Source organism: Chelonoidis abingdonii, chromosome 17, assembly GCF_003597395.2.
Source record: "Chelonoidis abingdonii isolate Lonesome George chromosome 17, CheloAbing_2.0, whole genome shotgun sequence".
Lineage (NCBI taxonomy): Eukaryota > Metazoa > Chordata > Testudines > Testudinidae > Chelonoidis > Chelonoidis abingdonii.
Window position 1 is genome coordinate 11,291,652 of NC_133785.1, and position 66,232 is coordinate 11,357,883.

Below are 66,232 nucleotides of genomic sequence, written 5' to 3' on the forward strand. Positions count from 1 at the left end.
CAGGGCTACCTCCTTACCCTCCATGGACCTAGCCCTACCTGCCCATGTGGATGCAAGAAAGGCAGCAGGCTCTGGGGACTGTGTCGGGGAGACGGGATTAGGCCCCCAGGTCCGATACTGCAGATGGTTCATCCACTGTGTGGGGCCAGGGAGGCGTCTCCCAGAGTGTGAGCGCAGAGGCAGGTCCAATGTCCAGGTGGACACCCAGTCCTGGGGAGAGGGGGAAGAGAAATCAACTGAGTATCTGGATGATTCCAGAACCCATCATGCTTCAAGGCAGAGCACATGCTAAGCAGGGTTAGGCCAGGCCAGTGCTTTAGGGGGTAAGGGGGAGAACCTAAGAACTGTGGGGAGAGAGAAGGGCTGCAGGAAGTGGGGGGCACTCTCCCCTCACAGTCAGTGCTGGTCCCAATGCCCCAACACTCTGGTGCCAACTCCCTCTTGCCCAGGAGGTTTAGTGTGACCAGGCTGTGCCTACCTGGTGCTGAGAGACCTGGCCGGGGCTCCCTGCCTCCATCCTTGGGTGAAGAAGCAGCTGCTGCAGAAATTCGCTATAGTCCACCTGAGATGAGCAAGATAGGGATGTGACCCTCTGCCCTTGGTCCCACCACAGGCCCCATCTGGATCCCCCAGAGCTGAATTCCTTCCTGGGTGTCTCAGCATCCTCCCCTGCCCACGGAATTACTGATTTCCACCCACTCTCTGCACTGGTGGTGCTAAACCATCCTCTTTCCGCGTTGATAGAACCCAGGAGTTCATCCCCTTACCCACACACCCACACTCTCTAACCACTAGGCACCACTCCCCTCTGAGAACACGGGCTTGAAGCCAGGAGTCCTTATTCAGTCTATTTCTCTTGGAGAGCTGTCCCCTGTCGGAGTCTGACTCTCCCCAGATGGGGCTCTCTGTGATCACCAGATGTCCTGGTGCTGAACCCGTCTCACCTTCCTCCTCCTTACAGCATCTGTCCTGGCCCAGAGAAGCTCCAGTTGGGTCTCCAGGTGACCAAAGTCCCGCAGCAGTTGGCGGTTCCGGTCTCGCGCCTGGCGTTCCCGCACACACAGCTCCTGCCATAACTGGCACAGCTCAGCTGCCTGTGCTCCAGGGCTGTGGGGTGAGGCAGGGATGAGTCAGCTCCCACCTGGGCTGTTCCCTGATACACAGTACCCACAGGGAACCCTGAGGGCCTGCTTGCCCCACCCTGGGAGCAGGGGGCTCTGCCCCAGCAGGGGTTACCCCTGCACTCACCTTGTCAGCTCCACCCTATTCTGCCAGCAGTACCCCTAATCAGCTTCACCCCTCACCCTCACAGGCAGCAACACCACAGTTCCTGCTGCTGAGTGTGTCGGATGGGAGGGGGGATGGACGGATAGACGGCAGCGGGGGCGAGCATGCAGGCTGGGTGGTTGGTGGGTGTGCATGGAGAACGGAGGGAGTCGTAGGTTCATTCATAAATCTTAAGGCCAGAAGGGTCCTTTAGAGCCCCTAGGCCGACCTCCTGGATGGCCCAGGTCAAGGAGTGTCACCCTGATGCTCAGGCACTTGTGTCACTCAACACTGTGCTGGTCCTTAGGGGATGGGGGTGGCAGGGGGCAGCAGTGCTGGGCTCTGCTGGGTGGGAAGGGTGGCAGCTGCAGCAGAGCGGAAGAGCTGTGCTGGTCTCTATGGGGGGCTGGGCTGTGGAGGAGGGGGATAGTTCCCATCTCTGTGGAGGGATGGTGAAGGGGGGCTGTGCTGGTCTGTGTGGCAGTGGTGGGGTTGTTCCAGTTGCAGTGGGGGTGGGAGTGGTGGTTGTGCAGATCTCTGTGGAGGTGCGGGGGGAGCTGTGCTGGTTCCTATGGGAATGGGGGGGTTGGGCTGTGGCAGATGGGGCTGTGCTGGTTCCCATGGGGGTAGGGGGGGCATGCTGTGGCGGAGGGGGCTGTGCTGGTTCCTATGGGAGTGGGCGGGAGCTGTGCTGGTTCTAGGGTGACCAGACAGCAAGTGTGAAAAATTGTGACTGGGTAGGGGGGTAATGGGAATTTATGTAAGAAAAACACCCAAAAATCGAGACTGCCCCTATAAAATTGGGACATCTGGTCACCCTAGCTGGTTCCTTTGAGGGTGGGGGCCATGCTGTGACAGTTGGGGCTGTGCTGGGTCCTATGAGGGTGGGGGCCATGCTGTGGCAGTTGGGGCTGTGCTGGTTCCTATGGGGGTGGGAAGGAGCTGTGCTAGTCCCTATGTGGAGAGATGGGGGCAGTGCCCATACCTCCTCCAATGCTGCTTGTGGCTCTGTCCCAGGCCAGGCAGGGGGGAGCTCATCCCGGACATGCTCCCTCTAATAAGCTTGTGGGGGGCCACAAGGCTCCGCTGGGAGGAGTTGCTGTGTCTGTCTGACCCACAGCCCAGTGTCTAACTGAGCCAATCAAGGGAGGCCCCAGGGGATTAGTGAGAAAATCCCATTGCAAAGTCGGTTGCTCCCGCCCCTGCAGAGTCTCAGCACCAGCTGTGGCGGGGAGGGCAGGGAGCTGAGGAGTCCTGGGCCCAGTGCATGGACCCTTCCCTTGCTCCCCTCCCCCAGCACCATTCAGGAGTCCCTTGCTCCCTCCCCCCACACCGCTACATGGCAAGGTTAATCTCTGCAGCTGTAATTAGCTGGGCCCGCCTGCCAGTATAGGGCCCAGGGGACGCCAGGGCCTAGAATAGCTGCAGCCTGTGCCCAGCCAGGACTCCCACACTGAGCAGGGCTGGGCTGGGGCCCCACAGGCATGGGACACAGTCAGGGCTGACCTCAATGCCATAGTGTGGTGCTAGAGGGTGCTGTGGGGTGGGGCTCAGTAGCAGGCCAGTCTCCCCTCCCAGTCAGTGCTGGTCCTAATGCCCCAATGCAGCTCTGAAATCTTCTCCCCCTTAGAGTTTAAATTAAATTCACTGTCCTTCCCCACGCTCTGTCACAAACACACGTTTGGCTGTTAAACAGCCAGCCCCCTGCGCTCTACTCCAGAGGTGGCTGCATCTCAGGACTGGATGAGGGATCCTTGTATAGAGAGCTCCTGTGCCCCACCCTAGAGGTGGCTGCATCTCAGTATGTGAGCTATGCACAGTAGTAGCATTTATATTTATGAAATCCTATTGTCACCGGGAGGCATTTATTGTGCTGAAATCATGGGAAATCTGGGCAGATCTAATCTTTTTGCAGAAATCAGCTGCCTGAGGGCTGGGCTATGGAGCTTAGCTGTGTCCCATATTCTCTAGGGGTGGCTGTGTGGTTCTGAGGCTGGGCATGCTTCTCTGCACTGGCGGGATGAGCCTGAAGCTTGGGAGGGTAAAAAATATGGGATGATCATAAGCATCAGCCCCGTGTCTCCATGGCTCAAGCCCGTGACTAGCACTTGCCTAAGTCCCCCAGTGCTGAGGGAGAGAAGATTACTTTTTAATCTGCATCAGTGCGCAGATTTTAGCATTATATATCTCAGCCAGAACTGGTTCAGTTAGATTCTGGATACAGAGGGGCTGGTGTGCTGCCAACGTTATCAGTCCAATACTATCCTTCACCCTGCCACTCATCCACCCTGGTGTCCCCTCCCCTGAGTCACCCATCCGCCCTGGTATCCCCTCTTCCCTGCCACCCATCCACCCTGGTATCCCCTCCTGTCTATCACCTGTCTACCCTGGTACCCACTCCTCCCTGTCACCCATCCGCCCTGGTATCCCCTCTTCCCTGCTGCCCATCCACCCTGGTATCCCCTCCTGTCTATCACCTGTCTACCCTGGTACCCACTCCTCCCTGTCACCCATCCGCCCTGGTATCCCCTCTTCCCTGCTGCCCATCCACCCTGGTATCCCCTCCTGTCTATCACCTGTCTACCCTGGTACCCACTCCTCCCTGTCACCCGTCCGCCCTGGTATCCCCTCCTCTCTGTCACCCATCCGCCCTGGTATCCCCTCCTCCCTGCCACTCATCCGCCCTGGTGTCCCCTCCCCTGAGTCACCCCATTCGCCCTGGTATCCCCTCTTCCCTGCCACCCATCCACCCTGGTATCCCCTCCTCTCTATCACCTGTCTACCCCGGTATCCCCTCCTCCCTGTCACCCATCCGCCCTGGTATCCCCTCCCCCCTGCCGCCCATCTGTTCTGGTATTCCCTCTTCCTTGCCACCCAGCCCCTCCTCCCTGCCACCCATTCACCCTCGTATCCTCTCCCACCTGCTGCCCATCCACCATGGTATCCCCTTCTCCCTATCACCTGTCCGCCCTGGTATCCCCTCCGCTCTGCCACCCCTGCCCATCCAGACAGGTCTTGTCCACCCTGCACATGGGACTGCCCCCATCAGCTCTGAGTCGTGCAGAAGCAAAGTCAGAGATGTGTGTTCCTCGAGGGGCTGTAAATGGACCCCAATGATCCAGCCAGCCCTCATCCTCCTGGCCCAGCGGTGCCCCCCCCCCACCACCACTGAGGTGTCCACATCTCTGCAGGTCACTCATCCCACTTCCTGGAACTATCGGCTGCCATGTCTTCACACTGCCATCTGTGCTGGCATGTTCAGTGCGGGATTGCTGGGAGGGGAGGGGAGAGAGACAGCCTCTGCTCACATACCAGCCCCCCATTGCCTGCTCCCCTGAGCTAGCTAGTCCTGCTACCCAGGGTCTGGTGCCCTCAAGAGGGGAAAAGCCCCAGATCCCACTCCCTGGGCTGGGTATGGCCTATGATGCAGGATGGTCCTTCGCCCTCTGTCAGGGATGTGTGAAGCCAGCTGCTGCCACTGCCGTCTCTCACCTCTCTCACCATTATGGCACAAGGGGGCAATTACTTGCTGCCCTCCTTGTCCTCCACTCTGTGATCCACAACCCCATTCTGCATAAGAAGGTCCAGAACAGTAGGGCACAGGATCTCTGGGGCATGCAGTCTGACCACTAGATGCCCCCCTCACCCTGTGACAACATGCCCATTGCCTAGGCCTGCTGGGGGCATCTGTGCAGCTGCACCTCCCCTCTCCTTGCTACCCGCCGATGCCTCTGCCCTTGCCCCCCACTGTCCCCTTCTCTACATGGCAGATCTCTGTAGCCCAGGCCCCCTGGGTTCGCTGCCAGGGATTATGGGCAGGGGGACCCCTGATCTGCTTGAAGCCAGGCTGAGACCTATCAAACCCAGCTCTGGAAGGGGCGCAAGAGTGGGGGACTGGGAATGAGGCACCTGGTCCCCTCTACCTGACAACACTCCTGCAGTGAGTCCAGCATCCATCAGTGCCAGCAAGCCAGTCACCATCCTCAAGAACCAGCCCTCAGTTCCTCCCCAGACACATCTGCATGGGTCCCTAGAGTCACATTCAAGGTGTGTGTGCAACACATGCCATGTGTGCCTGACTGCCCCCCTTCAAGCTCTGGCCACATGGAAGATAACAAACTCCTACTGCTGCCAGTTACGGGCTCCAGCGTCTGCTGAGTGTCAGGGGTCACACCCTGTGGTACCCATGGGGCAATGACCCACCGAAAGCCACCCACCAGAACCTCCCACCTGCCCACCATGAGCCACAGACACCAGAGCAGACCAGGCAGCTCACAGAGTCCTTTATTGGGGCAGGTTCCCATCCCCCTGACAGTTGCCCAGCATCAGCCTCTTCCTGGGAACCCATTACCCAGGGAATGGCTCATGAGGTCGGAGGAGCCAGGCCGTGCCCCCCTTGGGATCCCAGGGAGGGAGTCACTCTCTGCTGGGACACGGTCACCTTGCCACACCACACTACACTGACAAGGGGTGTGTGTGCGTGTGTGTGTGATTGCACAGGGGGCCAGCTGTGAGTGATTGTGTGTATAACACTGTGCATGTGTGCAAAGTGTTTAATTTGGGCCAGCGCTTATCAGGGCAGAGCCCCAGCACCTCTGGGCTTGGCAGTTCATAGCCTCAGCACCTCTGGGCTTGCTGCATCAATGAAAAAAAATCACTTGAGCCCCGGCACCTCTTTCATTACAGATTAAGCACTGTGGGCAAGGTGTGTGGGTAAACACAAGTGGGGGTGGGGACTGATGGGATGTGTGTGCTATGTGTGATGGGATGTGTGCTCGGCGAGTGATGGGGGTTGTCTGTGTGCGATAGGGTGTGTGGTGTTGTGTGCCTGAACAGGGGAGGTTCTCTTCTGCGTCCTCGGTGCTAGTGTGAGGGGCCCTGCTCTGTTACCTGGGGCAGGGGTTCAAGTCCTGCCTCCCCAGAGTTTAGCTGGGCCCTGTGTCTCCCATGCAGGCCTGTGTCCCCATGTGAGTGGCAGCACTAGTTGGAGGTATGGGTCAGTGCTGGGTGGGGAAGCACTAGCAAAGAAAGGCTGGAGTTGGAGGGAGGGGCCACCATCTTGGCCCCAAACCAGAGACGCTGCTGTTCCGTACTGAGCTGCTGTGCGTCCCTCCCAGGCTCCCAGATGCCTCAGTCCCCAGGCTGTGATTGGTGGATTTCCAAATCCAGGTCACGTGCAAACCATCCAGAACTGGCAAATGGACCCGACGCAGGCTCAGGAAGGGGGGAGTGGAGCTTCCCAGTGCAGATCAGGCCTCAGTGGCATTCAGTTCAGATCCAGCCCTCCCAAAGGGAGGTGGATGCAAGGGGAGGGAGTGGGGCTGTTGTGCAGGATGGGGACTGTCACAGGAAGGGAGAAAGGGGCCAGCAAAGGGATTTCCCCATGGCTGATCTGAGGGCAAGGGGCACAGAAAACCAGGTCCATGATGCCTGCACAGCCCCATGCCCAGGTGTGAGTCTCTAATCTGAGCTAAGGTCCCAGCCCCTGTTCAGGCTGCCTTGGGCATTGTGGGGTGGCGGAGTGGGAGGGCCCTGGCTGGGCGCGGGACTCCCCGGGGGGGCAGCGGGCGGTGGAGCATGGCCCTGCGGCGGGTACGCAGGCTCTGCTTGCGCAGCATATAGCGGGAGTACTGCACTTCAGGCATGGCCAGCTTGAGGCAGCGCTCGTCAGGGGGGGCACCTGAGCCGGGCACGGGTGGAGGCAGGTCATAGCCCACGATGTCCACCTTGGAGCTGGGTTGCCAGGGCCGCAGCTCCTTGTTCTTGATCTGTGTGGCGGGGCGCAGCTGGGGCCGCCCCCCGAAGCAACGGCGCAGCAGCTGTTCGCAGGCCCGGCGCAGCGCTCGCACCTCCTCTGCCACGCACTCCCGCCCTGCCTGCGCCACCTTGTGCCAGAAGGTGGCATTGAAGTGGTCATAGAGCTGGGCGTCCAGCCCGTTCCAGGCGCGGACGCGGGCGGCCAGCGCCTCTGAGCTGATGTTGCCCTTGGACCGTGGACCGCGCATGTTGAGCTTGACGTAGAGCACATCTTCCAGGTCCCAGGAGAGCAGGCGGCGCAGCAGCACCAGCGACTCATCAAAGTACTCGGCAATCATCACCAGCGAGAAGACCTCCTCCATTTGGCGAATGAAGTTGGACAGGTAGGTGGGGTCAGCGGGGCTGTAGTCATTGTCCCCGCCAAGGTCGTAGAGCAGGGTGTTGTGGGCGTACATGGAGAACTTCTCCTGGGGGCGGTAGAAGGCCAGCGGGTTGGCCAGGAAGGCTTCCATGGAGCCGTTGGGCACCCGCTTGAAGGCTGAGCAGTACTGGTTGTAGTAGGTGAAGAGCGACTCGAACATGGCGACGGGCTCACGCAGGATGGTGACGTAGAGCGTGTCGTTGGGCATGAGGCGGCGCAGCTCCTGGTGCTGGAAGCGCAGGTGGCTGGCGATGATGCGGGGGGGCAGAGTGTGCGGGTGTACGAAGCGGGCGGAGAAGTTTCGGGGATAGCAGAACTGGTGGTCGCAGGCATGGTGGGGCAGCGCCACCGTCACGTTGTGCTGCTCAGCGAAGCGGAAAAGGATGTTCTGCACTGTGGTGCCCGCTGTCTTGTGGGTCTTCAGAAAGGCCACCGAGGTGTGCTTGGGGCGGGATGATGAGGCTGGGGGGCAGCTGGGGGAGGAAGGCTTGGGGGACCTGCTGGGGAGAGGGGGGTCAGTGTGAGGGGCATGGCCAGCCCAGCACTTCCCTGAATCCCTGCCCTGATCAGCCCAATGGGCCCATCCATTTCCTCCTCATGTCCCAGCCCCACATGCCCATCTGCCCCTGTCCCTAGCCCCATGACCACTAGCTCTGCCCCTGTACCATCCCACCCTGCCTACTATCCATGCCCCACTCCACCCACCCCTGCCCCCATTCCCTAGCCCTGTCCCCACAGCCCCACTCGACATGCCTCCTGCCTCATCCTCTAGCTAGGCCTCCTCCGTGCTCCAACTCTTCTTCTGCCCACTCCCACATGATCCCCATCCTCCAGCCCTCCCCTTCCCTTGCTCTGTACCAGTTGAGGTGTGCACTCTGGTGGATGAGCAGACTCAGGGTGCTGAGTGCCAGCAGCAGCAGCAGCAGGGCCTTCTTGCGGGACATCATCTTGAGGGCGTAGTGCAGAGGGAGGGCGTAGGGCATGGTGGGCACTGGCTCCTCTCTACCTGGGCACCATCCAGACGGGCACCTCCCTCGTCATGAAGCCACTGGGCAGGCAGCTGGGCCAGCCTCACGTCGGGGAGGCCTGGGGGAAGAGGGACAGGTGAAATGTTGGCATGCCCACTTCTCACACGCATGCCCCGACCCTGCCCCTTTGCACCACTCACAACCAGCCCATGCCCCTTTTCACAAGCACACCTGGTCCCCTTTGCACACCACCGCCTCACACTCCTGCACTCACACTGACCCTCCCGCCCACCTGTGCATTCGTCCTGGGACACAGGATGTTCCAGGCTATAGTCCCCATCTCATAAATGGGACCGACGTTCTTGGGCCCTAGACGTGCTGGGCCCTGCGTGGAGCTGCATTCAAATGCATGTTGTTCAAACAAGCCCAGCTCAGCACGTGAGCCAGGTCGCTCTGTATGACAGCCCTGTCCCCAGCATTATTTAGTGCTCTGCCAATCTGTGAGCCATGGGCATGTGTTACCAGCACTGAGCTGGTATTTCCTTCCAGACTATTGCATAGCGCCAGGCCTAGAACCCATCCCTGCAGACTCCACTAGAAGCAGTCCCACTGGCTGACAATCCCCCTTGACGATCCCCATCGAGCTCTATCAGTTAGTCAGTTTTTAATCTAGTTAATAGGGGCTCATGACTGCGCTCTTCAGGATCCAAGACACGTTTCAGGGCAGACTCTAGAGGGAGCAAAAGTTCACGGAGTTTATTGAGGCAGCTCCCCACATCCTCCGTGGGCAGGGGATCCCAACGATCCCCACAAGGCCCCACAAACCTGGCCCAGGCAGCACGGACAGCCTGATAGTCATTTTGGACTAAAGCGAAGAAATAATCCCAAACCCAAACTCAACAGTTCTGTGCCAGACCTAGCATCTTCTGGAGGACTCTGGCAATCAGCAATCTCAGCAGAGGGGCTGAGCTGGGCCTCTCCCCGGGAAGCAAAGCAAAGGAAAGGAGATCTGTTCTCCGCCCTGATTAGCCAGCTACTGAGCTGTTCTCCAGTGCTTTCCCCTCATAACTTTACCGGACAGCGCATGTCTGTGTAATGGGGCAGGACTCAGTGGGTCCATAGCACCCCATTAACCCTTGCTGGCTGAGGCCACATCTACTCTACAAACTTTGGTGGGCGCAAGTTGCATCAGCGCACAGTAACCAAAGCGTGTATATTGCTCGTGTGCACGCACACTTGGCTGATTGTGTTGGAGCTGCGTGTGCCCACCAGGAGCACTTGTGCCAATGCAAAATGTAGTGCATCACGGGCAGGTACCCCAGTGCGCCATGCGCTGCCCTCCCATGCAATGCCCTTGAGAAAATTTTCAGAATGTGCTGTGGGATAGAAGTGACTTACCCAGGGATCTCTGGGAGATGGGGGTCTAGTTCCAGCATGCAACTTCCTCCATCCCATAATACCATCCATATCCCATAATTTTTGCACCTTTTATTTTTTTTTTTAATCCCACAACCTCATGTGAACTTCTCCATGTCCGCCATCTCTGATGGAAGCATGGAGCCCTCACAACTCTGCACTGTTCTCATGAACACTGTAAATACGGGACTCACACTCCTCCTGTATTTGCAGACCTGCAGGAAGTACCTCAATGTTGGGAAACATATGGATTTATCTGAGGACAGTTAGCTGAAGGACACAGCAAAGAACAATTCCAGGTTGTTGGTAGCATTCACGGAGCAACTGCGGATGGTGGAGCACCACTTCTGGGCCTGAGAAACGAGCCCGGACGCATTTGATCACATCATAATGCAGGTCTGGGATGATGACCAGTGGCTGCAAAAGTTTTGGCAGTCAAAGGCCACATTCCTGGATCTGAGTGCCGAGCCTGCCCCAGTCCTCTAGCACATGGACAGCAGAGTGAGAGCTGCATGGACAGTAGAGAAGCCAGTGCTGATTGCACTTCAGAAGCTTGCAATGCCAGATTGCTACTGATCAGTGGGAAATCATTTTGAAGTTGAAAAATCCACTGTGGAGGCCATTGTCGTGCAAGAGTACAGGGCCGTTAATCAACTCCTGCTAGGCAGGCCTATGACTAGGTATTGTGCAGATAGCAACTGGATTTGCAGCAATGGGGTTCCCGAACTATGGTGGCATGATAGATGGCACGCATATCCCTATTTTGGCCCCAGCCTGCCTTGCCACGGAGTACATCAACAGAAAAGGCTACATTTCCGTGGTTATGCAAGCGTTGGTGGATTCCCCAGGGATGCTTCACTGGTATCAGGGTGGGCTGGTCAGGGGAGGTGCATGAAATGCGCATCCTTAAAAACAAAGGCCTGTTCAAAAAGTTGCAAGCAGGGACCTTCTGTCGTGACCGGGGGATTACTGATATGGAAATGCCACTGGTGATTTGGGCAGACCCAGCCTACCCCTTGCTCCCCCAGCTCATGAAGCCATATGCTGGCCACTTTGCCAACACCATAGAAGGATTCAGCTACCGCCTCAGCAGGTGCAGAATGACAATTGAATGTGCTTTTGGTAGATTGAAGGGATGCTGGTGATGTTTACTCATTAGATTGGCTCTTCGTGAGAAAAATACTCTATGTGGAACTGTGTGGTTGAGGGAGGCTTTGAAAAAGCCCTTTAATGGTCAGCCACAAGAATGTTCTCTGCTGGGCCAGGAGCTTTGGGTGCTGCTGGGAATTGGGTAGTGCTTGCTGCACATCTAGAAATATGACTGTTTTCCTGAGCCTATGAGTTGTGTGGTGCTTGCTGTACATTGACAAGTACAATGTGCTGCGAGTACCACCGTGCACTTTGCAGTACGTGCTGGGAACTAATAAAGAGAATTTTATTCTCCATAAATAGAAATTTATTGAGTGGCAAAAACACTGCAGAAAAACAACCTCCAAAAAGACAGGCATCGCAATACAGACTTTAAACATAAATTAATGGAATGGGACTTTGCAATTGAAAAGGCAGCAAATATTTCTGTCCGTTTCAGTGCACAAAAGTAGCCCACCATGGCTACATGTACACCAACTGTGGTCTCACAGATCAGGGTGTGTGAAGGTGTGGTTTCTCCTGCTGTCCTCTGGCCTGGAGCGGTAGGTGTAAGGGAGCAGCCCGTGATGCCCGGGGGCATTGGGAGCAGCTAGCATGGAGTTCTCCAAGGACTGCAAAGGGTGAAGAGTCTGGGATTTTTGGACCTGAAGGTCAAAAAGGTCCGCAGCATCTGTGTTTTCTGCCTGAGATGACCCATTATGTCGTAGTACATGTCCCGTTCCCTCTCTCCTTTTCCACGTTGTCTGCCATGTTGGCCCTCTACTCCAGGCCCTTTGTTCATGGTCCAATGCAGCACCGGCTGGCAGGAGCTTGCTGAACATGTCCTCCCTAGTCCTCTTCTTTCTCCTCCTTATCAGGGTCAGGTGTTCTGCAGGTGTGTGTGTGTGGAGGGCACCCTCAAGTCCACAACGGCAGCAGCTGCTGGTAGAAAGACAGATGTATCACTGACTTTATTATCACAGTGCAAAGGGAAAGTTACATTTCAAAACTCCCTTGCCTTAGTCCCATACGAACTTTGAATAAGACATGCTTGTTGACATGCCAGCTTTGGGGTGCCCCTGCACAGCACCACTCTTCAGCCCCAGCCACAAAGGTGGCCAACCAGGGGCAAGTGGAGGGGAAGGAATTTTGGTTGCATACAACAGCAAGTCACATTTCCGTCCCTATTCCTTGATTATGGGTATAGGGCAGTGGCACTGAGTATTGGCACTTCATCCCACAGGTGGTGGTGATTTTAGCTGATATCTCACTCCTGAGGGTAGCAAAGCCACAGAGAGCTCAGCTGCTGCTGGTTTCAGAAATTGAGATGGATGGGCCTATTGGTTGGTGTGGTGGAAGTCGGGCGAGGAATTAAAGCCAGCGGTCAGAGCCAGAACAGAAGTCAAGAGCCGGGCTGGAGCAGGGCTGGAGCCAGAGCAGGGCTGGAGTAGACTAAGGCCTGTGGAGTCTGTCACCACTCTCAGGCAGAGGAGAGTTTCAAGCCATGAAGTGACGAGGGGAGCATGAGCAGCTGTTTCTCCTGTGAGGGTTATATACCTGCTCTGAGAGCCACCAGACCAGCTCCTGGCTTGTGGATTGGCTGGAGCCTAGCTAAGGCTCAACACTGAATGTGGCTTAATCAGGCTCTAATTCATCACCTCACATCACTCCCCACTCACCAAGGCATACACTTCCCAGTCCACAAGGTACACAAGTCATCATCAGAGGAGCTTAGAATCCAGACTCTGTCTCACCAGGTATCTTCGTGCCCCCGAACCATGATGAGGGATAGGGGTGGGTTGTGCATCCAGGAAAAGAGTTGACCAGCTATTTCTTTAACAAGGAAACATGGAATGCTGGATGTATCTTCATGGCACAGGGCAAATGGAGCTTGAAGGCCACCAGGTTGATCTGTTGGATGATCAAAATGGGCCAAGGTAATGGTGGTCTAGTTTCCTTGAGGAGGTATCCAAGTGTTGAATCAAGAGCCATATCTTGTTTTCGACCGACAAGGGAGGAGGGTCCTGTTGATGGAGGTCAGTGTATCATTTGTAGTCATCCTTGGCTGAGTTTAAGTGTGATTTTAATTCCTCTTGAAAGTGGTGAAGGTGCTGAACCAAATCAGAGGCCATGGGAGATTGGCGGGACGGATGGATGGAATCGAGGGTGTAAGCCACAATCAGCATAGAATGGGTTTTGGAAGGTTGATCTGTGATTGGAGTTACTGTAAGCAAATTCAATAAAAGGTAAAAGTTGGAACCAAACATCTTGAAGGTAGCTGACAAAGCAACAGAGTTATTGTTCTGGGTTGATGGGCTGATATACCCATTCCAATTGTCCATCCGTCTGGCGGTGGTAAGCAGAGGAAATGCACAGAGTGACTTCAGGACTTCGGCCAATTCTCCTCAAACAGGGAAGACAAATTGTGGCCCGCATTCTAATGTCATGTTGGTTGGTAATCCATGGAGTGTGACGGTGTTGTTGAAAGATAAATAAGCAGTTACTTTTGCAATGGGGATCATCTGACAAGGTGCAACGTGTGCCCTTTTGTTGAGGAAATCAGCGATGACCAGTACAGCTGTGCAGCCATATGAGTTGGGGAGATCTGTGATGAAGTTAATTAAGATAGATGCCCAGGGTTGGGGTGAGGCCAAAAGTGGGATCAGGGCACCTAGACATTTGGCATGTGGTCTTCATCTGGCCGGATGTCTCATAGGAAGCCATGTAAGATTTGACAGATGAGAATAGTTTACCGCCAAAAATTGTGAGAAATCAGCTTCACCGTCTTCCTGTTTCTGAAGTGGCCTGCAAGCGAGGAATCGTGGCATAGCAAGGGTATAGCTAGATGGGTGGTCCATCAGGAACATAAATGCAATCCTTGAACCAGAGTACCTTGATTTTCACGGTGATGTTTGGGTCAGAACTGGATGACATCCATCCACTGCAAGTGGATCGTTGGGCAGCGAGGCCTTTACAGTGGTCAAAAGATCAGTGCTGGTCAGCATATTTACAAAACAGCAGGGCTTCAATATAGTGGTAGGCTTGGGAGGTTTAACCCCTTTATCTATGTATCCTCCCTTGTGAGATAACACTTCGTGTTTACCATTCCAGGTTTTCAGCTGGTAGGTCAGGATGAAGTTGAATCTAGAAAAGAAGAGGGATAAACATAGGTTGGTTGAGGGCTGCAGAAAGAGATATTCCAAATTTTTATGATCTGTGAACACCTGGACTGAAAGGCGTGCCCTTTCTAGATGACGGTGCCACTCCTGAAATGCAGCCTTGATGGCCAATGACTCCTTATTACAGATTTTATAATGTTGTTCCTCAGGTGTCAATTTCATAGAAGGGAAGGCACAATGGCTAAGGTCATTCAAGGGCCCGTGTTGCTGTGATAGCACTGCTTCAGTCATGTGATCAGAGGCTTCTGCTTTGATGCCAAAAGGTTTTGCTGGATCCAGGTGTATTAGGATGGGGGTAGAAGTACACACGTCCTTCAGATGATCAAAGACCAGTTGGGCTTCTGGTGTCCAGGGGAGAGTTCTTCCACAGCAGCTGACTAATTGGAAATACCACTTGTGAGAATCCTTGAACGAATAATCTATAGAAACTGGCAAATCCTGGGAAGCACTGGATATCATGGATGCTCTTGGGTGTAGCCCAAGTTGAAATCGCAGAGAGTTTTCTGTGAGCCATACTTATTCTGTTAGGAAAAACAGTATAACCCAAGAATTCCACAGAGATGCCATTGAATTCACATTTCTCAGATTTCCCATACAGACTGTTTGCTTGAAGATGTTTGAGTACTAACCAGGCATGCTGGTCAGGCAGGGCTTGGTCCTCTGAAAAAATGAGAATGTTGTCTGGGTAGATTACAACAAACTTGTGCAGAACAACCCTGAAGATATCATTAACAAAGTGCTGGAACGTGGCAGGGGCATTACAGAGACCAAAAGGCAGGACAAGGTACACAAAATGTCCATACCACGTATGAAAGGCTGTTTTCCATTCATTGTCCTCTTGGATGCAGATCAGGTTATAGGTGCTGGGTAGCCAAGCCTGCCATCTCCTGTAGTTCACTGATCAACAGCAAAGGATATTTATTCTTGATGGTGATATTGTTCAGCACTGGATAGTCTACACAAAGGCACAGGGTACCATCCTTTTGCTTGACAACTGGGGCTGGGGACTTGGCAGTGGACACAGAAGGACAGATACAATTATTTGCTAGATTTTCATTGAGGTGTTCCTAGAGGGCCTTGAGTTCAGGTTCTGACAAAGCGTAAATTTGCCTGAAGGGGATTTTGCCCCCTGGCAGGAGTTCTATGGGATAGTCATGAGGCCTATGTGAGGCTAGGGCATTAATGTTTCTTTTATTGACTATGTCCACAAAGTTCTAGTATTTCACAGGAATTGGAGAGTTATCCTCATTCAGAGCCTGCTGTGAGCAGAAAATGGTGGCCTTGCCCAGATCGTGTCTAGTGTCTTCAACACCAGGTTGGACTAGACACTGATGCTGACAAAAATCAGACCTCAACTGCACTTCTCGTGCTCTCCAGGAAATGTCTGGATTGTGGAAGGAGAGCCAGGGGATGCCAAGCATGATCGAGAAGTGGGGTGAGTCAATCAGGTTAAATTGCAGGGTTTTCTAGCAGCCTTGAATCACAGCCCAAAGGGGTGCAGTCTCCTAGACGACCAGGCCCAGGGACAGCAAGCTGAATTGCCTCCACCACGGGGAAGCTTTCTTTGCACTGGCAGTGGTTTATTTTAGTAAAGCCAGTGTCCATAAAATTACTAGACATTCCTGAGTCCTGCTTGTTTCGGGCATAGCCAGGGCCCAAAGCCGGCACTCGATCTGGAGGTGGGATTGGCCATTGTCCGCGGTGGTTAGGGTACACGTAGGAAGCAGAGGGGGTCCGCTCAGGGAACCTAATGTTGCAGTTCTGTCCAGCCACATCCCCTCTAGTGAGATTGATCCTTCCCGTCTTCCTGGACCAGCCATAGAACAGGACTTGAGGGGGCACCTAGTGACAAAGTAGCCTCGTTCCCCACAGTACAGGCAGAGGCCATTCAAACAATATTTCTTCTCTTGATCTGAGCGGCTACATGTCATGTCGACCTGCATCGGTTTGGGTCCAGCAATTGCCTGGGAGGGTGAGCGGTGGGAATAGGGCTGGTTAGGCAGGTACGGGCGTATGCCTTCCTTTTTTCCTGACTCACTTAAACAGTTGATTGTCAATCTGGATACACAACTCAACTTAGGGATGCAAATGCTCTGTGGGGGGGGGGGGGGCAAGTTCATCTTTAATCTCATCACTGAGGCCTAAGTAGTATTGGTAAATCTGCACCACTTTGTTCCCAGAAGTGTCAGTGACCAGGTGTCAGAAATGGGTGGCATAGGCTATGATGGGTCGGAGGCCTTGTCTGAGTAACTGCAGGGCAATTTTAGCAGTGGATACAGGCTGTGTCATCAAATGTGAACGAAAAGACATCAACGAGTTCATCAAAGTCATGGAGAATCGAATCTCCCCACTCCAGGAGTGTGATGCCCAGTCTAATGCTTTGTCTGTCAATAAGCTGATGATCCCTACCTTGGTTTGGTCATTCAGGTGTGTGATGGGGTGACTGCCCCACCCCATGAGACATTAGGCTAGGGCAGGCCAGAGCGGCTGCACCAAGAGGCAGCCAATTAGGGAAGGCCTGTGGAAGAGCCAATGAGGGCTGAACAAGTCGCAGCCAATCAGGGCCAGGCTCAGCCCTATATAAAGGCTGCCCATGAGAGGGGCAGGCAGTCTCTCCCAGACCTCCAACAGGGAAGGTCTGTCTCCTGAGCTAGGAGACCAGCACCTGGGACAGCGCAGAGCAGCACAGAGCAGTGCTGGGCAGGCTCAGGGGAGCTGAAGGGAACTCCAGCCCGCTACCTTCCAGGCTGCAGGCCCTGAGGGAAGGGCCTACAGGATGCAAAAGGGTAGAGTGGAAGTGACCCAGGGAGAGCGGACAGCAAGCTAGTGGAGAGGAGGGCAGGAAGGCTGCCGCTAGAGAGTCCCTGGGTTGGGACCCAGAGTAGTGGGTGGGTCTGGGTCCCTCCCTTCCCCCTTATACTGGAAGTGGCCATAATGGACTGCACCATACCCTGGAAAGAAGGGGTTAGACTTTGAGACCGGCTGGCCACTGCGGCAGGTGAAAGACTGCTGTTAGCCCTGCCTCTTCCCCCACCCCCTCCGGAAGTGGGTGAGAATGGACTAGGGAGCACTGCCAGAGGGCAGTGTCCTGAAGGGGATGCAGTGAGCGGAAGGGAGCAACGCGGGTCCAGGTGCCAATGGAGGGCGAGAGACAAACGGAACATCACCAGGAGAGAGTGCTCCCCATGGACTGAGCTAATTCCCAGAGCGACCAGCGGGAAGTGCCAGCGGTGGTGAGTCCCAGCGCCGTCACAAGGTACATATAGTAGAACAGGAGCAGCAGGCAACGTTGTTGAGAAGCCCCGGAAACAAATGACAGTTCCCATCAAACTGCTCTGATAGCAGGATCTTTGGGCATACGTCTTGGGCTGGCTCAGCTAATGATGTGGGGGATCCAGGACCACTGGAACCTGCAACTGCAGGAAGATATTTTCTCATTGTAGCTGGACCACTTGGTCCTGGAGACCTTGAACTAACTCCGCAATCTCTGAGCACACCTGCCACTGAGATGTCATTTTGACTGCAAGGAGCTTCTGTGGGCATAGAAGAGGCCAGGCACCATCTTTAAATTTAATCACTGTAAGGAAAAATGCATGCATACACGTACCCGAGGTCCCTTCCCCTGGATTGGGCTTGTGTGTGGCCAGCTGGTAGGACTGGATAAACTGTGGTGGAGTCTCTAACAGGTCCTGGCTCATGGCATGACTGGAGCCCCCCATGTCCACCTCTCATCTTCCTCCTTCTCACTGTTCCTAGCAGGAGTCTCTGTCTCAAGCTCCTCCAAGGTACCCACAGTGATCTGGAGGGTGCTGGTGGGGTCTCCGTGAGGTATGTCATGCAGCTTGTTGGAAAAGCACCAGGACTGCGCCTCAGCAGCAGATTGATTGTTGTGCTTCCTGGCCTTGTGTATGTTTGCTGCACTTGATTTTCACATGGCACTGCTGCTGATCCTTGTCGTATCCCTTTGCCTGCAGCCTCTGTTTGATCTTTTCAGAGATGTCCACTATTCTACAGCTAATCCATAGCTGGGCCTGCACAGCCTCTTCTCCCCATGGGCCCAGGAGACCCAATCCCTCCTGTCTACTCCAGGCAGGGCGCGTCTGGTGCATGGAACCAGCATGGTCAGTAGTGGAGCTGCAAACAAGGGAGAGTGGCTAGGTGTGCTTGCCAAGCTGGGCAATCAGGAAAAAGCATTTCCAAAATACAAGGGTGGGTGGCTTAAGGTGGTTCCACTGGGTCGCTGATGCGGGGCGCCTACCTCAGCTAGAGACAAATTTCACTATAGACATATTCACAACTAGACCGACACAAGGCAGCTTACATCAGCCGAACTTTGCAGTGTAGACCAGGCCTCAGGATGAGGCTGGCCAGACCCTATCACAGGGCTGCAGTGTTTTTGTATTACAGAAGAGCAGCAGCTTTGCTATAGTTAAGAGCAACTTTCTGTTTTAAGCTTGACTGTTCTAAGTGCTCAAAAATCTGTACAGTTACTTGGGTTGCCTTTAAATTTGGTGCGTCTTATGGAGGTTCAGGGTTGGGTCAGTGATTGAAATTGGAGGCCATTTGACCAATGGGTTCCTGAGATACAGCCCCTCCCCAAACAGTGGTTCTTAAAGTTGACCCATTCTGGCCACATTTTTTTGCCCACTAGGGTGACCAGATATCCCAATTTTTTTTTTTTTTTTTTTTAAGGGACAGTCTCGATTGTTGGGTCTTTTTCATATATAGGCTCCTATTACCTCTCCCACCCCCTGTCCTGATTTTTCACATTTGCTGTCTGGTCACCCTATTGCACACAGATGGAGATCAAACCAGGGCTCATGCTCTCCAACACTTGAGGGTTCCCCAACAGACTACATGACGGAAAGTCAGATTACAGCATTGTTTGAAAAAAGAGTTTGCTTCTCCAGTTAGGCATGCTCCAAGCATTTCCAAGGTGCAGGGAGGCGCCCCACGGATTACACTAAGCATGTGCAGACAAGAATTGACAGAGTTTTTAGCTGGATGGCTCAAGCAGATACGCAGCGATCCTTTGAACCTGACTCACTGTGACACAGATGTGCCAAGACATGTCCTGGCAGATATAAATTTTTTATTAAAGCTAATGTTAAAAGATTATATAGTACACAGGTTAAGAAAAGAGTGTCTGTACATCTGGGCATAGTGTTTAGATTATTCACAAATACAAAGTTTGTTTTTAAAGCCATAAGATACATATAGCGCATAATCAGCACTAACCCAAATTTAGGTGAATAAATTTAACAATATAGTTTAGATATTAGCATCCAAGTATTCAGGTACATTACTCATAAAAACTGACACAGAGAATTGGTTGTGGAAAGTGCATATAGCTATGAGTGAAGATTGTCCCTCAGTAATTGAGAGTAGGTTGTCCACTAGAAAATACAATTCATCAGGGGATTATTTCAGTTACTTTCCCTATTGCGCTTCGCATCAGCACTCCAGCTCATCCCTCCTGGTATTGCTGATGTCCGGTGATGTGTTCTACGTAGATGTCTCTCGACCACCTGATGGCGTCTGACACCATGAGTTACCGCATCAGTCAAGCGTAGCATTGACCGATTCCACATTCTGTCAACAGTCACTTGTTACTGGGGTCCCATGCACCCAGGGCTCCGAAGATCAGCACGTGAGTTTCAACTTTGTAGCCCCTAGCTCTCAAAGTGTCAGCCAGAGGGGCATATTTCTCCAGCTTTTGAGATGGGGCACTACAGAAGGCCAGGGTCCTCTTTTCAAAGGGAACTGTGGTGTCCACCATGATGATCTGTGTGATCTACATCTGCATCCAATCATCTTATCGATAGTTGACTGAAGGGGTCATATATGGTCTCTGGCAAAAGCTAGTAACTAGCTGGTTGTCAAGGTTATCGTGGGATGTTTGTATGGGAAACATTTTTAGAGTTATGTAACTTGTAGAATATTGGTTTCCAAAACTGGGGGAGGTGAAACATGTCTCCTGAGGCGGGGTGAGTCTCCCAGCTGACTCAGTCAACATTGAGACTAATTGACATTCTTCGACTCAGCACGGCCCTTTTTTATAGTCTGGGGCTGATGCAGACTTGAGCATTGACAAAGGCCTGGGACTGTAGAGAAGGAAATAACACAAATTGTTATCCATTTGGAGGCCACATTCTGCCAGTCGGAGTGTCTCATGAAAAGTGAGTCCCAGCTCCCTGGACTGGACAAGCGCTATGAAGACTGACCATTGAGTAAGAAATTCCTTGTTAGACAAGAAAGTACTTATTAATAAGACTAGGCTAGAGATTGTGCTTTTATATGTTTCTTTTACCTTATGTTTCCAAATCCTTTTACTCACTTTTATTTGAATCTTTAACTCAAGCTGTGTGTAGTGGTGGGGCGGTAGTCCCTCCCATCTGGGTCAGAGGGAGGACACACCTTCTCACTTCATCGATCCACCTAGCATCAAGGCTATTAGTGTAGTGTTAGTGTCCCTATCGGTTTGACGGGCTGTGCAGTCCAACTGTCTAGGGCCCTTGGACCCTCCAAGCAGGGGCTGCTCCCACCTTAGTCTATGGCCTCGGGGCCCTTGGGACAGGGGCCCAGGCCAATACTGGCGTTAAGTAGCTCCAAGCCCTCCCGCCTAGGGCGAGGCAACACCAGTACTCAGTTAACTCTGGCCTCTTAGTTCAGAGACAGAGCAAATCCACTAGGCAATCAGCTCTGGGCTCTGGTTGCAGAGACAGAGCAAACCCAGTAGTCAATTAATTCTGGGCTCTTGTAGCAGAGCCAGAGAAAACCCCAAGGGCTAGGCATTCTAGGTCCAGCGGACAACCGACGGGCACAGGCCACTTGGCCTGGAGAGGGGAGGTTGTCACCCCAGGGGTGTGGTGGCAGGTGAGGTCTGGGTCACCCTACTCCACCCAGGGCCCAAACAGTGGCGGAGTGGTCTGCCACTGGGTCAGCAGGGATCCCAACCACAACACGCTGGCCGTGCCTCAGGCAAAGCTGCAGCCAGACTAAGGTCGGCTGCCCCTGGGCCACTTCCTCCCCTCCACTTGGGGTGTATCTGGAACACGCTAGCATCCATCTCTTTGGGGTAGGCACAGCTCTGAGCAGCTGTGGGCAATGGAGGCCCTGGCAGCTCCCAGCCACCGCGGGGGGAACCTGCAGCTCCAAGCCACTGCAGGCAGTAAGGGGACCCTGGAGCTCCAAGCTGCCGTTCCTGGAGCTTCAAACTGGAGCTCCACAGCTCCAGGCCACTGTGGGCATGGGGGGGGACCCAGGAACTCCCAGCCACAATGGCGGTGGGTGCTGAATCTCCTCCCCCCGTCCACCCCTTGCAGCAGAGCTGGGGCTCAGCCCCATTTTCATAGAATCATAGGATTGGAAGGGACCTCGAGAGGTCATCTAGTCCAGTGGTTTTCAAACTGCGGGTTGAAACCCAGTACTGGGTCGCAGAATGCAAGGCACTACGTCGCGGCGGCTCTGGTCAGCACCACCGACTGGGCTGTTAAAAGTCCTATCGGCGGTGCTTCCCAGCTAATGCAGACTAATCCCTACCTGTTCTGACACTGCGCTGCGCCCCGGAAGCAGCCAGCAGTAGGTCCAGCTCCTAGATGTGGGGGCCACGGGGCTCTGCATGCTGCCCCCGCCCCGAGCACTGGCTCCGCACTCCCATGGGCCGGGAACTGGCCAATGGGAGCTGGAGGAGAGTGCCTGCGGGTGAGAATCACAAGGAGCTGCTTGTGTACCTCCGCCTAGGAGCCAGACCTGCTAATGACTGTTTCTGGGGTGCAGCACAGTCCACAGTGCCAGGACAGACAGGAAGCCTGCTCTAGCACCCTTGCTGCACCGCTGACTGGGAGCCACCCAAGGTAAACCTGCACCCCAATTCTCTGCCCCGGCCCTGAGCCCCCCAAACCTGGGGTCCCTTTCTGCACCCCAAACTCCTCATCCCCAGCCCAGAGTCCTGACACCCTCCTGCACCCCAACCCCTGCCCCAGCCCAGAGCCCCTTCCCACACCCTGAACCTCTCACTCCCAACCCCACCCTGCAGCCCTCACCCCTGCACCCCAACTCTCTGCCCAGCCCTGAGTCCCCCCAAACCTGGGGCCCCTCTCACTCCAAACTCTCTTCCTTGAGCCCCATCCAGAGTCTCACCCCAGCCAGAGTCCTGACGCCTTCCTGCAGGCACACAAGCAACCCTGTGCCAGGCCAGAGCCCTCCCACACCCTGAACTCTCACATCCGAACCCCACACTGCAGTTAGGCCTTGACCCCCCAAACCCCTTGCACCCCACTCTCTGCCCAGCGCTGAGTTCCTCCCAAAACCCTCATCCCCCCAACTCCGTTGGTCATGGGGATCAACAATTTTTTTCAACTGGGTCTCCAGAAAAAAGTGAAAACCCTGATCTGTCCAGTCCCTGCACTCAGGCAGGACTAAGTATTATCAAGACCACGAGGTCGGCAACCTTCTGGCATGCGGCTCGCCCGGGTAAGCACCCTGGTAGTGGCCGGGCCAGTTGTGTTTACTGTCGCGTCGGCAGTTCGGTCCGATCATGGCTCCATTGACTGTTGGGTTCATTCATCCTACACCAATTGGGGGTGCGGGAAGCAGGCGGTTCTAAGGGAGTGAGGGATGTTAGCTGGCCGCAGGCTTCCCACTTGCCTACCTGGTGAGTTATTAGCTGTGCTTACCCTGGCAAGCTCGTTCCAGAGGGGTGCCGACCCCTGATCTAGACAATCCTGACAGGTTTGTCTGGTCTAACCTGCTCTTAAAAATTCCAGTGATGGAGATTCCACAACCATCCCTTAGGCAATTTATTCCAGTGCTTAACCACCCTGCAAGTTAGGAAGTTTTCCTAATGTTCCAACCTAAACCACCCTTGCTGCAATTTTAAGGCCCCATGCTTCTTGTCCTATCCTCAGAGGTTAAGAGGAACAACTTTTCTCCTTCCCTTGTAATACCCTTTTAGGTACTTGAAACTGTTTATCATGTTCCCTCTTCAGTCTTCTCTTCTCTGACTAAACACATCCCAATTTTTCCAAATCTTTCCCTCATTGAGTCATGTTTTCGAGACGTTAATATTTTTTGTGTCTCTCTGGACTTTCTCAATTTTTGGGTCCCATTTCCTGAAAGATGTGGCCCCAGAAGGACCACCCTATATTTCCAGTTTGAGGCCTAATCAGCGCGAGTAGAGCAGAAGAATTACTTGTTCATGTCTTTTGCTTTTTTTACAACACTTCTTCTTCTAGTTTATCCCAGAATGATGTTCGCTTTTTTTTTGCAACCATGTTTACTTGTGACTCATATTTTAAGCTGTGGTCCACCTATGACGCCCCAGATCCCTTTATGCAGTAACTCTTTCTGGGCAGCATTTCCCATTTTGTATGTTTGGCCAACTGATTGTTCCTTCCTAAATGGAGCACTTTGATTTGTCCTTTTGAAATTTCATCCTATTTACTTCAGACCATTTCTTCAGTTTGTCAAATCATTTTGAATTTTCGAATCCTACCTTTCAAAGCTTTGCAACCCTCTCAGCTTTGGTATCATCCGCAAACCTGTATAGGTGTATATCTCTCTTATGCCATTTATCTTAAATCATTGATTGAAAGATATTGAACCGAACTGGACCCGACTGATTTCCTGCAGGACCCCACTCGTTATGCCCTTCCAGCATTGACTGTGAACACTAATAACTACGTCTTCTTGGGAACAATTTTTCCAACCGTTATGCACCCACCTTATAGTAGCTCCATCTAGTTTGCATTTCCCTAGTTTGTTTATAAGAAGGTCATGCAAGACAGTATCAAAAGCTTTACTAAAATCAAGATATACTAGGTCTACCGCTTCCCTCCCATTCACAGGGCTTGTTACCCTGTCAAAGAAAGCTATCAGGTTGGTTTGACATGATTTGTTCTTGACAAATTCATGTTGACTGATACTTATCACTTTATTATCTTCTAGATGTTTGCAAATTGATTGCTTAATTATATGCTCCATTATCTTTCCAGGTAAAGAAGTTAAGCTAACTGCTGTGTAATTCCCCAGGTTGTCCTTATTTCTCTTTTTATAGATGGGCACGATATTTGCCCTTTTCCGGTCTTATGAAATCTCTCCTATCTTCCATGACTTTTCGAAGATAATGGTTAATGACTCAGATCTCTCCTCAGTCATCTCCTTGAGTATTCTAGGATACATTTCATCAGGCCCTGGTGACCTGAAGACATCGAACTTGTCTAAGTAAATTTTAACTTGTTCGTTCCCTATTTTAGCCTCTGATCCTACCTCATTTTCACTGGCATTCACTATGTTAGGCTTCCAGTCACCACCAAACTTCTTGGTGAAAACCAAAACAAAGACGTCATTAAGCACCTCTGCCATTTCCACATTTTCAGTTATTATTTCTCCCCCCGCCTCTCATTGAGTAACGGGCTTACCCTGTCCTTGGTCTTCCTCATGCTGCTAATGTATTTGTAGAATGTTTTCTTGTTACCCTTTATGTCTTAGTTAGTTTGATCTTGTTTTGTGCCTGGGCCTTTCTAATTTTGTCTCTACCTACTTGTGTTATTCATTTATATTCATCCTTTGTAATTTGACCTAGTTTCCACTTCTTGTAGGACTCTCTTTTTGATTTTTAGATCACTGAAGATCTCCTGGTTAAACCAGGGTCATCCCTTGCCATACTTCCTATTTTTCCTACGCAGTGGGATAGTTTGCTCTTGTGCCCTTAATAATGTCTTTGAAAAACTGTCAACTGTCTTCAACTGTTTTTCCCCTTAGGCTTGCTTCCCATGGGCTCTTACCTACCAACTCCCTGAGTTTGCTAAAGTCTGCCTTCTTGAAATTCATTGGCTTTCTTTCTGAGAACCATGAACTCTACCATTTCATGATCACTTTCACCCAAGCTGCCTTCCACTTTCAAATTCTCAACCAGTCTCTCCCTGTTTGTCAAAATCAAATCTAGAACAGCCTCTCCCCTAGTAGCTTTCTCCACCTTCTGAAATAAAAAAAATTGTCTCCAGTACATTCCAAGAACATGTTGGATCATCTGTGCCCTGCTGTGTTGTTTTCCCCACAGATGTCTGAGTAGTTGAAGTCCTCCATCACCACCAAGTCCTGTGCTTTGGATGATTTTGTTAGTTTTTTTAAAAAAAGCCTCATCCATCTCTTCTTCCTGCTCAGGTGGTCTGTAATAGAACCCTACCATGACATCACCCTTGTTTTTTTTACCTTTTTATCCTTACCTGGTCAGTTACGTTGTCTCAGTTATTTTCAGTATGTCAAGGACAGGTCACAGGCTTCCATGGATTTTTGTTCGTTGTCCATGACCTGTCCCTGACTTTTACTGAAAATAATCAATATTAAATCTTGGGGGCAGTAGCAGGAGGAATCTGCAGTGAAAGTATTTTTGTGAAAAGAAAATTAGACATGTGAATGCTTGCTGGCAAAGGAGGGGCATTTTATGGGAGGAAGGGGTGGGAGGGGGTTGTGGCTGCACTGAGGGGAGGGGGATGAATGGAGATGGGTGGTAGAGGAAGTGAGAAGGCTTGGGAGACCATTTGAGGGACACTGGGAAGGGGACTTGGTGGTGAGTGAGGGGGGTTGGGGAGAATAGGGACAGGGGTGTCTGTCAGCCCCACATTCTCCCGTTCTATGTATGTGCTAGGATTGGAGGGGTCTGAGCTCCTTTCTTTACCTTCACGTGTTGTGCCAGAACCTAGGAGGCCTCTGCCCCTCTTGGTGGCAGGGGTCTGAGCCCTTTCCCTACTCCTCCATCTGAGCTGGGACCTGGGGATCCCTGTCTTCTAGGGATGTCTGAGCCACACTCCCTGCGCCCCTGTGTGTGCTAGGATCTGGGGTTCCCTGCCCATCTATGGAGCTCTGACCCCCTGCTTCATGGTCCTCATATGTGTACTGGGTTCTGGAGGGATCACCTGTTGAGCAGGGCCTCAGACCCACTCTCTGCGCTCCCCTCCCCCAATGTGATATGGGGAAGCCCCACCTCTCTGGGTGGGCTGCTTAGAACGGACCATATTAAAGGGATAACTTCAAACTATCCCAGCGCGAAGGAAAGATAGGAAGAATAGTAAGAGGCCCATAGGACTGGATAAGGAGCCCTTTAATGACCTGAAGGAATCTTACAAAGAGTGGACAAATAGCTGAGCAGGACTACAGAAGAGTAGTATGCGCATATAGGAACAAAATCAGAAGGGTTAGGTACACAATGAGTTGCACCTAGCAAGGACCATAAAAGGCAATAAAAAGAGGTTCTTTAACTGTATTAAGAGAAAGATGAAGGAAAGTTCAAGTCCTTTTCTTAGCAGGTAAGAAGAACTAATAAGTGATGGCTCCAGAAAGCTGAGGTGCTTAATGCCTGTTATGCTTCAATCTTCACTGAAAAGGTTAATGGTGACCAGATACTCAACACAATTAATATTAACATAGAGGAAATAAGAAAAGAACCGGTTAAAATATTTAGATAAGGTAGATGTATTCAAGGCGGCAGCACCTGATGACGTTCATCCAAGGGTTCTTAAGGAACTAGCTAAAGTAACCTCAGAACCATTGGCAATTATCTTTGGGAACTCATAGAGGACAGGTGAGGTCCCTGAAAACTGGAGAAGGGCAAACTCAGTGCCTGTCTTTAAAAAGGGGGAATGAAGAGGACACGGGGAATTATAGACCAGTCAGCCTAACGCTGATAGCTGGAAAGATACTGGAACGGATTATTAAACAATCAATTTGTAAGCACCTGCAGGGTAATAGAGTTTTAAGGAATAGCCAGCATGAATTTATCAAGAGCAAATCATGCCAAACCAACTTAATTTCATTCTTTGACTGGGTTAAAGGCCCAGTGGATGGGGGGAAGCAACAGACATATCTTGATTTTTAGTAAGACATTTGACAAAGTCCCACATGACATTCTCATAAGCAAACTAGGGAAAGAAGGCCCTGGAAGAAGGCTCAACCCCAGAGGCGTTGTGGGGAAAGAGCCTGAGAAGGCAGGCTAGGGCGTAGTCCAGGGAAAGAGCATCATGGAGGGGGACTTTGTAGACCATGGCTGTTGATTACAGAGCCCCAGTGTAGGGGCGGGGCTGGGTTTCCCAACCAGCCACTGGGTACAAATGCGGGACCGTTGGAGGCACCAGTCGGACAGCTGGTCTGGTGAGACTTTGATACCCTGGGGAGGGCTGAGTTGTGGAGAAAGGACACTGCAGCAATGGAATGACCATCAGCAAGGGGTAGCCTAGAGGAAGGAAGCTGCTCCGCTATGCCTGGCCAGGAGAAGGTGCTCTTGCAGTGAGTGAACCCTGTTACAGAATGTCATGTGAAAGACACGGGAGGGAATTATCCTGCTCTACTCAGCACTGGTGAGGCCTCAGGGTTTGCATATGAGGCTGGTGATCAAGAGTTCCATGTGCCTAGTGGAGGTAGGGCAAGACATAATGGGCTTCATCTGCAACAAGGGAGACGAACGCTTGTCAGGGGTTGTTTAGGTTTACTTGGCCCTGCCTCAGCACAGGGAGCTGGACTTGTCCTTTGCAGATCCCTTCCAGCCCGACGGTTCCAATGCTAGGGATGGAGCATGTCCCGAGTGGGTGGGACACTGAGAAAAGGAGAGGGATAGCTTAGTGGTTTGAGCATTGGCCTGCTAAACCCAGGGTTGTGAGTTCAGTGCTTGATGGGGCCATTTAGGGATCTGGGGCAAAATCAGTACTTGATCCTGCTAGTGAAGGCAGGGGGCTGGACTCAGTCCCCTTTTGGGGTCCCTTCCAGTCCTAGGAGATAGGTATATCTCCATTTATTATTATAGAAACTCTCCAGGCCCGGGGACAGGAACACCCACTGACAGGTATGGAGCAGGTCAGGTCTCCAAGCAAGCTCCTCTCCATTCAGCATTCTGTTTCAGCTGAGAACAGCTCATTGAGATGAATGGAGCCACTTTCCACCTCTGAGTCTGCCCTGCTGCTGATGGATGGCTAGAGTCCCTCCCCTCCACTCTCCCTCTGCTCTGTTAGTCTCATGGCGCATGCCAGCTCTGCTCTAACTAATGCTATGTGTATGCTACAGCCTGTGTCAGCATGACTTGTCACTCATGTCACTCAGGGGTGTGAATAATCCCCCTAAGAGACATGAGTTACACCAACATAAGCACTCCTATGCACAGTGCTAAGCTGGCAAGTGAGCTTCTCTCACCGACACAGCTTCAGCCATTCACAGTGGAGAAGACACTCTCCAGTCAGCATAGAGCCTCTTCGCTAGACATGCTGCAGTGGCACAGCTGTACATGTAACCCTGCCATGGGAAGTCCTCCTGTCTAAAGGATGCTTCTTTTAAGTGCTCTAAAATCCCACCTGCTTACATGGATTGTCTTGAAATTTGCTCATGGGAGCACAGGGTAGGGTTAGCAACCCAGACCTAGAGTGATTTGAGCCACGGGTTCCTGAAATACAGCCTGCCTGAGGGAAAACCCAACAGCATTTCATTATGTTAATAGGTTCAGTTTGAGAGCCACCCTGGGCAGACATCTGAGAAGGAAGTGGAAAGGGAAAATCTACCTCGGTCGATATTTTTATTGATTGATTGTGGAGAATTGTAATCTGAACACAGCAGAGAATTCAGGAGATGCTGAAACTCTTTCTGAAGAGAGATGAAATTGCACATGTGACTGCTCAGGGGAATGGTACTGGGGTGCAAGAGGAAGTGCTCACAGGTCAAGAGGGGCTGGGGTCTGCAGCAAGGAATAGGAGTGTTATGGGAATGGGTGGTTGGGAAGAGGCTCAGATGAGGTGGAAGGGGAGAAGACAGCAGGGGTTAGGGAATGTCAGGGTAACAAAGGAAGTTGGGGGTTGAGGTGTGTGGGGTGCTGTCAGCTCTGAGGTCACCCAGAAAGCAGGTGGGTGGGCTAGGATCTGGGGGAGCCCTCGCCCTCTGCAGGGATCTGAGCCCTTCCCCTGCCCAATGTGTTCTGGGATCTGGGGGACCCTGCTTCTCTTGGGGTGCCTGAGGCCTTCTACCTGCCCTCCATGTTAGCTGGGATCTGCAGGGGGAGGAGGACTGAAGTTAATGCTCCGGCTACACACCCAAGGGAGTCTGTGGCCCTCAGTTAGCTGCTGCCTGGCATGTGCATATGCAGAAGATTAGGGCAGGAGCCAGCAAGGAGCATCTTCCTACACATAAACACCTTCTGCAGTGCTATGGATTAATGGGGCAGAAGGGAATTGTGGGTGAGAGGCCAGTGCTGTAGGGTTGGGAGGAGCAGGACACCGGTCATCTCTCGCCTGACGAAACTTATTATAATCACCAACCTTCCTGCTAAGTCTCGCTTGTACTGAGCAGGCTGCAAACTCCACTGAGCACTAGGCTGGGGTTGCTGGCTGCCTGCTCCCGACCCCGGGAAGAGGGTACGGCTGCCACCTTTGTAATATTTAAAAACCAGATACTCCAGCAGGAATGCTGGACCCTCCCCTGCCCTGACCCTTCCCCCCACTCCCCTCTGCCCCCCGGGACTTGCCTGCAGAGCCATGGCTGGGAGCTGCAGCTGCCCCATACAGGTAAGAGGTGCCCCTAGCTGAATAGGGGCTAGCGCATGTGTTGACCGGGCATCTGCATGGCCACAGTAACCTGACTTTTGGTGTCCAGTCAGTAGATTGACCAGACACTGGCAGATTCTCTTCTTGACTGGACTTTCCAGTTGAAAACCAGGCATCTGGCCACACTAGGAGGGAGGGCACAGGCGGGAGTGGGGGCGGGGGGGCAGGGCACAGGACAACTGGGCCACAGCTGATGGGGTCAGATGCTTTCACACAGGGCGCCATTGTGCAATGCAGCCACCATGCCAGTGGGCACTTGGCCTGGGGAGTGAGGGATGGTACAGTATGGGGGCGGGGGGGGGGGGGGGCAGCTGACCCCCGGCGGGGGGTCCCAGCAGTGCACGTCTCTCACTGGAGATAGCTGCTCCTGGCCCAATCACTCCATTTCCTACCTGCTTCCTACCTTCAGCCCAGGCATCACAGTGACCACTCCAGTCCCTGCGCTCACCTCTGCCCCTAGCAGCTGTGGAAACTGCTCGGCCTGAGGCACTAGCTGAGCCCTGGCAGCGCTAGCCCCGAGGCTGAAGGAAATTGGGCACAGTGCAGTTTGTGACAGGGGCAGTATATGGGAGATTTTGCGCAGCTGCAGATGAGTCCAGTTCATGGGGAGTGTCGGTAACCCTGTGTAACAAAACTGCCAAGGTTTGGGGGGACAGCCCAGAGATGAGATTTCTCTCCCCAGCCCTGTTAGCCGTGACACATGGCAAACATCTCAAAGCACCACCAGCAGCCCGACTACACTGCACCACAATGTACAAGAGGGGGAGGAGCACTGAGGCATCACATGGTGACTGTATGACCTGTGGGAAAGCCTGCTGATCTGGGACTATCCCCACCTCTGCCACTGGCTTGCTCAGTGACCTTGGGCAAGTCACTTCACTTCTGTGTCTGTTTCCCACCTGTGAAGTGGGGATAATGAGGTAAATATCCACTGATGAAAAGCCCTATAGAAAATCTAGGTCTCTTAATGATTACCTAGCCACAGGAGCAGATCAGCTGCAAACCTAGGTGACAGCTACAGCTGTCTGATGACCACTTGCTCCTAGCAAAAAACATTTCCTTCTGTTTAAAAACCTAGGATATTAAACGGCAAAGCACTTTAATGCAGAGTTATTGCCTGAGGACAGCTCGTGCCCATCCAGAACATCGAGTTCAGCAAAACTCAATCACTTGAAAAACCAGGAAATACAGAGTTAAGGTAAATACCCCCCAGCCTTATCTGTTCCTTTTTTGAGCAATGCCCCATAACACACACCCTCGCACTCTGCCTTTTCACTGTGAGGCACAGGCATTAGCTGCACTGTCCTATGCTACTCCCCCAACAGAGTACCACATCTGCAAACTCTACCAGCCGCTCCACACCCTTGTAGAACCTTGTCACAGCTGCACACAGGATACCACCAAACCCTGTACTATCCCTACCCTTCATTAAATCCCCAGACTACGCTCCGATCCCACTCACCCCCCAGTGTCCTGCTACTGACACAACCTATACAATTCTGTACTGTAATGATGCAGACTGAAACCTCTCCCCTTTGAGAACACACACTGGGGACTCACACCCAGATCTCCTCATGTCACAGAACTCTTCCCAGCTGCTCCAACTCATTCTGCGCCCCCCCCCCAAAAAAATACGGCAACACTTAACACAGTGACAGCAGCTGGAGTGCATGCAGATAATTCCCAATGGCTGCTCCCAGCTCCAGGGGGCAGAGTTAAGGCTGAGTGGGTGTTTACCTTAACTCGGAATTTCCTGGTTTTCAGATGTTTGTTACTGAACCCAACGTTCTAGAAGGACCCAAGCTATCAGTGGGCAACGTTACCCCTGCATTAAAGAAGTGTTTTGCCATTTCAGTGCTAATAACTTCAATCAGGATGTCACATGGGACTAAGCCAAATGTCTTACTTAACCCTACTGTGTCAACATTTTTATCAACCAGACTTGCAATTTCATCTAAAAACAATATCACGTTTGTTTTACGATATGTGTGTTCTATAAAACCATGTTGATTGGCATACATTATGTCCTTTACTGGTTGTGTCCCATCTCAATGGTCCATGATTTTGCCTGAGATCAATGTCAGACCGACAGACTTATAATTACCTGGGTTGTCCTGCTAACCCTTTTCAAATATTGGCACAACATTAGTTCTCTGGAACTTCTCCACTGTTCCAGGATTTGTTAAAAAGCAAAGTTCAGAGATCACTCTTGGGTGCAAGTTACCAAGTCTAAAAATGTTGAATAGTTGTGGTTTAACATTCTTATGTTCATTACTGCATGAATAACTGTTCTTTATACCCGGCCTTGCATTCAGAAAACCCAGAGCCTTTAATGAATATATAAACTGTGTTCATACAGAGACTCCTTACCCAGCACTGAGATGTGCCCACTTCTCAGGTGGGGTGTGGGGGCTGTTTTATACAGGGATTCTTCACTCGGTGCTGAGATGCAGCTGCCTCTGGGGTGGGGGGCAGGGGCTATTTATACAGGGATCCCTCACCCGGTGCTGAGATTTAGCTGCCTCTACGGCGCAAGACTGTTTAATGTGCAAATTGTCCATCACCTAGAGTTTTTCAATCCAGACCAGGGGTGGGTCTCTAGGCTCCGCTCCAGCACAGACAGAAGTGATGGGGAAGTAGGAATCCTTGGGGGTGGCCTGAATGATGCAGGAGGTCAAACGCGAAGATCAGAACAGGTCATTTTGGCATTAGACTCTACAAGCAAGATCCTCGATTGGTGTAAACTGTCATAGCTTGGTTGAAATCAGTGGAGCCAGGACAATTTACTCCAGCAGATGATCTGTCCCTGTGAACAGCTGTGCACCACTGCCTTGTGATAATTTAGAAGAGGAAGCGAAGGTGACTCCTGTATCCAAAGGAAGCTACAGGGCATGGGGGATTACATTTTGCTGATAACATCATGGTGGGAGTCACCATGGCCTTCCAGTGCTTTTCCCAAGGGTATGAGTGATGTTCTTCCTTGGAAAAATGCTGCACCGTTGTTTGGTTTGTGATGCACCTTGTGTTTTGGGAAGCTGCAAACAGCAGGGGAGCTTCCTCCCTGTCCAATTCTCCCTCCCTATGGTCAAATCTGGGGACATAGTTGTTCCCTGGGACCCAAGACTTGAGGCTGAGCTGAGATCCCTGACAGGCAGAGGCATTGCCCGTGTGTAGGTTGAGACCGTATCTGTCCCAGGACTGGCTTATAGATTGTAAATATTACACTCTGACAGTGCCTCACCTCTTCCTCTCCAGAGGGGAGCCTATGCAGAGCCCACAAGAAGATTTGCCAACTCCATCTCCCCAAATTCCCTGATGCACGTTCAATCCCTTCAAACTTCCTGGCTCATGGGTCCATCCCAGCGCAGTGCTAGGGCAGGGGAGTGGGAACCCAATGCATCCCCACCAGCCCAGAGCTGCCAGTGCCCCAGCCATGCCACTCACATAATCCAGGCCAGACACCTCCCCCAGCAGTCAGTCAGCCCCCACCAGTCGGCCCTGTGTCCCTGTGGGATGAGCTGCCCACCATGGCTGCCCGGCTGTCGATAAATCCATTCCCATTTCTCATTGCCCAGGGGTACGAAGAGCAGGTGGATGAGTCGCTGACACCAGCTGAACTGATTCCCAGGCCAGACCCCCAGGGCGCGCACCAGGCTCTGCAGAGCCAGCTTACTTGGCTCTTAAAGTCCCTGCTTGCTCGGCAGGAGAGTGGGCCAGCTGGTTGATTAGTGCCTCAGCCCAGGGCCTGGGGCAAAGTGTGGGAAGTGAGAAGGGAGCTGCAGAACTGCACAAAGGGCCACGGGAACTGGTCCTAACTCTGGGAGGGGAATAAGGACTCCAGGTTCTATCCCTGGCTCTTGCAGGAGAGGGGGATGTAGTGGTTCAAGCAGGGGCTGAGGTTCTGACAGCTAGGATTCCTGGCTGGATTCCCAGGTCTAGAAGGGCTCACATTCCTCTGGCTATAACCTCTTAACCCCACCCCCATCAGATTGCTCGGTTCATCAGGGCTGAGTGGGCCTCACTTCGAACTGATTCCACCCGCCCAGGTGATGTGCAGGAGGGCAGCAGCTTTTCAGAGGGAAACACAATGAGGCTGCCCAGTTGGTTTCTGGTGCAGCGAGAGATAGATTTACTGTAGTGCAGCCTTTCCTCTGCCAGCTCAGACAACGGCTAGAGTTACAGGTATTAGCAAAGCTGGGACACTGCATAGGTGACCTCAATTCAGATCCCTCTGAACTACAGACCGGCTATAGCACGAGAGTGGGGAATAGAACCCAGGAGTCCTGGCTCCCAGCGCCTCTGCTTTAACCCACTAGACCCCACTCCCCCCAAAGTTGGTAACAGAACCTAGGAAAACGGCCCCCCTCTCCCTGCTCTAGCTACTAGACTCCCCTCCCAGAGCTAGGCTAGAACCCAGGAGTCCTGGCTCCCAGCTCAGGCTGAATACCCCCTGGTGTGGCCATAGTGGATCAAAACCTACCCCAGGCTCCTGTGATGGTGCTGGGCTCAGAATTTCTGTGTGTTCTGGATCAGGATCCCGGAGTTGGGGGCCCCGCCCCAGCAAGAAGTGGCTGGGCTGCTGAGGGCATATTTATATAGTGGCCACGCCAGGGAGCCGTGCCAGGCTGTGACACTGCTCAAGAGCACGCAGATCTCCAGATACCTGAGCAGGGACTGGCAAAGGCTATGGAAAAGTCTTTGGTGTACACGGTCACGTCCCCAAGGACAGGGCTGCTTGGAGGAGGGGGGTTGGATCAGTGCGATTCCAGAGCAGGGGCATGTGTGGGGATAGAGGTCTGTGTGCAGAGGGGCGTCCCACCTGGCCCCCCAAGGATGTTTTCAGGGAGAGCCCCCCCCCCCCTATATCTCCTCCCCCATGGGACTCACCTGCCCCAGAGGGACCCCTCTAGTGGGCAGGTGGGGACTCAGCCCTGGGGCCTGTGCAGACCTCTCCCAGCTGGGGGTGCAAGCACAGGTGTTGATCTAGCTACTGGTTTACATGGATGTCAGGAACAGCATGTTCCAGTGGGCAGAGCACTGGGCTGGGAGCCAGGATTCCTGGGTTCTAGTCCCACCTCTGAGAGAGTGGTGAGGTGTAGGGGGTTAGAGCAGGGGGCTGGGAGCCAGGAATCCGGTTCTATTCTCTGCTCTGCCACTGACCTACTGTAAGATGTTGGGCAAGTTCCTGTGCCTCTTGCCCTTTCTCCATTGAGACTATGAGCTGTTCTGTGCAGGGTTTGTGTGCCACACCTGCCATGATGGGGTGGGAGCACCTGATCTCTGCTGGAGTTTGTGCAGAGTCTGGGAGGAGGGTGTCTGTGCAGCACCTGGCATGATCAGGGTCCCACATCTCTGTTGTGAAGTAAGTGTGTGCAGCAGCTGCCTTGAGGGGGCCCCAGCCTTGGGTGTTGGGATGCTACAATAGTACCCCAGGCTGAGTCCCACCTGGCCAATGGGAGCTGTCCCCCAGCCCAGCTTGTTCGGGGTCCCCTCCCAGATCTCTGTAGCCACAGATCTGAGTCTCCCAGAAGCTAATATCTGTATTTGCAGTGGACCTGCCCTTGCCTGCCTGCTATGGCTGGAGTGCACAGCCTGGGCCATGTACCTGGCACTGCACTGAACCACTGGGACCTGAGTTAGGGAATTGCTTCTACACCAATTGTGGATGGGTTTCTGCTAGAGTTGCCAACCCTCCAGGAGTTAAAGATTATGTCATGTGAGGAAACCTCCAGGAAAATGTCCAACCAAAACTGGCAACCCTACTTTCTGCACAGGTCGGCCACTGGAACTGGTGCAAGAGACACCATTGTCCCAGCGCTGCATCCAGCCAGGCCCGCTGGACTTCAGCTGGCAGGGGGCCTGGTGCAAAGTGGAGGGGGCAAGGCCTTTCAACGACCCCACCCACAGACACAGCGGGATGGTGGGGGCAGATGGTGCTTTCAGCTAAAGGAGGGTGCTGAGTAGAGGCCCACACACACAGTGCCCTCCTGAGGAGGGATCCAGAGAGCCCCAGTCAGCACCCTCACAAGAGAGGGATCTGGAAACCCGAAGCGCTGACCAGATGGATGAGCAGATGTGGGCGCTCTGGAAAGAACCTTGAGCCACACGCTGCCTCCCCATGCTCCGTCTGGCCAGTCTTGGGTGCAGTGTCCCACCCTGTGCTTCCAACCAGACTCACCCCAGTCCAGAGAGGGGCTGCCTCAAGGGTTCATGGAGCAGTTCAGTTCCCACAGCCCAGGTTCTTGGCCTCTCTGCTGAGGGAGTGCCGAGCTCAGGGGAACATCTCCCAAACTCAGACCCCCACACAGATGGGAAGGACTTTTAACATCTGCCAGGCTGGGCTGGACTCCTCCTGGGCACGTCCTGGCCCTGGAGAGGGGCCACTCCAATCAGCACTGGGAATTTTCATGGTTTTTTTATAGAATGAAATTTGAAGTTTTTTATTGTTTTTGATTGGGGGGAAATGGAAACACATTACACTCGTCACTTTGAAGGGAAGCCAACTTTTTTTGTTGGGGGGGAACAAACAAAAATGGCATCAATTTTTATTTTTCTCTCTTTTTTTTTTAAACCTTCTCTTTCCCCCACTGGAAATATGGGGTGGGGGTGGGGTTAAAGAAAGAGAATGGGGAAAAGGCCCCCAAAAGAGAGCCAACATTTAAAAATGACTTTTTTTCGTCTGTCAGGAACTGAAATAAAACCACCATTTTTAGTTATTTTTTTGTTTTGAAAATGTTTGTCAAATATCTACCAGTCAAAAATGTTCCATTTGCTCAGCCAGGCATTTTCCTTAAATACTTTTCAATGTACAATTTTGGATCATGTCTGGTGTGTGGTGCACCAGAACAGAACCAGTCCCTATAACGGTTTTGGGGGCGGGTGGCTTCCTGGCCTGGCTGGCTTGAGAGATGATGGCTATGTATGTACCCCTCTGTCTGTTGGAATAGAATATTTTGGTTGCAAAGTTTAGCCCTTGCAGGTCTGGAGAAGCCAGAGATGAGTTTGCCCCTTGGTGCACTCCCAGTTGTGACCCCTGGGGTAGGGGCTGGCTCCCATTCCTGGCTCAGGGAACAGAGTGCTGTTAGAGGGGCAGCAGTACATAGATTTGGCATGTCCAGTGTGGGAGGAACTGGGGCAAAGTAAGATGTGGGTGTCTCATAGTAGAAAGCTGTGTTCTGATCCTAGCTCTGCCTGAATGGACCTTGTGCAGTTTCTCAGTTAAAGGAAGGGTTATACTGGATCCTACAGGGGAAAGGCCCCATTATCCCTCCCCCTGAGCCAGCCCGTCTCCCTGTGCTGGGGCTGGATTGGAGCCAGTGTCCCCTAGAGGGAAAGGCTCTGAGTCCATTCCACACATAACTTTACGGCACAAAGATTCTTCTCATCTTGAAATGCTCTTTTGAATGAACAGAGCTGAGAGAGATCCCAGGGGCCAGCTGTGGGTGGGAGCAGGAGCAGGCAGAGGATGGCGGTAACAGGGACCCCCCCACACACACATCCCTCCCTATGTGCAACCTTCTCCAGCCCCACACAGTCTCCCTTAACCAGCATTCTGGCCCAGTCCAGAAGCAGAGGATGCGTCGGGCACACAGCTATTGATGGCAGCCCCAATCAATAGGACAAATGGGTCGGTGCTGCGTGCTGGGCTGTGGACAAGGGGCTGGTGACGAGCAATGGTGTATGCTGCACAGCCTGTCCCAGGCTAGGGACAGAACTCAAGAGTCCTGATGCTCAGCAAGCCCCCTCTTCCCCGCCCCTGCCCCGCCAGGGGATGAAAGCTTGTTCATTGCTACCAAGATTAGTTCTCCTCCCTGGTTTGTCAGTGTGGATGCCCATGTGACTCAGTAAAGAGAGAAACAAACCTAAGGGGGTAGGAAGTGCTGAATAGAGAGTCCCTGCCCCGCCTAACACCCTCTAGTAACAAATCCACCTGTGCAGCCCCAGCACCCCCAAGAGACCCTGTAATAACAAAGCAGTGCAGCCAACCCTGCACTGTCCGGCTCCCCATTCCCTGAAGTGTCTCAGTGGCCCTGGTTCCCTCTGTGCCCTGTCCACGAGGTGCCCCTGCTCCCCTTGCTCACAGAACTCATCCCTCTGGCCGGGGGCCAATCTTCTGGCATCCCGGGGTGAGGTCCTGGAGTAACCGTTACTGAATAAGGGAGTGCAGCAGCCTGGCAGATATTGTTATAGATTCGAGAGTAATTCAGCACCTGCCCCTTTTCCAGCTCCGAGCGCCAGCCTCCTGTGGCAGTGAGTTCCAGAGGCTGTTAGGCTGATTCATACTGACTCTGCTCATGCACAGGCAGCAGGGTAGTAAGGACAGCCTGGGGGCTACTCCAGACTACACTTGGCACCTCCTGACCCTGGGAGCAGAGAATAGCCTCAGCATAGGGCATTCTAGCTGTGTCCCCAACCCACCCTCTAGGGGGCAGGAATGGCACTGAGCCCCACCCTGAGCAGGGAGACCACCTCTGTCCCCCTCCCCAATAAGGCCTGCGATGGAGGGGAGTGTTTGGAGACAGACAGCTGGATAAAGTGTATATTAACACACACGCACCCCCACACACCCCTCTATATGTGTTAATATAATCTACACACCCACACAACCCTCTGCACCTTCCACTGGACTGTTAATGGGGATGACTGAAACACAGAACCACGCCATGTGTGTGTGTCTGTGCACTGCTCACCCGTGTGCACAGCTCCACAGATTAGATAGATGAGAGAGCGCAAGAAGGATTTGGGCTCATGGAGAGACACAGGCCCTAATCCTTTACGCTTTCTCTTTACATGTACCCATCTATCTAGCCATCTAACTGCCTACCCTAATCCTGCTTTACCTACCTAGCCATCTAGCCCCATCTAAAATCGCTGTACATCTACTAATGTCTCCTTCCCCTCGGTATGTAGGACCATTTGTAGGCAAGGTGCTGCCGTGCTCTGCCGTGTCTCTTGAAATGCAGACTCCCCGGTCACTGTGTCCCGGTGCTGCCTGCCTCCAGATGAGCAACCCCCACTCCACCCCTCAGCTGGGTCAGGCTTTGCTGGCACACCACATTATTGGGGGGTTGATTTGCTCCTTAACCTGCACAGGCTAACAATGGAAATAATCTCCAGCCCCTGGGGGGGGTGTGTGTGTGTGTGTGTGTGTGTGTGTGTGTGTGTGTGTGTGTGTGTGTGTGTGTGTGTGTGTGTGTTTCACAAGACATGGGCACACAGAAACAGGGCATGTATGCACTTGGGACAAAACATACAATCAGGTTCCACACCAAACACAAACACACAGTATTGCACATACATGTTATCGCATGGTATGGCGAGACTTCCTATGCAGATGCGGCGTGCACAACCTCGGACGCACAGCAATCATCGTGATTTAACCTGTACGGTTGTCTGTTTTCTCTTTTCTTGTCTTAGATCCTCCATCGTCAGAGGGGCTTATAATCCTTTGCCAGTTAAACACTAGCCCATGAGTCCCACATTCCAGGGCCTTTGTCGCTTGAGGACACTGGGAGTGGGATACGGTGAAAGATGAAGGAGAGATATGCAGTGGGGGGAGGGGTTATGGCAAATAGATATGTCGAAAGAGGTGGAGGTTTGGTTATAGATGATCAGGAGGGATAGTGTGGATATAGTTTCATGGCAATTTTGACAGGCCTAATTTCTAAAAGGTCCTGACATGCTGGGCTCCCAGGGAAGCCTGGGCGAAGCTGCTTCACTATAGGCAACTCCTCTAGCTGATCTCCTCTCTCCGGTGCTGCTGTTCGTAGCACGAGCAGGGAGCCGGTAATTTGAAGGTGCGCCCTGATGCGATGGCCATGCGCACAAAGATCGAGGGAACTGATACTGGATCTCACCACCCAGAGAGTCTGGTCGTCCGCAAATGGAATTGGATCGGCGCAGATGCCTGGGGGACTCATTACTCATTTGCGCACACACAGCGTGGGGATAAGTATCTCTCCCTGGGCATGGCCGTTCACCGCTGCCACATTTCGTGCCTGGGTGCCAAGGGATGGGAACTCCCCAGCATTTCACCCCGTTGCCCCAGCGCAGCGACTCCCCCCCGAGAAACATCACATCACACTGCACAAAATAGCCCCAATCAGCCAGGCAGGGGCGGGGGGAGATTATTAAAACCAGCAGTGCTGTTAGTGGGGTTCAAAGCAGCCCCCCAGGCAATGCAAGCGGTTGTGGGGGGGAGAAGGATCCCCCAGCCCGGGCTGAAAGCCACACGGTGCCTCGCTGGGGGCATGGGCGAAATCCCCTGGCCAGGGCTCCATACTCACCCCGTGCTGGGAGTGCGGGGAGCCGGCGGGGCTCAGTCCATCACCGGGCCGGGCGAGCGCAGGCGGCGAGGGGCGGAGAAGTGTCCCGGGCGCGCCGCTGCAGCATCGCTCCCCGGGCGGGCCGGATCCCCGAGCTAGCGGCCGGCGGCGGAGCGCCCCATCGCCATGTTGCCGGCTGCGTGCGGGCAGCGGAGCCGGGGAAATTGGAAACGCGAGCGAGGGAGGGAGCCGGAGCCGCGTCCTTTGTGGGGTCAGGTGGCGGCTTCCTCCCCGCACCGAGCCCCGCACGCAGCACGCGTGCCTTGCACACACTGCTACACACACTCACTCACATACGTACACACTGCACTGTGCACACAGCTACACACATACACGCACTGCGCTGTGCACACAGCTACACACACACACACACACACACTGCTACTCACACAGAGCTACACTGTGCACACAGCTACGCGCGCGCACACACACACACACACTGCACTGTGCGCACACACACACAGTACACTGTGCACACAGCTACATACACACACACACTGAACTGTGCACACAGCTACACACACTGCTACACACGCAGAGCTACACACTGCACGGTGCACAGTGCTATACACACAGAGCTACACACATTGCATTGTGCACACTGCTACACACACAGCTACATACACACTGCACTTGCACACAGCTACACACACACACTGCACTGTGCACACAGCTACACACAGAGAGCTACACACACAGTGTACACAGCTACACACACTGCTACACACACTGCACTGTGGACACCACTACACACACACACAGGTACACACACACACACTGAACTGTGCACACAGCTACACACACACTGCACTGTGCACATAGCTACACACACAGAGCTACACACACTGCACTGTGCACACAGCTACACACACAGAGCTGCACACAGCTACACATATTGCTACACACACTGCACTGTGCACACAGCTACACACACACACACTGCTACACACACAGAGCTACACATCCACACAGTACTGTGCATACAGCTACACACACACACACACTGTACAGTGCCCACAGCTACACACACAGAGCTACACGCACTGCACACTGCTACATACAGCTACACACACACTTCATACTGCTACACACTGCACATTGCTACACACACAGCTATACACACTGCTACACATACACACACTGCACACAGCTACACAGTGACCACACACTGCACATTGCTACACACACACACTGTCACACATACATACATCTACCCCCCCATACATAGAGATACACCCTACTATACACATACTGCACACTCCTACATATAGTTACACACACACTATACACAGCTGCACACTGCTATACACACAAATACACACACTGCACACCTCTACACACACCCAGCTCCACACTGCATACAGCTACACACACTGCACATAGCTAAACACATGTATGGAGAATTGGAAAGGTTGTAATCACAGGAACCATCTGGTCACCCTTGCATTCTTCTCTTTATTTCGCTGCATCCACTGGAGAGGTGCATGATCGGTCACAAGGGTAAACCATCGTCCCAGTAGGTAATAAGGAAGCATTCCCATGGCCATTTCACAGCAAGGCACTCTCTCTCAACCACAGCATACTTCTTCTCTCTCGGAAGGAGTTTCCTAATGAGGTAGAGGATTGGGTGGTTCTTCGTCTCCAACCAGCTGTGATAGGACAGCTCCCAATCCTACTTCAGAGGCATCGGTTTGTAAAGTGAACTCTTTTTGTTGAAGTCTGGGGCTATAAGCACGAGGTTACTGCAGAGGGCTGTTCGTTGATCCGTGAATGTGGTCTCTGCAGTGTCAGTCCACTTCACCATATCCGGACCCCGGGCTTTTATCAGGTCTGTCCAGGGACTCGCTCTGGTTAGCAAAATGGGGACTAAATTGCCCGTAGTATCCCACCACCCCCAGGAATGCCTGGACTTGCTTTTTCCGATTTGGCCGGGGCCAATTTTGGACAGCTTCCAGTTTGTTCAGTTGGGGCTTTACCATGCCCCTTCCTACAATGCAGCCAATGTGTGTAGCCTCAGCTAGCCCTACGGCACACTTGGCTGGATTGGCTGTGAGGCCAGCCCATCTTGGCGTGTCTAGAATCGCGTCCACCTTTTCCAAGTGGGTTTCCCAGTCAGGGGTGCGAATAATCATTATCAACCAGGCACGCCACTGCATAACTGGTATGGGGCCGTAGGAGCTTGTCCATAAGACGCTGGAAGATGGCAGGTGCCCCATGCAGTCCAAAAGGAAGAACAGTATATTGAAACAGACCCTCTGGTGTAGAGAATGCTGTCTTTCCTTTTGCATCTTTGGCAAGGGGAATCTGCCAGTATCCCTTTGTTAAATCAAGGGTGGTCAAAAATCGGGCATTGCTCAAGTGATCAACTAACTCATCGATGCAAGGTATGGGGTATGCATCAAATCTGGATATCTCGTTCAGTTGGCGGAAGTCCTTACAAAATCTAGTGGCGCCATCGGGTTTGGGCACCAACATGATCAGGCTCAAACGTTGACTGTGGGATTCTTCAATGACTCCTAGTTCCAACATCCTTTTTACCTCTGCTTTGATCTCCTCCCTTTTTGACACTGGGACCTGGTAGGGCCTTAAAGTTACCTTTGCCCCAGGGTCTGTGATAATGTGGTGATATGCTTTGGTGGTCTGGCCTGGTTTGGTTGAAAACACGTCCTAGTACCGGTTGATCATCTCAGTTACCTCCTTTTTCTGGTTCAGTGTCAGATCCGGGGATACCCTGATCTGCTCATGTAAGTTATCTCCCTGGATTGGGGCCTCTTGGGCCACCACACATGCCTCTCACTGGTTCCAAGGTTTCAGGAGGTTAATGTGATAAATTTGTTCTTGTTTCCGGGGTCCTGGCTGCTGCACCTTGTAGGTTACTTCCCCCACAGTTTCAACCACCTCATAGGGTCCCTGCCATTGGGCCAGAAGTTTGCTTTCTGCAGTGGGTACCAACACCATCACCCGATCCCCTGGTTGGAACTCTCGGAATTTTGCCTGGTGATTGTAGTGGGTTCGCTGGGCCTCCTGTGCCTTTTCCAAATGTTCCTATACAATAGGGGTGAACCGGGCAATCCGGTCTCGCATCTTTAATACATGCTCAGTTATGCTTCTCTCCTCACTGGGTTCCTCTTCCCAGATCTCTTTGGCAATATCTAATATGCCACGGGGATGGCGCCCATATAATAATTCAAAGGGTGAAAACCCAGTTGAGGTCTGAGGTACCTCCTGGATGGCGAACATAAGATAAGGTAACAGGGTGTCTCAATCCTTCCCGTCCCATCTTACCACCTTCCTTATCATAGCCTTGAGGGTTCGGTTAAAACTTTCTACCAGCCCATCGGTCTGCGGATGATAGACTGAAGTTCTCCGGGTATGTATATGGAGCAGTGTACAGAGGTCCTTCATTAGTTTCGACATGAATGAGGTTCCTTGGTCTGTTAATATCTCTTTCAATAGCCCCACTCAGGCAAAGATCCCCACTAACTCTTTGCTTATCATTTTAGAGGCTGGGTTCTGCAGGGGGACGGCTTCTGGGTAGTGAGTAGCATAGTCCAAGACAACAAGTATATACTGGTGGCCCTGAGCCATCTTCTCCTTGGGTCCCACTAGGTCCATTGCTATTCGCTCGAAGGGGACCTCTGTGATGGGAAGGGGTACTAAAGGTGCCCTCAAGTGAGGACAGGGACTGTGCAGCTGACACTCCAGGCAGGAGGCACAATACCTCTGCACTTCTTCATGTACCCCAGACCAGAAGAACCATCGTAGGACTCATGCCAGGGTCTTCTCTACCCCTAAATGCCCCCCAAAAAGATGACCCTGGGCAAGGCTTAATACAGCGTTCTGGTGTTTTTGAGGTACTAGGAGCTGCTGCATCTTCTGCCCTGTACTGGTGCAACCCGGTACAAGAGATCCTTCTTCATTATGAAGTAGGGTCCTGGTCCCTGGGTTTTTCCTTCCATGGGGACCCCATCTATTTTGGTTACCTCCTTCCTAATGTTGTCATACCTTGGATCTTCAGCCTGGTCCCGTCCAAGATTTTCTCTCTCAGGCCTGGTCTGTCTACTGTGAATGCCTCACTAACTTCAGGGTTCCCCTCTTCCTCCAATCTTCCTACTGGGAGTAAGTCTCCAAACCCTGGGAAGTCCCTCCCTATGAGCACCAGGTATGGGAGTTTAGGGACTACACCGGCTGCTACCTCAGTAGTGTTCCCCTGGATTTTAATTTTTACTGAGATGGTCAGGTAGTAACTAACTGTCCCATGGACGTATGTTATCCCCATACATTTAGCGAGCAGCAGCTGATTATGCTTCACAAACTTCCCTGAGATAAGCATCATAGCACTCCCTGAATCAACCAGTGCTGGGGTCTCTACTCCATTTAGTTTCGTTGGTCTGGGGTACATATGTGAGGTTAGTGAGACCCCCACAAGGTGGATTAGGGAGCATGGGTCTGCCCAGTTCCCCAGGTTACACTGCATAGCACTGGGACACTGTGCAGCTATGTATCCCCACATCCCGCAGGCATAACATCTGTATGGAGCCCTAGGCGTTCCCCGGTCTCTTGGTTTGGGCAGTCTAACATTATGATCCTCTTCTCCCTCAGTTCTCTGACTCTTTGTGGCCTCTGGTGGGCCTTCAGCCCTTCTCTTTTTCCACCTGGGCCCTCCTGGTGGCCAGTCACCCGAGCTCTAGGGCTTAGTGCTGCTAGTTTAACCCGGGGTGCCTCTTCCTTAACTGGTCAGGTCAGCTCCCTCGCTGTCCTTCACCTCTCTACAGGGCAACAACCTCGTCATAGGTGGAGGGTTCATTCTGGCTTACCCAGGCACGAAGGTCTGGCGGTAGTCCCCTCATGTATTGGTCGATGACTAGAACCTCTAGTATCTCTTGCGGACTCCAGGACTCCGTTCGCAACCACTTGCATGTGAGATGGATGAGGTCATACAATTGGGACCGTGGGGTTTTGTTTTCCTGGTACCTCCACTCGTGATACCGCTGAGCCCGCACTGCTGTCGTTACCCCAGATCTGGCCAGGATCTCTGCTTTCAGCTGGGGGTAGTCTGCTGCAGCCTTCTTTCAGGCACGATCATAGTAGCTTCTGGGCTCCCGACACGGAATGGGGCAAGGATGCAGACAGTGATTCTCAAGGCAAAGCCTCCGTAGGCGTGTCCTCTGAAGCCAGAAGGTTTGCCTCTGATCATCATCCTCCATGTCCAATTTCTGCAGGCCAATGGGCTGCCTGTATGAAGCCGTGTCCCATCATAGGCCGCGGTTCAGCTTGTAAGGGTCTTTACCTGGTTACCAGTTCCCGCACATAGCACAGTCCTGAGCAGGCCTGGTCCACCAGGCAGGCGATTAGGCTCTTGCTGAGCAGCCAGCACGGCTCCTGTTGGGCAGCAGCCTGGACACGGGGTAGCTCCTCTGTGCAGTCAGGCTTGTATCAATGCCCGTACTATGTCATCCATTGTGGTAAAAAAAAAAAAACCCTCTCCTTTTTTTTTAAATCACCCTCCTTCTGCCGTGTTGTGCGCACCAAATCCCACGGTTAACACCAGTTGTGATAAAGTTCCTCCTCTACCTTGGTGGGTCCTGCGCTTATTGGTGGATTTTGCTAGCCTCAGAGATCCTCCTGTGTTGGATCAAGAGTCGGGAGGTTTTGGGGGGAACCAGGCCTGCCCTCTACCCCTGGTTCCAGCCCAGGACCCTGTGGACTGCAGCTGTCTAGAGTGCCTTCTGGAACAGCTGCACGACAGCTACAATTCCCTGGGCTACTTCCCCAGGGCCTCCTCCCAACACCTTCTTTGTCCTCACCACAGGACCTTCCTCCTGGTGCCTGATAACGCTTGTCCTCCTCAGTCCTCCAACAGCACGTCCTCTCACTCCCAGCTCCTTATGCACCCTCACTAACTGGAGTGAGAGCCTTTTTATACCAGATGTCCTGATTAGCCTTAATTAATTCTAGTAACTTCTCAATTGGCTACAGGTCTCCTAATTAGCCTGCCTGCCTTAATTAGTTCTAGAAAGTTCCTGAGTATTCTGGAATAGTCCCTGTTATCTTACCAGGGAAAAGGGACCTGCTTAACCTGGAGCGAATGTATTTACCTTTGACCACTCTGTTGTAGCCGTCTGGCCTGACCCTGTCACAACACATACTGCACACCACTGCACAGTTATGCACATGGCTACACACCTCCATACTTGAACACATGCTGCACACAGCTACACACACATACTTCACACTACTACACCCCCCCACACCACTACACTCAGACTGCACACCCCTACACACCTCACTAACCATACACTGCACCAGCTACACACACTGCCACACCCCACACTTCACACACACAGCACACAGTTACAAACACATCACTACACACACGGCACATAGACATACACAACTACACACACACGTCACAGAGCTACACATGCACACCGCACACACTTGCACACCTACTCATCATTACAGACAGACAGTAGACCTACACACACCCATCCAGCCACATGCACACCCCTCTGTCATGCACACTCCCTGCTGCTCCACATTGCACTGTAGCTGGAATTCAGTGAGAGGGGAAAGGAGCACACAGACACGCCTCCCCTCGCCCCCGCTACGCACACAACCAGCTTGGTGGAGGACAGTGCATACACACACACACAGAGTCACATCCTCAGCATAGCCATCATCACCATCACCACATGCACGTCAGTGCACAGCAAGCATCACACATTCTGTCACCATCCCAAACACACACTGGGGCCTACACACACCGTCTGTCATACACACTTCAACACACACACTCTGTCATATACGCACTCACACAACAGCCCATTTGTTCCTGCACACGCACAATCACACCATCCTTGTTCATGCATACGCACACACCCCATGCACCCTCACCCCCGTCATGCACCTTACAGGGCTGCTTCTGCACCATGGGGGAAGGGTACCCGGGGACGGTGCCAGGCAGGGGTAGTGGGGTGTCTCACATTACCACCTGGTCCACAAAGCCGTCATTGTGGCTGGAAACTCCTGCTGTGAGGGGGCAGCTGGGAACTGATACCAGATCTGGGGCTGAGGACAATGAGGTGTGTGTCTGGAAGGGGGAGTGAAGGGCCAGCTCCCTGAGGGGACAAGGGGTAAATCCACCCTTTATCCTGGCAGGCAAACTTGGCACCCCCTGCCCTGCAGGGACCTCTCCAGGGGTCTGAGCCTCCACACCCTGCTCAGATAGAGGGGCCCAATTATTTGTGCCCAGGAGGACAGCGAGCTGGGCTGAAATCTGACAGAATCACCACACACATGGGGCTGTCTCTGCAGGATCCCTGGGGCTAGGCTGAGTCTGCCATACAGTGGTGGGTATGTTAGGGGGCTGGGGGTCCAAGGCAGGACTGCAGAGTGAACTAGTAGTCTGGGATCAGCCTCTTGAGGGTCACACAGCCCTGCACACTCACTCACCCCAAGGGGGAAACTGAAGCACAGAGAGAGGAATGGACTTATCTATGTTCACATGGTAAGACAGCAAATAGAACGCAGGAGTCCTGGCTCCCTTTCCATCCCCACTGCTCTAACATCTGATCAGGACCGGTGCTAGTGTTTTTAGCGCCCTAGGCACACGGCCATTTTGTCACCCTCGCGCTGGTCTGCGGCTCCGGTGGAGCTGCCGCAGCCGTGCCTGCAGGAGGTCCACCGGAGCTGCTGGAGGAGTGGACCGTCTGCAGGAATGCCTGCGGCAGCTCCACTGGGGCCATGGGACCAGGGGACCCTCCGCTGGCATGACTGCGGCAGGTCCACCGGAGCCACCTGCTGCCCCCCGCCAGCAAAATGCCGCCCCCAATAATCCTGGCGCTCTAGGCGATTGCCTAGGCCACCTAAATGGAAGCACTGGCCCTGTCTCTGATCCCGCTCCCCTTTCCCCAGGATAGAACCCAGGAGTCCGGACTCCCAACCCCCCTGCTCCAACTCCTAGACCCCACTGGACTCAGGGGCCCTGGTTTCTCAGAGCTGGAGTCTGTGGGCGGGGAGCATTGCACAGCAGCCTCAGAGAGGAGGCCAGTATAAATAGCTACTTGTTCTGCAGCAGAAGCTGGGAGCAGACAGTGACTCATCTTGGGAAGGCGCATGTGGGAACTGGTGCTTGGGGAGGGGCTCCTGCTGCAGTCAGCCCCATGGGGGCTGGGGCCATCTCAGCCAGTCCTCCTGCCCAGGGGCTGAACGGGGGCAAGGGCTCCCTAGAGTGGAAAGGGCCAGGAGCCCATCTGTTCCTTGCCCACCCTGAACCAGCCCCCTCCCCCTCCCCTGGGGCTGGACTGGAGTTTGCGCCCTCCCCCGGGGGAAAGGGCCTGGACTGGAGCAAATTGCCCGCCCCAGAGCCAGATCAGAGCTGGTGCCCCTGGAGGCAAAAGGCCCTGGATCCCCTTCTCCAGGGTCCAAGCGATGTCTCTCTGGCAGACGCTCTTGATTATGGTTTGAGTTAAGGCTGTTCCCGTCACTCAGCAGATCAGCAAAGGGACCAGCAGCCAGCAAGCCCTCCCTCTGGCCGCCTTGCCGTGCTCAGGGGGAGCCGAGCGCCCTCCCTTGTGGCTGGTCCCATGCACCCAACAGAGAGTTAAGCGGTGCCCCTCCAGGCCAGCAGCAGATGAGGTCTGGGGTCCTGGGGGGTGATACCTGGGCACCCCAGGGATTGGGGCTATCTGCTCATGTACAGACTGTGTGACCTTCCTCTGCACGAGACCCATGAGTTTTGGCACTGATCCCCAGCCACCCATGCCAGCCTGGCTCCCCAGAAGCAGCTGTCCTGGACCGGTCTCCAGGCAGGACACAGTGCAGCACCCACACATACTGCTTCCTACCTGCCCCCCCCCCCTGCACTTTCCTAGTCCCACTGCAGCCTGCCCAGCTGTGCCACCCTGCATTCATGTGAGCTTGTGACGTGCTGGCTGGGCATCCCACTGGGATCAAGCAGCCCTGGCAGCTCCCCTTTCTCCCTGCACCCCAGGATGGGACAGGCAAGCTCTTCCCATCGTGCACAGCACAAGCGATGCTGGAGTGGTGTCCCCAGGGATCTCCGTGCCTGTGAGGCTGCAGGGCAGAAGACTGTTTTCTGCAACTTGGCCTCCTGCCTCATGCCATGGCAGCGAGTGGGGGTGGGAGCCCAGACTCCTGGGTTCTATTCTGCTCTCAGCCATTCGCTCCATGTTCCTCCAATGAAGGCAGCCCAGCAGGGGATTTGAGGAGCTATTATGATACCAGACACCTCCGTGTTCTTGGGGAACCAGGGTGCAGTATCCAGCCTGACTCATGAAAGACACCTCCCCTCCCAAGCCTCTGCTTAAACCAAAACCCATCAGAGGAAAAAACTTGCAGAGGGCAGTGAAGGGCGGATGGGAGACACACCAAGACCCCTCCTGACAAGGGTGACAAGATTAAGACATCTCCATTAGCATATGGAAAGGAGAGCAGAGACAACTCCCCTAGCCTCATCTGCATGAAAGATGGGACAGGGAGACATCTCAATTTACATACAGAATGGAGAACAAAGAACTGCACTGAACTCTGGGACCAGAAAAAGCAGGGAAGCACTGCATCGTAGGAATCTCTGCTCCAGATGCTAATGAACCCAGGCCTGCACACACCCAGCTCAGCAGTTATCAGACCAACTCTAGTAATGAATCCTTAATTGATATCCAAATGCTGAAGCAGCCTAGTTGCATTGTGAGCTCCTGGAAGAAAACACCACCCATAGCCAAGAGTGATCAGCTCCTATTGTCTAGCCTAAAAAAACCCTTAAGTCATCAGCTTACCTATAAACAAATCTAGTGTTCTCCCATGAACTATTGTATTTTCTCTACAAAAATCTCAACTCACCCTCTAGTGAGGGTTCTGATGCTTAGATCCAAACTATGCATCAGTTCCACTGGGACTCCATCTTCTCCTGACTGATCGTGCTGGGGGCTCTGCCTGTCTCCAGCATTCAGGACCCTCCACAACCACCATCACTTGCGAACCCTGACCGGTTCAAGTCTCATGGAGCGGGTGAGATCACCCTCCTTCTCTCTCTCTGTTTTCCTTTCTACCTTAGGTATTAACCTTTAATAATGTAGGTTATGTTGGTCTAGCCCTCCTTGTGTAGTTATCACCATTATTCAGTAAATAACTTTTATGGTTAACTTGGGTGCCTCTCTCTCTCTTGCTGAACTTTACACTTTTGTGTTTTTAGCTTCCCCCATTCACTCTACAGCAATGCTTCTTTTCCCTGAGCTAAAGATCCCTGCAGTGCCCAAAATACTGTGGGGTTTGCTCATCAAATAGGTTACTGCCAGTACAATTGTGATGTGAGAGTAGGGATAGGGACATGCTGAATCTGGGACGCATAAGGGTAACTGCGTTAAAGTGCTGCTTGACCCAGTCCATGGAGCCCAGGGGCATATAAGGAGATGCAGCTTGAAAGTGCTGCTTCCTCCAGCCCAGTGAGTCAGACTTGCTCTGTTAATGTATGTGTGGGTGTGTTCATGCAGTTGGAACCCAGCCCTAGGGAACCCAAGTCCTGGGGGATAGCTCCATTGGGAGGGGACTTGCAGCAGGGAGAAGTAGAGCTCCCTATGGAAACACACGTGACACAAACAGTACATTGATAGAATTACAGACCCCCTCCCCCCGCCCCGAAGGGTAACCTGAATAAATGAGCAAACCCCAAAGTAACGGCCAATCTGATAACAATTAGGAAGAATCAAGGGTTCAAGGATTTTGTTCTCCCCATCTCCAGGGGCTCAGGTCACCGCCTGCTCCACTCCATGGGGCTGGGGCAGAGTAGGCTCAGCACACACTGGTTCTTCCCGGTGGGAGGAAGGGGGAGAAGCCTGTGCCCTCTTGTGTCAAGACTGGGAAGTGCAGGCCAGAGCTGGGCAGTCGGGCAGACCACAGGGTGTGTCTGTGCCCCACAGCCCAGGGCCGCCCACGGGGGGTGGGGAAGTGGAGCTATTTGCCCCAGGCCCCGCAGGGGCCCCCAAGAGAGTTTTTTGGGGGCCCTGGAGCGGGGTCCTTCACTCACTCCGGAGGCCCAGGAAAACTCTCGCGGGGTCTGGGCCCCCGGAGCTTCTTCCGCTCCCGGTATTCACCAGTGGGGGGGTCCTTACCGCCAAAGTGGGACACACCGCCGAAGTGCAGCTGGGTCTTCGGTGGTAATCTGGCGGCGGGGGGGCCCTTCTGTTCCGGGACCTGCCGCCAAAGCACCCCGAGGACCTGCGGCAGGAGCCCCCTGCCACCGAATTACCGCCGAAGACCTGGCTGCACTTTGGCGGCGGGTTCCGCTTCTGCAGTAATTCAGCGGCGGGGGGCCCCTGCCGTGGATCTTCGGGGCACTTTGGCGGCGGGTCCCGGAGTGGAAGGACCCCCTGCTGCTGAATTACCGCCGAAGAGGGGGCACCCCGCCACCGAAGACCCCAGGCCCCCAGAATCCTCTGGTCAGCCCTGCCACAGCCTTGACAGAGACACCCCTCCGTGCCAGTCCCTCCCCTGGCCTAGGCTCTCTGTGCCACGGAGGGGGCTCTCATTCTGGCTCATCCCATCCCATCCCTTCCCTGGATACCCCAAGACAGTCCTGCCCTTCCCCCCGCCTTGCTCCACTCACGACATAATCGAGACCTCAAAGCACATTTCAAGGTCATGTTCTGTTCCCAGGTTTGAGAAGGGTCTAGTGGCTTACAGCTTGGGGGCTGGAAGCCAGGACTCCTGGGTTCTGTTACCAGTTCTGGGAGGGGCATGGGGGTCTAGTGGGTTACAGCAGGTGGGCTGGGAGCTGCTGATCTGGCACTTTTGAAGTGAATGGGTGATTGCACCTGTACTATGACCCTGCTAAACTTAAAAGGTTCCTGTGGCTTTGGGTCCAGTATTGAGCTACAGTGAATGAGGAGCAGTGGTAGGTGGGGTGGGGGCACAGTGTCCATGGCTGGGATAGCAGGAGGCTGCTGGTTGAGACTGAGGGGCACCAGCAAAGCTGGGAGAGGGGAAGCCAAGGCTGGGATGACAGGGGTGCTGTTGATACAGCGACCCCTCTCCCAGTGCTGAAATGCAGGCACCTCTGGGGTGGGGATCCCTCTCCTGGCACTGAGATGCAGACACTTATTGGATGGGACATGGGCTGTTTATACTGGGACTTCTTATTCAGTGCTGAGATGCAGCTGCCTCTGGGATGGTGTGCAGGGGCTGTCTACAGAGGGACCTCTCTGGCTGAGAGCTTTAGGGCAGTGGGCTGAGCTACGGGCAATGGGCATGTGTAAGAACAGACAGGCAGAAGCAGACACAGACAGATGGACTCAGATGTGGGGGGGTTCCATACACCCCCAATGGGTTGAAGTGCGGGAGGGCTTGTCTCTGAGCTGGAAACTGCTGGCCCATGGAGGGGTGGGGCATGTTGAAAACCATGGGGGAGTGATTACAGGGTTAAATGATTACAGAGTCTCCTTCCCCATGGCTGGGGTTGGGGTGGGCTGGCAGGGTCTGGCCCCTCCCAGGCCAGGGGGGCTGATCCATGATGATTAATGGCTACACACTTGCCTTTGCATCCTGCCCATGCCTGGCAGGATGGGGCATGGACACCCCCTGCCCCTGATGCATCCACCAAGTTCCAGAGGGAGCCGCCAAATGATTTGAGGGGAGAGGCCACCCTCAGCATTAGGGAGCCAGTCCTTGAGGGTCACTGTGAGGTCTGGGTCTATCCCTCCAGAGGGACAAGGGGGCACCACAGCATTCCCTCCCACACTGCAGTGTCCCACAGGGAGTCTGCATGACATTCCCATGTCACTGTCAGAGAGACCGGCAGAGATCCACACCAGGGAACAACCAGGGGTCCTGGCTCCCAACTCCAACCCCCCCCAACCCACCCAAATGCCTAACCAATAGACAACACTCCCCTCCCAGTGCTAGGGATCGAAGCCTGGAGTCCTGACTTCCAGCCATACCTGTTAGACCCCACTCACCTTTTAGGCCACGTCTACACTACGGGATAATATCGAATTAGCTAAAATCGGTTTTATAAAACTGATATTATAAATTCGATTTCATGCGGCCACACTAGGCACAGTAATTCGGCGTTGTGCGTCCTTGGTCGAGGCTAATCTCAATTCTGAAGCTTGCATTGTTGGTAGGCTCTTCATAGTATCCCATAGGTTTCCCGCGTCTTCCCCGCCCTTGAATTCTGGGATTGATCATTGAATTGTCGCGGGGTGTCTGGTAAATGTCAATCCAGTCAATTCTTCCCTCCGGAAAAACATCAGTGGACAATCCTTCGCGCCGTTTTTCCTGGATTGCCTGGCAGACGCATAGCCACTGAAACATGGAGCCCGTTCAGCTTTTTTTTTTCTGGCACCGTATGTGTACTCGATTGCCGCGGCAGAGAGGCGATACTCCAGCGTACACAGCAGCATTCACTTGCTTTGCGTGATAGCAAGATGGTTATCAAGTTGTTCTGTACATCTACTGCAAAGTTAAACTGGCAATGAAATGACGGTTATCTACTCCCCCTCTGGTAGCTGTCGCTGCTATATGAAGTGCCCCTGGCTGAAATCAGCCAGGGGCGCAACCAAACTGAAAGCAAAAAATTGGGAATGACTCCCCAGGTCATCCTCCCTTATGGTTTCTAAAATAAGTCAGTCCCTTAGATTAGGCAAGTGTATTAGAGTGACCAGTGTCTCAAGAGCACACAGCTGCTCCATTGTCATCATTCACGGGTGCCCCTGCAACAACCCACACCGTTGCTTCCCTTCTCCCAAACTTCTTGGGCTATGTCCGGGCAGTGTCCACCCCCACACTTGTTCAATGAAGTTATAAGCATGCAGGAATAACGAACAGAGACTTGTTATGAGATAAAATGAGGGGAGGCAGCCTCCCAGGGGGTACAGTCGCACGATATAAAGCGGTGCAGTGGGAGAGGAGCCACATGCTGTGCTATACAGTCCAGGCAGTACAGAATCTTTTCTTTTACACAGGAAAAGTGGAGGGGCATATGAACTCAGCACCCCAGTTGCTATGAGAGACGGTTACACCATTCTGACTTATTATCTGGGAATAACTGGGAGTCATTCCATTTACCCAGGCCGCCCCGGCCAGGCCTCACTAAGCCAGCCAGGAAGCAACTCACTGGTTGATGGCGACATGGATAATCATTATTGTACTATTCTACACAACATGGGGGAGGGGAGAGGAGCGGATATACTGCCTTCATGCTGCACACGATCTACCAGGCAGCATTCAGTACACATAGGGTGACATGAAGAAGTCCAAATAAATGATGTTCTTTCCCTTTTCTTTCACGTAGTGGGTGGGTGGGGGGGAGAGAATGAGGAGATCATTCCGCTAACCACGCCAGACACTGTTGTTTGAACCTATAGACATTGGAGCTTCAGCCAAAATCAAATACTTTTCAGAGACTGCTGTGGACTGTGTGGATACTGGAGTCTCAGTACCCCCTCCTCCCTCATGATGTGCCACCATTTTGATTTTGTTTTCGTTACGACTTGTCATGCAACACTGTGTAGCCTGAATTTTTGTTCAAACACTTTGGCTTCGTCTTCTGTAACAGAGCTCTGATACAATAGACTTTGTTCCCATAAACAGCGATCAGATCCAGTTCCCGTACGCGTTCCATTCTGGAGCTTTTTTGGATTTGGGACTGCAATCGCCCACCCGTGCTGATCAGAGTCACGTGGGCAAACAGGAAATGTAATATCAAAAGTTCGCGGTCTTTCCTGTTTTACTGCCACTGCCATCCAAAGTTCAGATTTGCTGTCCATGAGCGGTCAGTGGTGCACCTGTGGAGATACCGGCCAGAGGCCAATTAACGTCGATTTCCATCCACATAACCGTAAATCGGATATGTTAAATCGAATTTAGCGTACTTCTTGTCGGGGAGGAGTTACAGAAACGATTTTAAAGAGCCCTTTATATCGATATAAAGGGCGTTTGAGTGTGGACGGGTACAGCTTAAATCGATTTACACGCTGTTTAAATCGATTTAAACGCATATGTAGACCAGGCCTTAGTCAGTGGAAGGGACAGGCTAATGTCACGCTGAGACAGAGACAAAAGGTTCACTGCCATGGGAACTGCCATGCTGTGCATGTACTTGCATCTGTGGGGTTATAAGGCTGCAGAGAGTATTGAACATAAAAACCTGCCCATATTGTGCAGGAAGTTTTGGAAGACACCAGATGGAAAGAGGTAAGTATTTCTTTTATGGACCGACATTTGTTGGAGAAGAGAGATGCTTTTTTGGAGCCACACAGAGGTTCTTCTTCAAGGTCAGAAAGGTAGAAGACAGATTGTTTTAGCATAATGAGTTACACATATTCAATAGATTCATAGATTCATGACTCTAGGACTGAGGGACCTCGAAGAGGTCATCGATCAGTCCCTGCCTAATGGCCAGGACCAAATATGGTCTTAGACCATCCTGATAGACATTTATTCTACCTAACGTCTTAAAAATCTCCAGAGACGGAGATTCACACCCTAGGTAATTTATTCCATTTAAACTACTCTGGACAGTTAGGAACTTTTTCCTAATGGTCCAACCAAATCTTCCTTGCTGCAGTTTAAGCCCATTCTTCTTTTCCTATATTAGAGGCTAAGATGAACAAGTTTTTCTCTTCCTCTATAGACACCCTTTTAGATACCTGTAAAACTGCTATCATGTCCCCTCTGCAGTCGTTCTCTTTTCCAAAACTAAATAAACCAATTCTTCAGCCATTTCTTCATAGGTATGTTCTCAAGACCTTATCATCTTGTTGTCTCTTCTTTTGAACCTCTCCAATTTCTCCAAATCGTTTCTTGAAATGCAGGGTGCCCAGAAATGGACACAATACTCCCAGTTTGAGCCTAAACCAGCGCAGAGTAGAGCGGAGAATGACTTCTCGTGTCTGTTACAAACACCTGTTAATGCATCCAGAATCACGTTGCTTTTTTTGCACAGTATCACCTGTTGACTCATATTTAGCTTGTTGTTCAACTTATGACCCTAGATTCTCTTCTGCCTATACATCCTTCCTAACAGTCTCTTCCGTTCTGTATGTGTTAAAACTGATTGTTCCTGCTAAGTGGAGCACTTTGCATTGTCTTTATTGAACTTCATCGGATTTAACTTCAGACCATTTCTCAAATTTGTCCAGATCATTTTGAATTTTGACCTGCCCTCCCAAAGCAGTTGCAATCTCCCAGTTGTACGATTCCGAAACTTAATAAGCGTACGTTTCTATGCAACATCTAAGTCGTGGAAGATATGAACAGAACCGGTCCCCAAAACAGACCCCTGTGGATCCCACTGGTTCACCTTTCCAGCAATTGGGAACGATTAACACTCTCTGAGTAGGTTATCCCAGCAGTAGTGCACCACTTATAGTAGCCCATCTAAAATGTAATTTGCCTAGTTATTGATAAAGATATCATGCAAATGCACTATAAAGTCTAGTATACCCCATCCACCGCTTCTCCCATTATGCTACCAGACTCGTTATCTATCAAGAAAGCTATCAGATGGTTTGACACGATTGTCTCTTACAAATCCATCCTGGCTATTTCCTATCACTTTACCATCTCCAAGTGTTTTCAGATGATTTCTTTCAATTACTTGCGTCCATGTCTTCCCTGGCAAGAAGAGTTAAAACTAATGTCTGTAAGTTTCCTGGTTTTTTAATTTCCCTTTTTATAGATGGCTGTATATTTGCCCTTTTCCAGTATTCTGGACATCTCTATCCCGTCCCATGACTTTCCAAAGATACTAGCTAGAGGCTCAGATACCTCCTCTATTAACTCCTTGAGTATTCTAGGATGCCATTTCATCAGGCCCTGGTGACTTGCAGGCATCTAACTTTTCTAAGTGATTTTTAACTTGCTCTTTTTTTATTTTATCTTCTAAACCTCCTCCTTCCCATAAGCATTCACTATGTTAACATTCCTTCAGACTTCTCAGTGAAGACCGAAACAAAGAAGTCATTAAGCATCTCTGCCATTTCCAAGTTTCCTGTTACTGTTTCTCCCTCCTCACTGAGCAGTGGGCCTACCCTGTCCTTGGTCTTCCTCTTGCTTCTAATGTATTGATAAAAAGTTTTCTTGTTTCTATTCTAAGGGACCATTCAAGCAAGAGGGCCTGTTAACACCTCTGTGGTCATAGGACAAAAATGGGGGTTAGTGGGTGACAGATTGTTGTAATCAGCCATAAATCCAGTGTCTCTGTTCAGTCCATGATTTTTAGGCCTTGTCTACGCTGCAGAGTTTTGTTGATGCAAGTTATGCTGACGATCAAAATCCAGTATAATTACATCGCTCTGCATATTCACACAATGCTCCTTCTGTTGGCAGAGGGCCGTGTCCACAGTTGATGTTCTAACATCAACAGAGAGAGCAGTGCACTGTGGGTAGCTATCCCACTGTGCTACTCACCACCTTCTGCAGCTAGGAGTTGTGGGATGGCAGAATGGATCGCAGTGCTTCATGGATAAGGCTTCATGTTTGTCATGGAAAGTCACAGATTCCGTGGCTTTCCATGACCTTTGTGACTTCTGCAGTGGCCCATATGGCTGGCCCGGGAGCCACCTGAGCAGCTCAGGAAACCCCTGGGTTAGTTACACTGGCTGCTACTGGGGCAGTCTTGGGGCTCCCCTGCTGCCCCCCAGCAGCGGGAGTTGGTGGGGTGCTCAGGGCTAGGGGTTGGGGTGCTGGGCGGTCCTTACCTAGGGCGGGCTCCCTGGAAGGGTGACAGGACCTGCATCCTTCAGCTCCCAGCAACACGTGCTGCCTCTGCCTGCAGGCACTGCCCCCACAGCTCCCACTGGCTGCCGTTCCCAGCCAATGGGAGCTGCAGAACTGGGCCTTGGAGCGGAGCAGAGCCAGCACGTGGAGCTAGGAGCTGGAGGTCGGGGCTTCCCAGGAGCTGGGTCAGGAACCTGCCCCAGCCCCCCCAACCCACCCCCCCCAGCACCCATGGCACCTCCCCTGGGCTGTGCCTCCCCAAGCACCCACAGTGCCCCCCCAGGACCACCCCTCCAGCACCCATGGCACCCCCTGGGCTGCTCCCTGGAACCTCTACCCCCAAGTTTTAGTCAGGGATATATGGTAAAAGTCATGGAAAGGTGATGGGCCATGAATTTTTGTTTACTGTCCGTGACTTGTCCATGTCTTTTACTAAAAATACCCATGACTAAAACGTAGCCTTAATCATGGGTGCGGGCTCAACATTCCATGATGCAGTTTTTTCCACCCCATCATTCCATGGGCTTTTGACTGTGCTTCGTGGCATTTCTCAAGGGCCCCTGTTTACTATGCGCCAACCATTCTGCCTGAATGGATGGATCCTGAACTGTTCTCTGCTGTTGTGGTCACATTGTGGATGGTCATGCAGTATATCATGAGCTCCCAATCTGAACAGGAAACAGAGGTGCCTGACCTGCTGTGTGCTCTGGAGAGAAACAACACCAGATTATTTTGGCATTCACGGAGCAGTTCCACATGGTGGACCACCACTTTTGGGCTCAGGAAACAAGCACTGAGTGGTGGGATTGCATCGTTATGCAGGTCTGGGATGACCAGTGGCTGCAGAACTTTCAGATGTGCAAAGCCACCTTCCTGAAACCATGTGAAGAGCTCACCCCAGCACTGTGGTGCACGGACACCAAAATGAAAGCTGCCTTCTCGGTGGAGAAGCATGTGGCAATCACTGTGAGGAACCTGGCAACTCCAGACTGCTACTGGTCAGTTGTGAATCAGTTCAGAGTTAGGAAGTCCACTGTTGGGGCTGATTTAATGCAAGTGTGCAGGGCCACTAATCACATCCTGCTATATATAGAGGACAGTGACTCTTGACAATGTGAGAGAAATAGTGGATGGCTTTGGGGCAATGGGAATCCCTAACTGCGGCGGGTTGATAGATGGTATGCATATCTCAATTTTGGCCCCAGATCATTTTGTGATGGAGTACATTAATAGAACAGGATACTTCTCTATGGTATTTCAGGGACTTGTGGATCACCATGGCCATATCATTGACATCAATGCGGGGTGGTCTGGGAAGGTGCATGATGCATGCATCTTCAGTAACACTGGCCTGTACAGAAAGCTGCAAGTTGGGACTTTCTTTCCAGGTCAAAAGATTTCAATGAGGGATGTTAAAATGCCCATAGTTATCTTGGGAGATCCAGTGTACCCCTTACTCCCATGGCTCACGAAGCCTTACATAGGAAACCTGGACAGCAGCAAGGAACGCTTCAACAGTTGGCTGAGCAGGTGCAGAAAACCATAAAATGTGCCTTTGGCAGATTAAAAGCATGCTGGCTCTGCCTTTATGGCAGGTTAGACCTAAATGAGGAAAATATTCCCATGGTCACAGCAGCCTGTTGCGTGCTCCATAATATTTGTGAGGCTAGAGTTAAAAGTTTCACCCAGGGTGGAACACTGAGGCAGTTCACATGGCAGCTGATTTTGAGCAGCCAGATACCAGGGCTACCGAGGGGCACAAGGGAGGGCTATTCAAATCAGGGAGGCTTTGAGGCACCATTTTAACAATGAGCTCCAGTAATCATCCAGAAACATGTCTTTATATACAGCACTCTGCCATACTTTGTTAACTTGCCACCATGCATGAAAATGTTGATTATTCCTGACAGTGATTTGTTCTCAGCGAATGATTAAATTGCCAATGTGTATTAATTCCAGCAGCAACCACCATGTGTAGCAGACCAATAAAGATTGGCTATCTTTCAGAGAATATGTTTTTATTAAATATCAATTAACAACACACACAAAAGGCTTGGTGAGAAGGGACAGAACAATGAAGGGCAGTGTAGGCTCTTATAGCTGTGTGTAAGTCTAGCTATCACTCTGGAAACTTTCCCAAGAAGTAGAATGAAAGGGTACCGAGACGGGCCAGTAAGTTACAAGGAATGCGTGGGATGAATTTGGGAAGGGCATGGAAAACAGTTCTGTATTGGCTGCCGGAGCTGCCAAGCACACATGAATTCTGCCTGCAGCATGATTAGGGACTTCAACATCTCTGTTTGCTCCTCCATCACTTTTATCATCCACTCCTGGCCCATTAAAATTTGCTTCTGGCTCTCCTTTCTGTCCTGCCTATTTCATAATTTTCTTTTAAAGTGTCTCTCCATGCCCTGCGTTCTTGTTTTCTAGCCTCTGAGGGTTGGAGCAACCCTTGAAACATCTCCTCCTTGCTCTTCTTTGGTCACTTCCTTGTTTGGTGAAGGCGCTCCACCGATGTGTAGGTGTATTGGGGTTCCCAGGATGGAACCTGAGCTGTGGGACTGGTAAGCCCTCTGTTTCACCAACCTGGGCTCCCTCTTACACTGTGATGCTGTTGGCAAGCTGCAAACCTCTGGCAGGTACTGCTCTTACACAGACATCGACAGGCAGGGACACACCCAACTGAGTTACATTAAATGCTTCTCCCAGCCACTCGCGAACCAACAATAGAGAGGCTCCTGCCAATTCCCCTCAGCTCCCCACCCTTGCACCCTAGTACTGTACCCTCTTGCCTTGGTCAGAAGCCTGAGCAGTGTAAGTTTATTACTCAGTCTGCCCCTCCCTCAATGTGGAGAGGATGCACACTCACCTTTGATCACTGAGCTGAGATTTCCCAAGCACTTCAGCCAAAACACACTGGTTTAGATGAAATATAAAACAGGTTTATTAACCACAGAGATGTTGTGGGCAGATAGACTGCTGAGGCAAACAACAGTGATAGTCCGTGCCCGGCGTGCTTAGCGCCAATAAACACACCAGGGGAGAAGCAAGCAGAGTTTATTTGAGATCTCAAAGTGGTGCTGGGAGACTTGACATGCCTCAATCCAGCACACCTAAAACAATAGTCTGTTCTTTATATCCATGAAACTTTTTCGCTGACAAGCAAGCCCCGTTTCCCTCCCTCTCCTGTCTGGCTGCAGCATTCTTTTCTCACACACACTTCTTTCTTCCCGCCCCTCCTCCTCTTCCCCTGTAGCAGTTACATAGCGCAGGTGCATTAAGTAACTTGGCCGCGGCAGCTCGTTAGTAAGTTTTCCTTCTGCAAGTTATCTTGTCCTTCTGCTAAGGTGCACAGGCCTCATTATTTCTGCTTTAGACAATTAGAATGTTGCAACTGATAACGGCTGTTACACCCAGGCCTTTTGTTTATTTATTGGCCTGCTAGGTCAATTAGAGTTTAACATGGACGGACTCTTGCTCATGAGAGGCCTAAGGGAAAACTCCATATTCTTATAGCCTTTACCTTTTAAAATTACTTAGAATAATGCTTAGTGACACTTAGTGGCCTCAACAGAGAGATGAATTATAAGTGATTATATGTGGTAGGCATAAGCAGTCAGAGGTAGTTACCAAAGAAAATAAACGATAACGGCACACACTAAATCTTAAACCTTATTACACTAGCAGTATTTAGACCTGGCTGTTTTCTCACCCACTGGATGTTACATCTCTTAATATACAGGCTTTCTCCTTAAGCCTGGACCAGTCCCAGGTGGCCTCGCCAACTCTTCAGAACTACAATTCCCAGAATGCAAAGCTACGGGGGAGGGGTCAGCTCCTACATGCCTCAGAACTACAACTCCCAGTGGAAAGCGCGGTAACTGGTTTCCTTACAGGTGGCTTCATTACATGCGCGCTGACGTTGCCCTACTGGGAACGCTTTCAGGACTACAATACCCAGAAGGCAGCGCGGGAGGAACCTTCCTCCCTCATTGGTTGTGCGTGTTGATGGCATCACGCTGCATGCGCAGCTGAGGCACTCATTACTCGAAGGTAGCACTTCTGTTTAGCTATGGGGCGCCCGCCGCGTGCCTGCGTGGTGACGTAGGTGCGGCGCCTACGGCGGCTGTTCAGGGTCGGACCGGGCGGGAAGATGGCGACCGAGCACCCAGAGCCGCCGAAGGGGGAGCTGCCGCTGCCGGCCTACGGGGCCTGGGCACCCGCCGAGCTGCAAGCGAAGTTGGCCGAGATCGGAGCCCCGGTGCAAGGTGGAGCCCGGCCGTGGGGAGTTGGGGGGCGCGGCTCCCTCCAGGGGTTTCCGGGGCCCGTGGGGCGGCGGCGAGCCCCGCTGGAGGAAGGGGACCCCACCTAGGAGAGGCGGTGGGAGCTGCTGGGGGGATGAGAGTGGGGGTGGCGCCCGCCAGGGGGCGCCTGGGGCCCGTGGGCGGCGGGCGTGCTTGGGGCCGTAGCGGGGGGATAGGGTCTGTTCCGGCCCACGGGCCCCGAGCTGCCTTTCGCAGGCAGCCCAGAGGCGTGGGGTAGGTTTGGGGGCGGACGGGAGCCCCTGGGTGGGGAAAGGCAGCTGGTGGTGGCTCAGCCTCGGTTTTGGCCTGTGGGCTCTGACCCTTCATGTGTGTTTTCCAGGCAGCCGTGAGGAGCTGGTGGAGAGGCTGCAGACATACACGCTGCAGGTGAGGAATAACCTCTCCGCGTGTGCACACACTGCTCACATGAGGCAAGGGACTTGCTCTGCCATCAGAAACAGCCTCCCCAGGGCCCTAGCTGGAGCCCTGACACCAGTGGTGAAAGTAAGCTGGTACAGTCCGCTACTGCATACCGGTAAGAGCCGGTACACAGCTGACAGTACTGGCAGGGCCGCTGGTGAGGGGAGCCAAAAGGGGCAGCTTCCCTGGGGCCTGGCAATTTAAAGGGCCTGGGGCTCTGGCAGTGATTTAAGGGGCTCAGGGCTCCTGCCCGCTGCTACTGTGCGGCTGGAGCCCTGGGCCCTTTAAGTCGCTGCTGTTACTCCAGGGCTGTGGCAGCAATTTAAAGGGACCGAGGTTCCGGTCTCTGCTGTGGTAGTGGCGGTGCTGGCAGGGAGCCCTGGGCCATTTAAATTGCTGCTGACTGCCATGAGTATTGTTAAGTCCCTTAAGTTACTTTCACTCCTGTCTGCCACTCACATCCCAATTTCTCTATATAAAAGGGATCCGTACAGAGGCCTAAACCTGGAGCTGCCAACCTGCAGTGGGAAACCTTACTGCCTGACATGTACTGTAATGTCACACCCCCAGCATGTATGATAGAGCATGCAGTAAGGGACTCCCACATTTACTGCCCCCATAGCCACATGCACACCTTGCCAGCTACACAGTGTGAACAGCCTTGTGACTAGGAGCCAGGAGATTACCAGCCTGGATTCACTGGTGTTAGAGTAAATGAGCAGTGTTAAAAGATGAAGGCTGGTATCGTGCTTATGGCACTAGCTGGGATTCAGGAGACCTGGGTTCTAGTCCCTGCTCTGCCACAGACTCCCCCAGGAGACCTTGGGTGAGTCACCCAGCCTCTTTAGGTTTCAGTTTGGCATCTATATAATGGGGATAGTAGTGCTGCTGGACCTGTAAGGATAAACAAATTAACAGCTGGGAGGCGCTCAGATACTATGTTAACATAACAAGAGGTACCACTCAGCGTGAACTGTAAGCTGGGTTGTGACCATCCTCTGATTGACCCATCTTGGGTGCCAGTGACCTGTGGAAGGAAACTTGTGATCTTAATCTTAAGACTGGAACATGTGAGTGCTACTGCTATGTTGGGCGGGAGGTGGGAGCACCAGGGACATAGCCAGCGCTGTTCAGATGCCAGTAGGGAGCTCTGTCCTAGTGAGGGTCATTGCGGTTTTATCTGGGCTCCTGTATTCCTTCCTGTCCCAAAATACAGCAGGGTCTGACTAGCCCCTGCCCGCCCAACAGCAGAGGGATAACCTCACTATCTCTGCTGGTGTTCATAGTAATTAGGGCAATTATAGTGCTGCCTGGGGGGAAGCTAGTGCGTGGGTTGCCAAGGGTGGCCTTACTTCTATCCTCATCTCTGAGCCACATCCCTGTGGGCATCAATATCCCCGTCCTGCTTTCTGTCTTGGCTATGGAGACTCTGGTATTGTCTTGTGGGGTTGTATGCGCAGCACCCCCAGGCTCCATCTTGCTTGGAGAACTCCACGCTAAGGTCCTTCCTTGCTGAAGTGGTAAATTGGCCTCTCCAGCGCCTGCAGTTCCTCTCCTGACCCAGCGCAAGCCAGTGGGAGTCCCAGAGAGAGGCTCCCAAGTGGATAGGCTTTTACCTGCTTTGCAGCCACATTTACTGTGTCCTTTCTCTGCAGACTGGCATCGTGCTGAGCAGGCCATCTCTTAGGGGAGATGATGGTGACAAGCCCACCCCACCCCCAATACCTGGACAGGTAAGTGGGGCAGGGGTTGGAGAGGAGGAATCCTGGCCTGGCTAGGTCACAGGGGCTTCCCTAGGGGCTGACTGGGCCACTGTAGCTCTCCTATGTTGGGAGGAGGCTGTCCAGCTTCTCAGGGTGACTGACATCCGTTGGTACTTCCTGCCAGGAGCTATTGCTAACCCCAGCATCCTGAAGAGCAGTGCTGTTCTACCTTCCTAAGTCCCTCCAACTGTGTCTGAGATCCAGGAGCCGCCTCTTCTTCCTGTGCTGAGCATGCTCAGCGTTGCTTTGTGGCTTTTGGGCTGTTACTGCTGCCTCTGCGGTGGGGCAGAGCATCTCAGTGCTGGGCGATGGCTCTTGGTATAAATAACCCATGAATTGCTTTGTGATCCTGCGCACTCTCGGTTGGTCCTTACCGCCTCATCTTTTCTCTCAATCACAGCTCCCTGGGATTCCTTTGCCCCCTCCCCCCATGGGGATGCCACCCATGCAGCCCCCGCCACCCCCTCCTCCTCCCCCTGGCATCGGCCTCAACTTCCCCATGGGCGTGGGGCCCCCTCCGCCACCCCCAGGCATGGGGCCCCCCCTCCGCATGCAGAGCGTGGACCCCTCGGCTCTGTCAGAGGAAGATCGTCTGAAGCTGGCACAGCAGCAGGCAGCTATGCTAATGCAGCAAGAAGAGAGGGCGAAGCAGGTAAGGGCTGTGCTGCAGGCAGAGGTGCTCTCCCTCAGTGCTGGCCCCAGGGTGGCACTAAGGGGTGCTGTGCTGTAGGGGCTCAGTCTTTGTGCTCTCCTCTGTCTGTCAGTGATGACCCCGGTGTGATGTGAGGCGGTGCTATGCTGCAGGGATCTGTAGGGGGCCTCTCCCCGGGCAGTGAGTGCTGACCCGAATGCCCCAGTGTGGTTAGCGCTGTGCTGCAGGGTATCTGCCAGATGACATATAATGAAAATTCAAACACTTCGTTTGCCAAGAGTCTGGGCTTTTTGATCCTGGCCATTTGGCCTCCTCAAATCCCCCCTTCCCAAATGCAATTTGAGTTGTGTATTGGATTCTTCACATCCTGCCCTAAACCACTGTCAAGTGCTAATGCTGAGCAGCCTCTGTGCCCCACCCCAGAGGTGGCCAAATCTCAGCACTAGATGAAGGATCCCTGTATATATAGCCCCACGCCTCACTTCGGAGGCAGCTGTTTCTCAATGCTAGGTGAAGGAAAGTTCACTTTTAAATTCTAGCTTGTGCAATCTGTTCTAGCTTGTGCAATCTGTTCTATCTGCCCATGGCTAGGGAATAGGGAAAGACACGTGGATGAAACTGACCAGGTAGCAGAGCAGTGAGGTCTGTATGTCGCATCTGGGCCTGAAGGAGCCTGATCTGGTTCCTTCCCCCGTCAAGTTGCAGAACACACACCGCTCTCTCCTCTCTGATATTGAACTGAATTGGATCCAATTGCTGTCCTGGCAGAGAACAGATGATGTGATCCATTCAGCTCCCTGTCCGCCCGCCTACCAAGATCTGCACACCCCTGCTGCCCCATTCCCAGATTGCTGCCTCGATTGCTGGCCGTTCCCAAAGCCCTGAGCAGGCAGGGGATGGGTGCCACTTGCCACCTGCCTGGCCCCTGAGCTCCTGGCCAGGGAGCCTAGTCCCCAGCCCCTCCTCCACTGTTCCCCCCCCTCCCCCCACCCCCAGCCACGCTGGCCACACTCTAGCCCACTGCTCCTGCTGAGTGACGTGGGGAACATAGATGGCTTTGGCTGGATGTCGTGGCTGCGAGCTTCTGCTAGTGGTAAGGGAGTGCGGAGCGGGAGGGGGTTGGGTAAGGGGGCGGAGGGTCCTGGGGGGCTGTCAGGAAGGAGAGGGTGGTTGGATGGGGTGGAGGTTCTGTGGGGGCGCTCGGGATGGTGAACAGGGACGGTTGGGAGTGGGAGTCCCGGGGGGCCTGTCAGGGAGGGGGTGTTGATAGGGGTCGGGAGAGCAGTTGGCACAGGGAGCCGGGGGGGGGTTGGATA

The 66,232-nt window shown here is 52.7% G+C and overlaps 2 protein-coding genes across 3 annotated transcripts in view; one reads left to right on the plus strand and one right to left on the minus strand.

Annotated features, from left to right (window-relative positions):
• Positions 1 to 5,545: 5,545 nt before the first annotated feature.
• GAL3ST3 (galactose-3-O-sulfotransferase 3) lies at positions 5,546 to 40,074 on the minus strand. The gene is made up of 3 exons (XM_032804179.1): positions 40,000 to 40,074; positions 8,303 to 8,530; positions 5,546 to 7,941 (listed from the first exon to the last, which is right to left on the minus strand). Exons 2-3 carry the CDS (start codon positions 8,425 to 8,427, stop codon positions 6,756 to 6,758), a joined length of 1,311 nt encoding a protein of 436 aa, XP_032660070.1. The 5' UTR covers positions 8,428 to 8,530; positions 40,000 to 40,074; the 3' UTR covers positions 5,546 to 6,755.
• Positions 40,075 to 61,776: 21,702 nt separating this feature from the next.
• Positions 61,777 to 66,232, plus strand: part of SF3B2 (splicing factor 3b subunit 2) — a 15,359-nt gene continuing 10,903 nt past the window's right edge. Inside the window, exons 1-4 of one of the 2 annotated variants that reach the window (XM_032804170.2) lie at positions 61,777 to 62,045; positions 62,422 to 62,468; positions 64,157 to 64,234; positions 64,665 to 64,916. In XM_032804170.2, the coding sequence (XP_032660061.1) occupies positions 61,931 to 62,045; positions 62,422 to 62,468; positions 64,157 to 64,234; positions 64,665 to 64,916 (492 nt within the window). In that variant the 5' untranslated portion in view covers positions 61,777 to 61,930. The remainder of the gene's footprint in view (positions 62,046 to 62,421; positions 62,469 to 64,156; positions 64,235 to 64,664; positions 64,917 to 66,232) is intronic. The other variant, XM_032804171.2, reaches the window with a different exon arrangement.

Coding starts and splice junctions, on each gene's coding strand:
- GAL3ST3 (XM_032804179.1), bottom strand. CDS start 8,427: ATGCCCTACGCCCTCCCTCTGCACTACGCCCTCAAGATGATGTCCCGC. Junction 7,942..8,302: donor CAGAGTGCACACCTCAACTG/GTACAGAGCAAG, acceptor TCTCCCCAGCAG/GTCCCCCAAGCCTTCCTCCC.